The 72,089-nt window shown below is 34.9% G+C and overlaps 1 protein-coding gene across 1 annotated transcript; it reads right to left on the reverse strand.

The window, feature by feature from the left end:
• Positions 1-5,272: 5,272 nt before the first annotated feature.
• On the reverse strand, positions 5,273-41,309 carry LOC145297497 (ADP-ribosylation factor-like protein 2-binding protein). Its single transcript, XM_080143394.1, has 7 exons — positions 41,036-41,309; positions 31,542-31,597; positions 28,163-28,224; positions 19,603-19,709; positions 11,671-11,756; positions 5,999-6,095; positions 5,273-5,732 (listed from the first exon to the last, which is right to left on the reverse strand). Exons 2-7 carry the CDS (start codon positions 31,580-31,582, stop codon positions 5,634-5,636), a joined length of 492 nt encoding a protein of 163 aa, XP_079999520.1. The 5' UTR covers positions 31,583-31,597; positions 41,036-41,309; the 3' UTR covers positions 5,273-5,633.
• Positions 41,310-72,089: the final 30,780 nt, after the last annotated feature.

Genomic DNA, 72,089 nt, shown 5'->3' on the forward strand with positions numbered 1-72,089 from the left:
GATTCATACCATCCAAAAAATTCCAACAAAAACGTAACACCCAGCCATGGTTCTCCCCAGAATGTGTTGATGCCATCGCGCACAAAAATCACTTTTTCCATAACTACCAACGTAATAGATGCACTGAGACTAAAGCTACTTTCAGGACTGCCAGCAACCACTGTAAAAGAGTAATAAAAAACGCAAGAGAGCTATATGCCCAGTCTGTTAAATCCAAGGTAGCTGATCAGCGGCTTGGTTCCCACCAGTTCTGGCAAATAGCAAACGGGATCCTGAACAGAAGCGTGCGTTCTATCCCAACCATTATCAATGGACCTGAGGTCATCTTATCAGCATCAGACAAGGCCAGACTATTTGCCAAGAACTTTGCAGTTAATTCTACTTTATGCAACAAAGGCTATTAACTCCCCGTATTTCCCCCTATAACAGACAACACGCTATGCAACATACAAATATCTGTGCGTGAGGTCGCCAAGCTAATCAAGAACCTTGATTCCAGTAAAGCAACTGGCCCTGACGGCATTCCAGTTATAGTGCTGAAAAAGCTCCAACCGGAACTTGCCCCCATACTTACAAAACTGTTTAAGCGTTGCCTTAAGAAGTGCTTTCCAACAACCTGGAAAACCTCATCAGTATGCCCTGTATTTAAGAATTCAGGTGAAAAGCCATCTCCCTCTCAATACAGACCAATAAGTCTCCTGTGTATCATGAGTAAGTTGTTGGAATCCATATTAAATAAAGAAGTAGTCAACCATCTCAACAGAAACAACCTTCTTAGTGACATGCAATATGGTTTCCGCTCTGCAAGATCTACTGCAGATGTGCTAACGGTTATATCTCATAGGATTAGTGAATCTCTCGACAAAGGCTTCCTTTCCAGGGCAATTGCTCTTGACATATCGAAGGCCTTCAATAAGGTATGGCATAAGGACCTACTTCACAAGATTTCCAGCTACAGTATCACTGGAAATGTTTTCTCAATCATTAAATCATTTCTCTCGGATAGGTTCATAAGAGTAGCGGTTGATGGGCAGAAGCCCACAGTATTAATGCTGGAGTCCCCCAGGGGTCCATCCTGGGCTCAACTCTCTTCCTGATCTACATCAATGATCTCCCAAAACACATACTTAAATCATTCGTTGACATCTATGCTGATGACACGACCATCTATGGCAACACATCAAAGGCCATAAATGACAAAGTTCTCTCTAATTCTCTCTCCTCTAATCTTGAGCGCGTGGTACAGTGAGGGAAGAGGTGGCTGGTCACTTTTAATGCATCCAAAACCAAGCTTCTATCTTTACATCAATGCTCTGATCCCCATCTGGCATCAATTGAAATGGATGGCTCTCGTCTTGGGGAGGCTCCATGTTTTGACAAGCTTCTGGGTTTGACCTTTACTCCTGATCTGAAATGGAACATGTACATCAAATCTGTTGCCAGGGACGCTGGGAAAATGGTGGGATCCTTCTACCGCTCCAGAAGATATCTCACTACTGATGCTATTCTCTATCTGTATAAAAGCCAAGTACGTCCAAAGATGAAGTACTGCTGCCACATCTGGGCTGGAGCTTTTAAAAACAGCCTATCCTGCCTTGACAAAGTACAAAATAGACTTCGTGGCTTAGTGGGGGATGCCCTTTTCTCTACCCTGCAACCTCTCTCCCACAGAAGAGACGTTGCAAACCTGTCTTTGTTTTATCGTTATTTCCATGGCAAGTGCTCGTCCCAGCTCCAATCTCTCGTCCCCTCTCACCAATCTTTCACAAGAAACACCCGTCTGGCTGAAACTACTGTCAATAATTTTCCCCACTCTTTATCTGTGCCTATATCCAAACGTAGATTCCATGAGCAGAGCGCCTTTCTCAGAACTGCACGCCAGTGGAACTCTCTGCCGCTTGTCTGTTTCCCACCTGACTACAACTTGGACGTCTTCAAGTCCAACATAAACAAATTCCTGACAAACCGCCTCCTTAAGTAAGACACTCTATCAAAACCCCCAATACTAATGATTACTACAATACTATCTCATTGATTACTGTACACGCAATAACCCTTATCCCCGAGTGGCCTTCGGGCCTTGATAAGTGGTGACCCCAATGTAAAAAAAAAAAAAAAAAAAACTTGCTAAGTTGGTATTTTTCTTAATTGGTGTTGTGTATAATATATATATATAAACTAGCAGAGATTTTGTCCAGGGTAGGGGGTGGATGTCTGCTTTCCAGCCACTAACCCAAGGAACATTATTTTTTTTTTTTTTTTAAGGTGATACCTCCCTTATGTTAACTGATCCTTGAAAAATCTATATATAAGGAAGTGCATGTCCAAAGAAAGGAATGGGCTGAATCAAGAAGAAATATATGGTTGGGTAGAGGAATGAGATAGAAGTTTTAATTGTCGTAGGCAATGCTGGGTAGGAATTCAAAGCCAGGAAAATAGAATTTCAGTAAAATTCAATAAACTGGCTTTTGTAAGAAACTAAAATGCATTAAAAAATAAATAAAATTGCCTCAAACCAAAAACAAGATAGTACACTTTGATCCCAAAAAGCTGTCAATCATGAGAATTGTTTTCTGCTGTTTTATGAAGAAATTAAATGTTTACATGCATCTAAGAAAAATTTGGCATCCAAATCTTTATATTTTTTTTTCCTTCTTATCAAAGTGGCACAATAACTACGAAAGAATTGAGTTTGTACATTCTTTGTAGTAAGGTATATAAGCACCTGATAGAGTGACAATGTGGAACATATTTTCGGATGAAAACAGTTAAATTTAAATGGGGACCTATTAGGTTGGTGCAAAAAAAAAAATATCATTTTTATATATAGTTAAACGTCAAAACGATATTTTTGCACCAAGCTAATAATTGCCATGAGGAAGGCTAAGTTAGACACAAGGTCAGTTTCTGATAGAGATTGTATAAAAAGATACTTCACTTTGATTTCAGCTAAGAACAGAATCAATTTACTGAACAATATGCAGTTTATGTTTGCTAAAAAATAAAATGAAAATTTAGATTTCTTTTAAACAAATTTATCACCCTGTTCTAGAAAATAATTTTTGATTTTTAAAAAAATTTTTTTTTATTAAACTAGAATAATGAAGCTATATGCCCAAATTCCAGTATATATCTACTATATACATATATAAAAGTGAATGTGTGTGTGTGTGTACATTTTTCTACACAATAACTCTGTCAATTTTTAGTCTATAGACTTGAAATTTGGTATACAGGGTACTGAGATTTGGGAAAATCTTTCTAATCCATTTTCGGCCAGAAATTTGGCTGTTAAGGGGTCAAAGTTCAACAATTTGACCTTTGAGAACTCTATCAAACTCAATTTTGGATTTAAACACTTGAAATTTTAGATATAGGTTCCTTGGACATGGATCTAACTTAATAACTTGATTTGAACCCAAAACAATAAATGTTAAGAGGTCATAATAGGGGTCTTTTTTTTCTTTTTTTTTGCTCAACATACACCTCCAAACACCTGGGCAACACCGGGCTGAAATGCTAGTTTAATAATAAAATACTTTTACTGCCAATACATATTTAAAGCAAAATAAATTGTTTAGAATGAAAATAATTTCTTAAACTATTGATAACATTTAATAATTCATTAATTTTTTTTATCATGTCTGAATTCATGTTTTAAAACATGTCAATCATAAATCTGACATCATGCAAAAAGCTATAATTTATTTTGATGTAATGTTTTAACCATTTATAAGTCCGAATAGCTTAGTTGGCAGATCAAACTAATAATTTCAAGGTTTGATTTTCAGTCTTTGGCATTCTGATTTATTAAAAATTAATCATTTACCTTTAATACAATATTTTTCATTTCTAAAAATAAAAATATCCGATATTTTTCAAAATGAGATAAATTCCAAAATGTATGTTCCAGTAACGAAGAAAAAAGATCTGCTCAATTGTTAAAAAATGTAAATAATTGTATTTTGTATGACTTTATGTATTCGGTTTTAAGTGGAATCAGAAATTTAGGTCACTTGAAACGTTTCATTAAGATATTTAAAAGGGAGAATAAATTTGCTTTTTAAAATCCATCATGATATGCAAGTCATAAGAAACTAGCAGATATATTAAACGTAACATTAAATTCCTTTAAAAAAAAAATGAAGTAAAAACAAAATGGAAAGAAACTGAGACATATGCATGCAAATGTTTTTTTCTAAACAGTTCATTTCTTGTAAATAAAAAAAAAAAAAATACTCGAGCTGAGATCGAAACCAAAACCTAAATAACCAGTAGGCCGCTTGCCATGCTTTTTAAAAATGTTTTCAAACCTACTTATTCTTAACATAAGGAAGCTACTATTTAAACAATTCACGCATGCAGTTGTGAAACAGTTGGCAAACAGATAAAAATCCGATGACTCCCACATACCAATTTTTTTATTTTGACCTTCCTTAGCAGCCCTTTTTTCTGGATGAAAACTGATTAAAAATTTTTCCACGTGTCTGAATATCCTATATACCAAATTTCAAGTCTGTAGATCAAAAATTAGTTGAGAAGTGTCCTCACACATTCTCACAGTTATAGATAATCTAAAAGCTGGCATAAATAGGGAAATGTAAAATAAGCAACCAGTGTTGTCATAGTGATTAGTGAAAAATAGTTGTCATAGTGATTAGTGAAAAATAGTTGTCATAGTGATTAGTGAAAAATAGTTGTCATAGTGATTAGTGAAAAATAGTTCCGATTTAACAATATTCTGAGATGTGATACATGTTTTTTTTTGTTTTTTTTACTGAAGTGATTGGTGAGACAATGAGATGATCATTGTGAAAATTGGTAGGATTTGTATATTTAAGAGGGCAGCGGAATAAGAACTTGTTTGTATTAGACTTGAAAATGACCATGTTATAGTCAGCTGAGAAGCAGTATTGTGTTCCACAGACCGGCAGTTCTATAAAAAGAAACTTTGTTCATGGAATCATTTAGTTTTAGGGACAGATACAGAGTAACGGCAATTATTGACAGTGGTTGTAGCTAGACGTGTTTGATGAGAATGTTTTAGAGGAGGCGGACCAAAGATACAAGTTGAGTAGAGTATTTGTCATGAGAATAACAATAAAGACTCATGAAGAAAATAAAATCTGGCAGTTGTAGGACAAAAGCTATCAGTGGTAACCACCAAGAATCAGGTTGGCTTCTCTTTATATATTAGATTTAGAATAATTATTACAAAAGATTTCCAAACTATTTGGAAACCTGTTTTGATCAATGAAAAAAGAAAGAAAAAAAAAATTAAAATAACTTTATTTGTGAGGCACTTTGTTTTGGAGAAGAAAACTTTTTGTCATATCCACATTTGTTTTTAAACTGAAGATTAAACTTCAAAATTCGCAATACATTTTTGATTTTCTCTCTGAAAGCACAAAAAGAAACTATTTGAAATGAAAGTCTGTGAATCTTTGACTTGAAAATTTTTTTTCCTCTTCATAAAAGATAAAAAGAAAATATTTACACATTAAGATGCCAAATTCTGAACAATAGATCAGTTCTAATTTTATGACAAAGTTCTTTTTTTTTCTTTTTTATTAAAAACAATCCTGTTTCAGAATATGGAATAAACAATGTTCTCTTTCTGGTAGAACACTTTATCAGAACATACTTTTGTCTCCCTGGGCATTTTTATCTTGTGTCTCTAAGGAAGTGACTGTAAAACCACAACTTAAATCCACTGTCCGGCCCTCTTTGTCCTGAAATAGAAACAGAATAATCATCAAATAGTAAATAAAAAATAAATAGGTTAATATTTATTTAAAACAAATATAATTATTTATTTGAAATTTGACATAGATAAATTAAAATTTTACTTATGTTTATTGTTTAGTAAAAAGTATTAAATTAAAAAAAAATAGATTAGAATTTTTTCTTTTAATGTATTGTTAGAATAGGTTAACAAAAATAAAGTATAAAATTCTTTAAAGATTAAAAAAGAAGGGTCTGAAAATTTAAAACTTACAGCTTTGTAATCTAGGATCATCTCTTTAAATGTGAGAAAATCACTGAATGTGAGCAAAAGTTCAAATATTTCACCATCCAGCTCGTTTTTCCGGCTTCTGAAAGATTTAAAATAATTAGATTTGAAAAAACTAGAAACTATATCTCAGTCATATGCAAAAATAATTAGATTTGAAAAAAACTAGAAACTATATCTCAGTCATATGCAAAAGCCACATTCCAGCATTAAAAGAATCTTTGAAGAGTTGCAATACTGTGAAACAACTAAACTAATTGTATCTATTGTTATACAACGAGTGTCTCTGTCTTGACATGTACGTATAAAATCTTCGGCTCAATTTTTTCAATGCGTATGAATATATATTTGTTTCAATGAATTACGCATATTCCCCCCGAGACATTTCATTGTTGCATCACATCCCCTGTTTTTTAGATCGTGATAGATGATTCAGCATCCCTGATGAAACATCTTCCAACAGATATTATGCATTATAATATATATGTAATATTATATTATTTTTATTATTATTTTATATGAAAATAAGTGGAAGAACGTGAACAATTCTTTCATTGAGTAAACGAGAAATATTTATTTCTTGTAACTTTTTTTAATGTGAAACATTCTTAAAAGTAAAAGTATCATTCTTATGCCAAACTATATAAATACTACTAATACTAATAATTCGTTTAAGAATGTGATAAATTTCTTTAGTTAAAACATCTTTTGGAAGTTGTTTTGTCGGGATGCCAATTCATCTATCACCATCCAGAAAACCGGGAGTAATGCAACAATGAAATGAGTCTCAAAAGCCATTCTTTGTATTTTCCGAAAACCTAGTATTGTCCGGCTTCATTAACACTATACCCAAGACATGCTAACCTTCAAAGATTTAATAATGAGAAGCATTTGTATGTACTGACAACGTTCAAGGATAAAGGTTGGCTGACGGAGGAGCAGGGGATTAATAAATTAAAAGGTCGGCAAATGATTTAGAGCGTGAGAAAGGAAATGGACAATAGAATTAAAAAATAACAGAGAGGAAGATTGGTTTTGAAAATCAAGATGAGTTCCATGGAAGCGATGCTAATAAGACTGATTTAACAATGAAATACAACTTCTTTGTCTCTTTTCTCCCTGGAAAAAAAAACATTTGCTTAACACTAAAAAACCATTTTCCTTTTTTTATCATTCTAATTTACCTCAAATAAATCATATTGCAATTTTGGTTGTAAAGGGCTACTACCTGCGACACTATGTAGATAGTTGAGCAGCAAGATATCTGTTCACATTACATTTAAACTTATGCATGTTAGTACAGTCAGGAAAGTAAGAAACAGGGAATTCCAAAGTTTAGAAGTCTAAAAGGAGAAACTATTAAAGAAAAAGGTTTTCTGGCATCTAGAAACCTCAGCAGTGAAAGCATAGAATTTTGTCAGAGGTATATTCAAGAGGAATGCATGAAAACTGAATCTCCCCAAGAATTAACGATAAGTTTGTTTTTTTGTAAATTTTATTTTCTAGAAAATCATTTCATTTCTAAGCATCGCAAACGTCTTTGCAGTAAAATATTTATTTCTTCACATTTTACAACAATTTCTATCATTTGGTAGTTTTCCTTTGACAAAATCTGTTCTAAAGAAAAACCAGGCCTAAAAGAGCGTGTTATATTTCTTTCTGTTTTGTTTTTCTTCCATTTTCTTTTTGTCTAACTGCCTGCGGTTAAATCTCATCAACAGCAAAAATCTTTGCTTGCTTGAAAATAGAAAATTATTCTGACTCCAAGTCATTGCATATATGTTCTGCAACTTAAATATTTAAAGTTTATGCATCAAATTTTATTTTAATTCCTAATATCACGTTGAATCATACTTTAACATTTTATCTTATTCTTAAACTAATACATGAACAATATTTTAACTATGTATTAACTCCGCACTTAACCAGTTGCAAATCAAAATGCTTCCATCGAATGCGTTTTAACTTAGCCCCTCTTTTCCATTAACAATGAAATGGAAAGCATAGTAAAATCTTTTTCAATTATTTTGAGGAGTGTAACATTTCTGTAGATATATAACCTTTAACACCAACTCAATTAATCATAACTACTCATGTGAGGTCGCAGAAATACCTGGTTGAAGACCCAGGCGCGGAGCTAATCCTCTTGGTCCAGATGGACCTGCAGATCTCAAGTCATCCATCTAGGAGAAGGAAAACTCTGAAGCTAAACCCGTGCTACTGATCTCATACATCTTGGCCCTGGCTGACGATCTTCCTAGAGCTGGTGACTCAAATCAAACCTAAACTGCTTAAGGAGTAGATAGGCTCTGCCTATCACCCAGCTTTCATACTCCTTTGCGTTTTATCCAGGCGCAGAGGTGCGATCACAGGGACTCAACAGAAACACCCAATGCTTGACTTTGTTCCCTGACTAGGGTAATGAACGTATTTCTCCATTCCCATCCCCTAAAATTGGATATCTTGAAGATGCTTGAATGTCATATATGCCAATGCAATTGGATTGGGTTGATTTTTGTCTGACACGTTAAGGTACCAGTTTGACAGTTTGTTTGGCTGCTGTATTCCAACTGACAGTACAGGAGCCCTAACTCTTTGTCTTTGGTAGTACTTAGAGCAGCTGCTCCATCATCAGTTGTATAATATCGGAATGGTTGTAGTGCCATGTCACGCATGGAAAGAAACCCTGCACCCTTCTCTGGTGGGTTTTTTTGAGGCCACAATCCTGCAGATGAAGAGTTGGCTGATGGTCTACTTGTGTTACATGTTTGGTATTCTACACATCTCACTCTAAAACTGAAATTTTTAAATAAAATAAAATGACATTTCAATAAAATATGATCAAACCAGGCATTCGCCTCTTCCCTTGAGGCTTGCATTCATGAATATCCACGGGCTTAGAATTTAGATGATGTTGAAGCATTTCTTCTAGCAAACTCCTCGGATATACTGATGCTAAGTGAAACTAACTTACAGTCCTCTATCCACTAACCATTTTAACATGCCTGGTTATCTCCCACTTTGCTGTAAGGACTCTGACAGACATATGCACGGATTTGGAGTTTATACCCTCCCCTTGACTAGAGAACAAAAACTAGAATCAGACGACCAGATCTTCATGTGCTTCAGACTTAACATGCAACATAGCGTAAGCTACTTATATTTTCTCTACTGCTCTCTCTCAACCCATGACTGTACCCTAATCAACCAAGTTTCTGACAGAATATATACAGCACTCTCACTTAATACTAGTATGCATGTACAAGTGACTTTAATGTCCACCACAATAATTGGCATGGTTTATCTATTTACACGGACACAGCTAGTAGCATAACACATAGCTTCTCTATATCCCATTCTCTATCACAGACAGTTATGTTTCCGACCCGTCTCCCAGAAGCCATCAGGGATCCCATCAGAGATGCCCCATGGAAAAATCTTTTCTCTTCTTGCAGAACAGTGCATAAATGAGACCACTGAATGGTTCAAAATGGCAATTAAATCACATGTTCCTATCCAGAAGTTCAAAAGCAACCCCTACTCTCCCCAATGGTTTATTTCTACTTGTGTAGCTGCCATTGCTCAAAAGCATACCGCAGGTTTATCAGTACAAACAGACAAAAGTTTATAGAAGTTAGAAACCACCAGAAAACGCATTGAAGTGCAGAAATTAGGAGCTTGTGATTTCTGGAAAATCTACAACAGTGGAGTAAAACATTAACAATCAACAATTCTGCCAAAATTGAACAATCATGAGGTTGTTTTGCACGGCAACCAAGAAGGCTAACATGCTTGTCAGTCGGTTTGCCTCAAACTCTACATCGGACCCAGCAAACCACTCTCTCGGTGACTTTTCTTTGCGGACAGAAATCACACTAGATGATCTGAAAATCACCCCTTCTCAAGTGCATGATATCATAAAAAACTTAAGACACTACAAAAGCATGTGGAACTGATCTCATCGGGACTGTACTTTAAAAAAAAATGCTCTGCTGAGGTTGCTCCAGTTCTCTCCAAACTTCTTAACAAATGCTGGAAAACTGCTTCTGTGGTATCAGTTTACAAGAATTCTGGTGAAAGAACTGACCTATAAAATTATCACCGCATTAGCCTTCTTCCTCTTTTCGCCAAAATATTTAAGTCCATAATTAATCAAGTTCTAGTCCACCACCTTACAGTTGCTAAACTTCTGTCCGATTAACAATATGGAATTAGACAAGTCCGTTCTACTGCAGATATCCTAACTGTAATCTTTGAACATATATATACTATGCATTGGATACAGCAGAGGAAGGAAGGGCAGTTGCCCTGGATATATCTAAAGCTTTTGACAGGGTATGGCATGAGGGTCTTCTCAGGAAAATCAGATCATATGGTATTACTGGACAAACACTTAACATAATTAAATCCTTCTTAAATAAGAGAAGAATCCAGATTGTCCTCGATGGTCGTATGTCAAAACAATATGATATAAATGTGGATGTACTTCAGGGGTTGATCTTTGGAACTTTATTAGACTGGAGACATTTTTCAGCGGGAGAAACTGGTGATAGATGCATCAGCCCAGATGTGACAACAATACTCAATGTATGGGCGAATTGTAGCTCTGCGGAAATACAGGATACTTTCAGGTGTGAGTAATTTTCTAGCACAGTAGAACGCGCTCACCTTCTTTGCAGCAGCCTTGGCAATGTCTTTAATGTATTTTTTTTTAATTCATGTTGCCTGTGAATCTTAAACCAAGGAGTTTGAATGATAAGGTCTAAGATAGTGATGTTCATGTTATTTCTTTTATTGATCGAAAAGAATTTTGATTTCAGCTTCCCCAAAGTTTCAATGGAAGAGAAGTCAACCATGTCACAACTGCAATCCAATCTACTAGATGAGAATGGCAGCTAAAACTAATGATTAAATGAAACTGTGGCATGAAACAAGAACAGAACAAAAGAATCAACCAAGATATTCGTTTGGGAGAGAAAGAACAAAAACAGATCTTTTTATCGTCTTTATGTTACAAAGTGGAAAATGAGAATAGACATGATCCACCTGATATCCAGTTGTATAAGTTGCTAGCGGACAACTACCATACAATGCGACCTAATAGAGTGTGTAAATATCCATAAAAAGTTGAATATCAGATGTAGTAGCAAATCTTGGGAACATGTTTACCAGAAAGAACAGTTGAAAATAAGTCATACACCAACCACTATGACTAATTCCTACAGCTACATACCTAGAAAAAACAAGTTATTAAATCTCACATAGTGATTTGGGACAAAGAGAAAGAAGCAACCTTGGTAGAAGTTAATATCACCAATGATGCTGGATTAGACAGAACTAAGAGGGTAAGAAAAAAAAATACCAACGTCTTATGTACGGCATGAAAAGAAACTGCAATCTTAGAAAAATCTTTATTATTCCAGTAATTATAGGAGCAACCGGATTTATGAGAAAAAGTTTCAAGAACTACCCAGTGAACCAAGTGCAAGAGAGACACAAACAATTTCATTTAAAAGAATGATTAGAATGTTAAAAAGATCTCTCAGTTGGAATATACAAGATAGCAGGTGAATGTCTGGCATCCGGTAGGACACCCCATCCCCATCTAAAAAAAAGTCTACAAAATGTGTCGCATTACAAGGAAAGTTTATACTTACATCATTTGATTCATAAATTCAGATAAGGAAAACTGAGGTATCTTTTCTATGAGTCGATTATTTAGATATTTCTCGACAAGATTCACCTGGAATTAGAAAAGATTAACAGGAAAAATAGACTAAATAACAAAAATGGAACAACATTGCAGAGATAATCTGCTTTGATTTTGTTTGAAAACTAACGTATCTGTTCTTGTGTTACTAAAAGTGTCTTTACTTTTTAATTCTTCTTTTTTAAAAGTAAAAATAGTTTGTCATCTAATTTACATAGTTGCTTGTGGTGTACACAGACACAACACATATACAAATACTGTAAAAAAAAAAAAAAAAAAAAAAAAGCCATACTTTCTCTAAATGCTCATGGAGACATAAAAAAAATTATATAAGAGAAATAAGTTGAATCAACAGAATGAAAGAGAGGAGAAAAAGTACATAGATAAAAAGGAAGATGAGTGATTTGTTCAATCAATTATAGATTATGTCTAATTTGAACAATCAAAGAATAGTTTTCAAGCATAACTCAATCCCAGAACTAAAGTAGATTTTAGCATGCATTTTGGTTATTAAACTATATAGGATAAAAGCCATAAGGAAACAAAACAAACATTGATGAACTCACATTTATTATTATGATGATGATAATAATAATAATTTTTTTATTTATAGGAACATATTTTGGCTACATATGTGCATACATGTTTCAGCTACAACTTTTTTTCTTAAGTCTAGCTTTCTCAGGATGCCAACCAAAAAGATTCTGAAAGAATGAATTGAGTTTTTATCTGGTAACATTTGGATAAGGGAGAAAATAATATATAAAGGGGAAAAGAATATGAGAAGGATCTCAATTTATATATAAGTTACCCCCTCCCTTAGGTAGAGCACTTTTTTAAAATGATTTCACCCGCTGCTTAATTAGCATTAATGCAAAGGTCACCGTTTGTTTTTAAATAAACAAACAGGTCAAGCATTGTAAAAGTGGTGGGCAGGTGTCTATACAAATTGGCATTTGATGAGGTTTTTTACGAGCACTGATCCCATGGGCTGAAGGTTAGAACTGCCAACTATCAATTAGATGATTGTAAGTTAATCCCTGGCTAGGAATGGGTGCCAGGTCTAGCCACACTGATGAGCTGTGAAACAAGTGGATGACATTATGTATACACACACAAAAAAGGAAATTTAGTAAATAAAAGGTCAACGGCTAAATGATACAATAATTAAAAATGGATAAAGCCAGCAAGAAGGAATGAGGAAATTACGAAGTAGAAATAAAGAAATAAACAAGACCAAATCCGCCAACATACACACACACACATACACACACACACACACACACACATATGGCAATTTCAACGTTATTTTTTCTATACAAGTAGAAAACCTCATGCTAACACTCAGACACACACATATGCAAGCATAATTAAAGACAACATATCCACAAACACACTGGTATATTTGTCTCTGCATATACATATACATAAACATAATTTATTGCCTTTTTAAAGATGTTTGACACAATAAAATTCAATAGTTACTACAGTTTTATAGCCAGGCTGTCTGGAACATTTGTAGATACATCCGGTTCAATATACACAACCAAACATATACATACGGCATTGACACCGGTTCCCCCCGTCAGATCACCAAAGTTAAGCAACGATGAGCCTGGTCATTACTAGATGAGTGACTATTTGGGACTTCCAGGTGCTGTATGTGCTCTCCGCTTATCTCGGCATTGTTTCCAGTCACCCTGGAGTTCTTGCCACTGGACTCAAGCAGTGCCGATTCAGGAGATTGTGCAACTCTTGTCATATAATTACACATGCAGCTGCCCCTACAGGGGGTATCCTTTGTCTTTCAAGACTGAACAGAGGCATCGAACACACACACATATATATATGTATGTATGTATAAGAGGCTGACCAAACCAGTGTTGATCAGTCGTAAAATACACTTAAATATGATATGCAAATTTCATATTTATTATTCTTATAATGCCAATACTCCATTGATTATTATATTGTACCCAATATATAGTAGTGATTAAAAAAAAATGACTTGGGTGCTATCAGCTAAAATTGATAGTAAAACATGTAACTCTCCAACCTTATTCATTAACGTCTGACCCAAGTCCATACGTATATAAAAACATTAAAAAATAACATTGTTAAAGATATAAATGTATATTTGTGCATGCTAGAAATAATGTTTAATCGTCTTATACCTGCCAAGTTTCATTTTTTTTTTTTCAATTCTGACTCCTTAACAGCTATTTTTACTGGCTACAAATCAAATTGAATTTGTTCCACAGCTCCAAATCCCCTATATATCATGTTACAAGTCTGTTGACCAAAATTGACAAAGGAGTTTGGTATAGACCATTCCTCATAAACAGACAAGGTCACTTATATAACATGACTATACACATGCACAGTAATTAAAGGAGCAACTGGACTTATAAAAAAGAATTTCAAAAACTACCTGGCAAATATACCTAGTGAATCAAGTGAAAGACAGATACAAACAATTGCACTATCAGAGATAGTTAACATCTAAAAAATCTCTCAGTTGAAATGTATAAGATACTGGGTGAATGTCTGGCATCAGGTAGGATGCACCATCCTCAGCTAGAACAAAATAAGAAAATTGAAAACAAAGAGAGACCTCATTCTAAATATAATTTTTGTCAATTTTTTTTTTTATTTCTATAGATCTAGAGACACTTCTCAAATAATAACTGAAATTTCTTTTAATTCTAAATTTTTTTTAACGGATTTTCAACAAATAAATTCGCTTTCTACCAAAACTTTAAGCAAGCTAAAAACTTACTTCATTCTTTAAGAATCTTCTGAGAAAGCTAAACCTTGGAAAAAAGTTCTAACTGAAACTTGTATGAACATATGTAGCCCAAAAGTGTTTGTATAAATGAAAGTTCCTCCTTAACTACAACTCCACTTGTTATTAAGCAATATCTTATAAACATTAGTTACATAAAATGAACCCTTTATGACCGGGTTGAACTAATTCATTCAGATGTAAATAAATATAATCTATATATATAAAAGCGAAAATGTATGTATGTATGTACACTTTTCCTCGATGTCCACAAAAGGCTTCTTTCAGAGAAGCGCTCCCTCGCTTAACAACTTCTTAAAACTTTTTATATCATCTATAAATTGTAATATCTTACACTTAACCACGGAGCTCGCCTGTCTATTTAATTTTATTGACTTTCAAACGTTAATTATTCCACATTCCCCGCATCAGCACACGTTACATTCGGTTTTCGGTATAAACAAAAAGCGAAACTCGACTCTAATTACTGGCTGAAAGCCAGTGGTCTCTAGAGAGCTAAGTAACGTTTGTTCAATGTCGACTTCGTCATATCAGACGGTAGCTTTCATTTCGAGACGAGACGCTCCCCCTAATAAACAGAGAGCGGGTTTTTAAAAACAAACAAACTGATTTATTGACCTCATTAAAAACTGTCCCGCACAAAATGCTAACTGCTGAATACCTATCGCTGTCACGTCAATCAAAAACGCGCACCTGTTTTTTTTTTCACACTTTACTATTTTCCAACTGTGCGTCAAGGCTTCGTTTTTTTTTTCACACTTTACTATTTTCCAACTGCGCGTCAAGGCTTCGTTTTTTTTTTCACACTTTACTATTTTCCAACTGCGCGTCAAGGCTTCGGTTTTTTTTTCACGGGCACCTGTTTTTTCTCACATTTCGGGTTTTTTTCACACACACCTACAAACACCCGGGCAACGCCGGGTACCCCTCGCTAGTGTCATATAAAGTGGGAATTGGTTCAAACACGCCTTGTACATATTAGTTCAGTATCTCATTTTTTTTATTGAAATATACTTTTTTCTGTTTGAAGGCAATCATGGTATCATTCCTGTTTAAACAAACTAAAATTAACAATAAATATTTTTTTAATCATCTACATCATAATTCTGGTTATAAAGGGTTAATACCTATGAAGTTACAAACACACACACCACGAGAGCAAGAAGAGAGTAAAGAGTGCGAGAGAAAAGAACAAGAAGTAAAGAGAAGTAAAGAGAAAGATAAGAGAGAGAAAGAGAAAATAAAAAGCAAAGATTGCTTTTGTTATTATTATTATTTTTTTTTTACATAGGCATCACCACTTATCAAGGCACAGGGGCCACTCGAGGATAAGGGTTAAAGAGTGTACAGTAGTCAATTGGACAATATAGTAATTGTCAGTAATGTAAATTCAGTAAATTTGTTAACTTAAGGGGAATGGCTTATCAAGAACTTGTTTACATTGGACTTGAAGTCAACCATATTGTAGTCAGTTGGAAAGCAGGAAAACAGAAGACAGTTCCACAGGTATGCAGTTCTAAGAAAGAAGCTTTGTTCGTGGAATCTACGTTTAGGTTTAGGCACAGACAAAGAGTGGGGAGAATTATTGATAGTGTTTTCAGCTAGACGAGTGTTTCTTGTGAAAGTTTGGCCAGGGGGGGACCATTGATTGGAGCTCAGTCAAGCACTTGCCATGAAAATAATGATAAAGCAAAGACAAACTCGCTACGTCTCTTCTGTGAGAAAGAGGTTGCAGGGAAGAAAAAAAGGACATCTATGAGATATAATAACGTGGACAGAAAAGGGAAAGACTTCTGTTTACATGCAGAGGAATGGACATGTTTACACACGGGTTGTCTTAAAGAAATTACTTGAAAAAGAAAAAGAAAATAAGATGTAAACCTCTGTTTCTTATTAGGAAACCATTTGCAGTGTTGAATTAGATCGATATGAATTGCATTGATTATTATGAGTGAAACTTTACTTAAAATTAAATTTCTGTATAATTTTACTCACTTAAGTTTTCAACTTTGAAATTTTTTTATGAAATTTAACTTAAAATTTTATCTTTTGCTCACCAAACTGAAGAATAAACTTTCTTTTATAACACAGAATGATTTTTCAAAGTTAGCTGGGTAACATTGTGAATGACACAGATGTTAAAAAAAAAGAATTTTTACAGGGCAATATTTTATGTTACACCGGCAAGGGAGATAATAAAATCCCAACAAATCATTTCTTCTTAAAAAACAAAAAACAAAACAGACTTATTGACATGTGAAAATATACCTCAGTGACAGAGCATTCAACTACAGTTCGAATGATCCCCTGTTCAAGCCTGGGTGTACCATTTTATTTTAATTTTTTTCTTATTAATGAATTCAATTTATGATAAAAGAAAAGGTACTATTTAAAACCGCCGCAAATCATTTCTTCGTTTGCATATTTTAAAACTAAATATTAATCAGAAATGACTTTCCAGGGCATTCATCGTCAAGCCCAAATATCAGCTGACATGATATTGTAAACAAACACAGACGGAATTTGATGAATGACATTATCATTATTATTCTTAAATTTTTTTTGCAAATTAGTTCACTGGGCAAATTATTCCTTGTAATATATAATATTCAATAGAGGGTTGATTCTAGAATAGTACATAGGTAATCTGCATAAATTAAAATATCATGTTTAAGCGTATTGTATGATAGGGCAATGCTGGATGCCCAGCTAGTATATTATTAAAACAAAGATGGCAACCTAAAGTTAACACTCAATGTCAGTTCTTCTATATGCTTCATTTTCAACATTATATGGTTATGCTTCTTACTACGAAAATGTTTTTTCTGATGAGTATATGTAAGAAAAAAATTCAATGTTAACATAAATATATTGATTGTTCTAAGATAAATAAAACCTTGGAATAGTGAAATTGTTTTTCATTTCTATATGCTCTGTTGTATTTGACAAACATAGAGCTGCTAGGCTAAAAAAGGATTGGCATTCACAAGGAGAGAAATATAATTGCAAAAGTGTATTTTTCTCAAAGCATATATATATAACTGACCTTGTCTGTCTGAGGAACGGTCCCCATCAAACGCCTGTCAATTTTTGGTCTACAGACTTAAAATTTGACATACAGAGGATTTGAACCTGTGGAACAAATTCGATTTGGTTTTTAGCTAGTAAAAATAGCTGCTAAAGGGTCAAAATTAAAACTTGGCAGGTGTAAATTGACTTAAAGTGTTATTCTATGCATGCACAAATATACATTTATACCTTCACTTTCTTATTTTAAGTTTTATATGCATAAGGAGATAGTTCAAATGGTAATGAATAAGGTTGCAGAGGTAAATGTTTTGGTTTCAATTCTTGTTGATGGCACGCAAGTCATTTTTTTTTTTTTTTACTCTTGAAATCACTATTATATATTGGGTATGATATAATAAAGAACTGACTACGATAATAAATATGAAATTTGCATGAATTAAATATCATATTTAAGCGTATTTTATGATCGGGATGCTAGTAGTATATAGTCTTAGTATATATTCCATAAAGTTGTACTTCGAATTGTAACAATATTAAGCCCAATGAAAGTGAATTTCCAACTTCAGAGCATGTATACTATTATTATTATTTCTAAAAGGAAAATTCAGGTGTTTACATAAATAAGTAATAAAAATTTATGAGTGTGAATTAATTCTATCCTTTGGTTTTTAGAATGCTAACTAATGATATATATATATATATATATATATATATGTATATATATATATATATATATATATATATATATATATATATATATATATACATACATACATATCTATAATATAAAGCTGAACGTCTGTGTGTGTGTCTTGTCACGAATAGGCTCCTATATGGTTGACTATTATAGAAAACTGATCACATGTAATGATAGAAGATGTATCGAAACACAGGAATGGGTATGTCTGATCTGGCATAATGATGATTCATCAAAATTGTGGGGTCTGTGTACGCGGCTGGTCCACAAAGTATGGAAATAAAAAATTTAAAAATTAAAAAAAAAAAACGTTTACAAGTGTTTTTGATATAGATGTACATAATAATACTTTGATAAGTATGTTTTAACTTAAATAGGGATGGTATAATAAAATTGTGGGGTCTGCATTCGCGCTTGGCCTCCCTAGAATGGAAATAGGCACAAACTTTAATAAAGACTTTTCATATCTATCTGCGTAAGTATATTTTGATAATTATGTTTCAGTTTGAAGAAATAGGGTATAATAAAATTATGGGGTGTTCGTTTGTGCCTGATCTCCATAGAATGGAAATATGTCACAAAGTTTAACAAGTTTTTTTTAATATAGATCCACAGAATATTGTGATAAATGTTTCAGTGTGAACAGGTATGGTATAATAAATTATGGGGTTTATCTCTTTTATTTTTACTTTCATCATATTTTACTTTGGTTTTGATACCCCCAAATTCGAAGCTATCTCTTTACAACCCTTTCTTTTCATAACCTATCATATTTTCATAAATCAGTCCATTTTCTGTAGGCTGTTTTTGAACCCAGTCAACAATGGGTACTTTTGCTAATATATATATATATATATTAGTAATGGGATGATTCCAATATTTTTCTCGATTTCGATAAATTACTGATTTTATTCTAAATTCCCTGATTCCGATTCTTTTCAAATTTTTTAATGTAGACTTGGTTTTTGTGTGTGAGGAGGGTGCAGATTACCACAAAAACCAAGTAATATGTGCATATATTTTCATAAATGTAAAAATACACTTATGGGTTTTTCCTAGAGATCTTTTTCATTTTACTGCTAGTTTAAAATCAATATGTATCATTTCATCAGTAATACAAGCCTGGAAAATTAAATTTGAAACACAATAAAAACAATTAAAAGCATTGTTTTCGGCATCGGAAAATAGGCATAAATTTTTTCATTTCAATAGCAATTCCGATATCCTTAAAAATTCTGATTTTCCAATTCCTGATACCGATTAATCGTCCGAACACTAACATATATATATGTGTGCGTGTGCAAAAAAAAATATTGTCAAATTTGTTAATTTGTAAAGAAACTTACATATTCTGTATGTATATCTGTATAAATAAATCTATTCTCTTCTGAATCATCAAATTCATTGAAATATTTTTCAAGAAAATTATTTTGTAACGTCTGAAATTCATCATCTGCAACAAAAAAGAAAATAATTGTGCATCAATTATTATTTCCCAACATTTGTTGAATATTCATTTATTGATTTCTTTTTTTTATTATCCGATGATCATTTACTCAGAGATGCTGCAATCAGCTTTGTTTTAACAAATGCAAAAGGATTTTTTTATTAAAATATTTTTTGTCGGTTCAAAGTTACCGTGAATTGTTTATTAGAATTCAATATTCAAGAAAAAAAAATTTTTTTAAAACAATATGTACAAGAAAATAGGTATGAAACATACAAACAAATAGTAGGTATAAAACCAAACTAGAATAATTTGAGGACTCTTTAGTGTTCTAGATTTTTGGTAGGCTGTTTGGATGAATCGATTTTAGAGAAATATTTTCAGGTCATACTCAAATGTGAAAGAAATGTTGGATGATAAACACAAACAAATCAAATTCGAAAGCACAAATTCACAAAAAGAGATTTTATATCATATTTAAATGTGCAATTTTACATCTATATATATAAAAGCGAAAATGTATGTATGTATGTGTGTGTGTTCGCTTTTTCTGTATGTCAACAAAAGGCTTTTTTCAGAGAAGCGGTCGCTCGCTTCATAACTTTTAAAAACTTTTTATATCACATATAAATCGTAATATCTCACAGTTAACAACGAAGCTCGCCTGTCTATTTAATTTGCTCGATTTCGGGAAGATAAATATTCAACATTTGTCGCTCGCCGCATGTGGGTTAGTCTTTTTCCTATAACATCTTGGGGGGGAAAAAAAAAAGCGTTCAGCAGTAAATGAAGGTACTATCCCAAGTAATTAAATAAATTCAAACATGTTTCCGTTAGCATGTCACGGTAGGGCAATGATTAACGTCGCACGTGTTTTTTTTCACACTTTAATTTACAACTTTGCCTGAAGGGTTCGGGTTCGATCCTCATACTTACTTTTTTTTTTAACCCCCCCCTCGCTAGTAGATATATAAAGGAAGAACATTAGTTCATAGTTTGATAATTCATGTGGAGGAGAGTAATTAATATGCTGAGATAAATAATCAACATGGAATTTGTGGCAGCAGAATTCACTCTTTGGCATCCCAAATAAAAATGCTTAAAGTTGTTTCAGCGTAAGTTTCTGTGCATACATTTGTCTGAATGAATAAAAACTAATAAAAAAATTCTAAGTCAATCGAATGCATTTCTCTGAATTTATAAAAATTGCTATTTTGATCCGCTCTCAAATGCATAAAAAGCCAGATTTTATTCTTCAATAAACAGTTGAACCAGAATCCATGACAGAGCTAAGATTTACATCACCTCAGCCTGTCTTTTATCTCAACTCATGCAAACACACTCATAAGCATATGTACGCAGACATTAACAAACACACAGACACAAAACTTCTTAACTCTTTCACATTATCATATTCCCAATGAAAACCAATGTATAAATTTATTCATTTAAATATTTCGAACTCACAGAACTTTCCTTTTACTATGAAACAAATGAACATTGATTCTTATTAATGATGTTTAATGAAATATAATTTGTATAATTGAGTGAAAAAGTTTTGATTACGATTTTCAGACCTGTGAATAATTCATAGTCCTTCAATAATCAACTGAATCCTTTGATATCTCAGCTGAAAACCTCCTTTGTGTCACAAAAGTCTAAAAATATTAGCAAACATTCTATTGATATAAGCTTCCATTTATAACACATAGAAATTATCTCTTTGGTGAATTTATGCTTTTGAATTCATTATTTTGCTGGCGTTTATCATCTAATATTTATCTTGCTCTTTTACATTTAAATAGAAACCTAAAAACAATAATCATTAAAAATATTTCTCTGAAACTGACTCTTCTTCAAAATATCTTTGTTTAAGTTGGAACCTCTATAAGTTACTTTTGATTTGTAACAAGTTTCCAAGGATTATCAAAATGATTTGTATTTTGAAAAAATGTATTAATGACAAGAGTATACTAGCACACACACACACACACTATGTTATTAAATATTTGTAAACTCCAAAATGTTTTCATAAATATTTAGAAATTCCACTTATACTGCTGCTACTGACTTATATAAATAATACTAACAGTTTAAACGTCTGATGATGTCATAATGAATAATTGGTAGCTTTGTGATGTCATCCACTTTCAACTAAAACATATATATTTTCTTTTTACGGAGGCCACTCGAGGATAAGGTTTAATGAATGTAAGGTGATAGTATAGTAATCGTTAATGGTGTAAATTAGGTAGAATTTGATTATTTATGGGGAAGGCTCAACAGGAACTTGTTTACACTGAATGTGAAGGCTACCATGATTTATTCAACTGGGAAGCAGGCCAATAAAACAGTGTTCCAAAGACAGGCAGTTCTGGGAAATAAGCTTTATTCATGGATTCTGCGTTTAGATTTAAGCATATTTAGAAAATGGGAGAAATTATATATAGTGGTTGTAGCTAGTTGAGTATAGTGACTCATCAGTCCTTTCTCTTGCCTCTCTCTATTTCCTTCCCTCTCTCGTAATGATTTTTATTATTTGTCTCTTCCTACTCCTCATATCGTTTGCCCTTTGTTATTCACACTTTTGCAATGTCATCTAGTGTACATTCTGTGGACTAGACCTGATCGAAACGGTAACACATAGTTTGGTATCAACCCTGGACAAGCTATGGCAGCTTCCTTTCAAAGAAGAACGTTTACAGGAATATCATATTCACAAACAGTCCACAGTCGCATGTATATCCCGATCATGGCAAGATGATATACAATACCTAACATTATCAAGTGGTTACCCATCTGGTAATGGCCAGACTCCCCTTTGCTTAACTCCGGTGATCTAATGATTATGCCGTACTAGATTCCCATGGATCTAAATGGTTTGTCCCATAGACCCATGATCCCAAAGATTATGTGTCATTAAAAAAAAATGTCATAAAGGATTCTCCTCTCTCAGGTTTAATGGATGATGCCATTGTGATATAATCGATTGTGCAGTTATCACCATCTTTGTTTTAATGAATGGCATTATGAAACAATGACTGCATCCACCCTGCAGTCATTGTTTCATAATGCCATTCATTAAAAATTAAATTATTCCACTTTTGTTAAGAATGTGTAAGCTTTTACGCAACACTATAATATAAAATAAAATTTTACATTGCAGGGTTCTGATTTAAATTATGAAGTGTCTGTATGCGTCAACTCTACAGGACATAATCGTTCCACTGATGCGGGTCCAAAGTTACTATTACGATTCTGACATCGGTTACAGCATCAGTCGTGTGGTCTCGGAGCTCCAGCAGAAGAATTCTCCCTCCAAATGAAACCGAAACTCTCGTTTAAACAAATAACAATGTTTTATTTTTTTGGAAGTTATAAATCTTGTCCAATCAAATTAAAATGCAAGTCTTATAATTTAGAGCCAATCTCTCTCTAAAAAGCACACAGATTCAACCTATCTAGACTTCAGTAAACCAAACAAACCACCCAACGCTCAGAAGGCCCGCTCTAATTTCTGCCGAGCCCTCTCACAGATTAAAATATATGTACTTTTGCCTAAAAATCTTAAGTTCCATTCTTTTTCTTAGTCATCCTCATTCGGCCATTTAGATATCTAGTCAAAATAATGGCCAACAAGCAAACTCTCAAAATAGCCAATCACCTACCAAATCACTTAACATTATTTTTTCCAAATATCTTGCTCTCAGCATGAAACCCCATTTAAGAAAATGCTACTATTTAAAAAAAAAGAAAGAAAAAAAAAAGAAAAAAGCAATTTCTGAGTAACCAAACTCAAAACCAGAGAAATTTTTAATTTCTTCTGTGGCAACCTCTTCACCTGCAGTAAGTCTGTTATTCATATTTGTAAACATGCAACCTAATGCATGTTTACAAATAAACAAAAAAACACACACAGAGGAAGGGTTCTCCAGTTCAAGACACTGGTGAAAGTAAAGGAAAAGCAATAAACAAGTGTGAAATAACATAAGACTCCCCCCCCCCCCTAAAAAAACCCCAAAAACGCATGGGATGTCTATCCACAGTTTTGTAAAACGTTTCTTTGGTAATATTACAAAAGGATGCAGTTAAAAATTAAATCATAGGAAACTCTTAAAAAGTATCATAGTGACCCCTAAAATTTGACTTTTTTTTTTTAATTTATGGACACACCCGCAAACCCAAGGTCCGATTTCTTACAATACAGAGATAACCCCTTTTCCTTAGTTGAAAAAAACATGGAGTTTACACCTGATTTTCAACAACCAAAACGTTGTGCTAATAACACCCAGGATGAGAATGATTGTCTGAACAATCAGAACTGCAAGTTAGAAATTGAAATACAAATATTTATTTGCATAAATACAGAAAAGAAATATAAAAGACAAAAAAAAAAAGGGTGTTTGAAGAATATATATCTAACTGGCGAGCAAAGAATACATTTAAATATACAATATCAGCTTATGAGAGAAAGTGGACTTTCAACTTACAGTATACCAGTGGGCAATTCAGAAGGTAATACACATAAGAGTTAAATAGTTCAAAATGTAATATGGTTCTCTCCATATGAGAATGCTGGTAAAATAATTGAGAGTCAATAAGCAAAATAAATTAAAGTGTGACCAGTATAGGGTACAGAGAGGTTGAATTCTGAATAACAGGTTGGTAACTACAGATAGTAGGAAATGATTTGGAGTATGATGCATTTACTCCACTTTGTTGGAAGAAAATGTTTTTTTTCATCAAGGGACAAGTTGGTAGATTTTTAAATTATTGCGATAATTCAAATTCAAGTTATTTTTATACACAATGGAAAAAAAATCAAAATATTCAAATCATTCATTAACTGGAAAATCCGTTTTCTTTGAGGCACTTTTTGCCAATCTTTTTCGTAAGATGATTAAAGCCTTTTTCTGTAAAAACTGCTCATGTGATTTAGTGTATGAGTGGATTTGTATGGGTGTCTGGCCCGACAACATATTTAGGTGGAATGATTGGATGGAGCCAAGGTTGCTGTGTGCGTCACCCTTTACTTGGTAAGGTGAAAAAATGAGCAACTCATGGTAGGTGACAATATGAGACTAGTAGGGAGGGAGTTACAGAAAATAATATGTATCTTTGCTCGTCTTGAAATTGTCTACCAGTTCTCCACTCATAAACTGGAATAAGGAAAAAATTTTTTTAAACATATTCATGTGCACAGTAGTTTTTCTGATAAAATGTGCTTGTAAAATCTTAGGTTTGAATAGTGGTACGGCATGACAACAGGAATAAGCAAGATAACAAGCAAGCATGACTTACAAAGTTTTAGCAATGCACACACATAGGATTAAACAGCTGGTTAATTGGCAGAGAAACAAATAGCAATTCAAATGTGTATCGTTTATGTAAATTTTATTGTAATTCTTATTTGCCTTTTGTATGCCATGATTATGTGCTCTAGATTTCTTTCTCAAGCTGAGAAAGAGAGAGCAGCGGCATTGACCCATATCAGATTGAACCAGCTTCCTCCAAAGGAGGAAGTTTCTAGGGAAAATCAAATTCACAAGCAGTCCTCAGTCGCATGTAAAAAAAAAATTATATTTTAATGAAGAAGACGAACAATTTTTTTTTTTTTTTTTTTTTTTTTTTACAAAGGCATCACCACATTATCAAGGCCCAGAGGCCACTCAAGGATAAGGGTTAAAGAGTGTACAGTAGAAGTTGGTCAATATAGTAATCATTAGTAATGAAAATTTGGTAAATTTAATAACTTATATGGAACGGCTCATCAAGAACTTATTTACCTTAGACTTGAACACAACCATATTGTAGTCAGCCGGAAAGCAGGAAAACGGAAGACAATTCCACAGGCGTGCAGTTCTAAGAAAGAAGCTTTGTTCATGGAATCTATGTTTAGGTTTAGGCACAGATAAAGAGTGGGGGAAATTATTGATAGTGTTTACAGCTAGACGAGTGTTTCTTGTGAAAGTTTGGCGAGGGGGGACCATAGATTGAAGCTCAGTTGAACACTTTCCATGAAAATAACGATACATCAGAGACAAACTCGCAACATCTCTTCTGTGAGATAAAGGTTGTAAGGAGGAGAAAAGGACATCTCCTACGAGGCTACGAAGTCTATTTTGAACTCTATCAAGGCAGGACAAGTCCTTTCTAGCAGCTCCTGCCCAGATGTGGCAACAGTATTCCATCCTTGGACGTACCTGGCTCTTATATAGATAGAGAATAGCATCAGCAGTGAGATATCTACTGGATCGATAGAAAGATCCCACCATTTTTCCAGCGGCCTTGGCAACAGATTTGATATACGTGTTCCATTTAAGATCAGGAGTAATGGTCAAGCCCAGAAGCTTGTCAAAACTTGAGGCCTCCTGAAGACGAGAGCCATTCATTTCAATTGATGACAAATGTGGATTAAAATGTTGATGATGTAAAGAGAGAAGCTTGGTTTTAGATGCATTAAAAGTAACCAGCCACTCCTTTCCCCATTGTACTACATGCTCAAGATCAGAGGAGAGAGAATTGGAGAGTACTTGCTCGTTTACTGTCTTAGATGTGCTACCATAAATGGTAGTGTCGTCAGCATAAATGTCTACAAATGATGTAAGGATATGATTTGGAAGATCATTAATGTAGATCAGGAAAAGAGTTGGGCCCAGGATGGATCCCTGAGGGACACCGGCATTAATACTGTGAGCTTCTGATTTTTGCCCCTCAACTACTACTCTTATGAACCTATCAGAAAGAAATGATTTAATAATTGAGAAGACTTTTCCAGCTATACCATAGCTAGCGATCTTATGAAGTAAACCCTTATGCCATACCCTATCAAAGGCTTTAGATATGTCAAGAGCAATTGCCCTAGAAAGATTGCCACCGTCGAGAGATTTGCTAATCCTATGCGATATAACTGTAAGGACATCTGCTGTAGATCTAGCAGAACGGAAACCATATTGAGTGTCACTAAGAAGGTTATTTTTGTTGAGATGTTTGATTACTTCTGTATTTAACACAGATTCTAGCAACTTACTCATGACGCACAGGAGACTTATTGGCCTGTACTGAGAGGGGGATGAGCGATCACCTGAATTCTTAAATACAGGGCATACTGATGAGATTTTCCAGGGAGATGGGAAACTATTCTCCTTAAGACAACGTTTAAACAGTTTTGTAAGTATGGGCGCTAGTTCAGGTTGAAGTTTTTTGAGTACTATAATTGGAATACCATCAGGGCCAGTTGCTTTACTCGAATCAAGGTTTTTGATTAGCTTGGCAACATCACGTACAGATATACGTATATCACATAGCGTGTTTTCTGATACAGGAGGAAATATTGGGGGTTGGCGGTCTTGGTCGCAAAGGGTAGAATTAGCTGCAAAGTTCTTGACAAAGAGTTTGGCTTTGTCTGATGCTGACGAGATTACCTCAGGTCCATTGATAATAGTTGGGATAGAGCACACGCTTCTGTTCAGGATTCTGTTTGCTATTTGCCAATTCAACTTTAACAATATTTGCAATATTTCTTGGCCTTTTTACTAGGAACAAAGTGTAGTATCTGTTCTGATACTACACACTTCACCTATATAATCTAGCAGCCCGATCATAAAATACGCTTAAATGATATTTTAATTCATGCAAATTTCATGTTTATTATCGTAGTCAGTTCTTTATTATATCATACCCAATATATAATAGTGATTTCAAAAGTAAAAAAAAAAAAAATGACTTGCGTGCCATCAACAAGAATTGAAACCAAAACATTTACCTCTGCAACTTTATTCATTAATATTTGTACTATCTACTTATGCATATAAAACTTAAAGAAAGTAAAGGTATAAACGTATACTTGTGCATGCATAGAATAACACTTTGTCAATTTACACCAGCAAATTTTAATTTTGGCCCCTTAGCAGCTATTTTTACTGGCTAAAAACCAAATCGAACTCGTTCCACAGGTTCAAACTCTCTGTATGTCAAATTTAAAGTCTAATCAGTGCAGGAGAAATCCTTCTAGAATGAGGTTATTTTTATTTTTCCTACTCAGAGTGGCCCTTTTTGGGAAGCTGGATTTCCTCACATTAAAAACCGACTCCGTGTTTAACTTTGCCCTCGTGGGGAGGCAAGAAAATGGGCATATTTAATTTACTTACACTAATGAATTTCATTAAGTATGAGTTATGTCTGGTTGGTAAAAAAAAACAATTTCTTTTATCTACCTGGACTTTTTTCTCAACTAAAAGTTTCTAAACAATTGAAATGAAACTTTAAATCTTATCTCTGTCAGATGATCAAACTAACCAACCAATTATCTTCATCTGGAGTTACAGGTGTCCCCAATAACCATCACACTTAATAACCTGGTGCACCTGGCAAGTCATAGCTACATTTAACTATAAAAGTATGTTATTGGCGATATTTCACATTTAGTCTTTTTTTTTAAAGTAATTGTTTAAACTTACCCATTATAATATCTTCGATAGCACCAACCACCATATCAAATCTAGAATCAGCTGAATTTGACCTTGTAAAAGAAAGTGACAAAGAAATGACAAATTATCAAAGAAAAACATTAAAAGATGAAAATAGATCTATTTTATAAAAGATAACAATTTGTGATTTCAAGTCGATTTAGCTCTACTCAAAAGCTAAGATAGAAAAGAATAACCTAACGCAAATCTTTGTTTTATGATAGAGGTATTTCATTTACCTTTAAAAGACACCGTTGGCTCAAAACATTCAAGAGTTATCTCCCTTAAACAACATCCAAGTCATTTCCTATGAACTATGAACAAGCCAATAAGAAAATGCACTTTCTATTCCTGAAACCAACAATATATCTAAATTTGCCCATGTACAGGGTTTCAAAACTAGATTCAGTCTCTTTTCTGGCTGGTTTTTTACTCTCCATTTTTACATGGCTTTTACTACTCTGATATAGTCCATGTGAGATGTCCTTTATTCTGGTTGGAATTCAATGAGACTGATCAACTCATTTTTGCATGGCCTTAGCGAGTAGTAATCCTAACATGTAAGTTTCTAGAATATTGTAAATAAAGTCATATTTACTTGCATGTTAGTCATGTATTTTTCTCTATTTGTTTACCCTGACAATACATGTTCTTTCTTGATTGTATTAAGGACAATTAATGTAGTCTCTTCTTAGTCATGCATCTGTACCTTTCATCATGTTTTGATATTAATATATCTTTCTTACATTTATCTTTTTGAGAATAAATATATATATATATATATATATATATATATATATATATATATAAGTGAAATTGTGTGTGTGTGTGTGTGTGTGTGTGTATGTACATTTCCCTACCAAATTACTCTATCAATTTTCAGTCTACAGACTTGAGATTTGACATAAAGGGTATTGAAACTTGGGAAAATCTTTTTAATTGGTTTTCGGACAGAAATTTGGTTGTCAAGGGGTCAAAGTTCAACAATTTGACCTTTTAAAACTTAAAACTTTTAAGGGGTCAAAATTGTATTCAAAGTTAAAAAACCTCTCAGCCAAGTTTTGAAACATTTGAAATTTTACATAAAGTGTATTCAGACATGGGGCAAGCTTTTTAATTGGTTTTTGACCATAAATTTGTCCACCAAGGGGTCAAAGTTCAAAAGATTTTATCTTTACGGTCTCTAGCAAACTATTCAGCAAATTTTGGGTCTAAACATTTGAAATTTTACATAAAAGGTATTTAGACAAACAGCAAGCTTTTTAAACAGATTTTGGGAAAAAATTAGCTGCCAAGACGTCAAAGTTGAAAGAGTTGACCTGTATAAACTCTACCAAACTCCTCTGCCAATTTTGGGTCTAAATACTTGAAATTTTAGATGTAGGTTACCTGGACATGAGCCAAACTTTTTAATATATACATATGCGCATAAAGTTATGAACAGTACATAGGGCCTGAGCAAAACTGGGCTGAACTGCTAGTATATATATATATATATATATATATATATATAAAAAAATAAATTCAACTGTTTCTTCATTGCTCCTCCCCTATCTGTGTACTAAAGAAAAAACAACACATAGCATGATTATGTCTTTATGTCTTAGAAAGAACCAAAATACATAATTATTATAAAAACAAAAACTAGAATATCAAATATTCATTATTCGTATTATTTGGATTTGTCAGACTAATGTTTTCATTTTGAGTGTCATTTTCACAATGTTTCGGTCAATGTAACCTCCGACCTTCTTCAGGTGTATCTTGTCGAATTCGGGAATGTTTCTGTCGAACTCAGGAATTTGGATGGAATTTCAAATGAGTTTGACAGAAACATTCCCGAGTTTGACAAGATATACCAGAAGAAGGTTACGTTGATCAAAACGTGAAAATGACAGATGAGAACAGTAGTCCGATGAATCCAAGTAATATGACAAACTAATCCTCATCTCAAAAATTCAGATATCAAATATTCATATTTTTCAATGCAATATAAGTTGATATTTATCTGCCTCCCATGCTGGGAAAATGTGACCCAAGGTTGAAGGGTGGAATTTCAAAATCCAATATCATAGAGGAACAGCACTGGCATCTATAAAAAAATGACTGAGTAGCCCCATCGGCATTCCCTAGTAAGAGGGAGAGCTCAAATGATTAGCAATAAACCTCTTTTCAGAGAGTGAGAAGATAAAGCCTGGGAGGGTGAACTTTCGAGAGCTGCACAGGATCACACATCAATCAACAGAGGACGTGCCACCTCAAGAGTAACCTCGACTGATGATTGTTGGGGTCGAAAGAAAAAGTCCCTTGACCTTTGCACAAAGCAATATAAACAAATAGAAAAGTGGATTTACTAAATGTTCATTTTAATTTATTTATTCGATATTAAGTAACAAATCTTTGCAGCAAGTAAGGCACTTTTTCTAATAAATTATTTTGAAAATAAAAATAGAATCCTAAACCAAAATAAAAGCATTCAGAGCATCATTTTAAAAATAAAACTACAGATACTTGTGCATTCCATTTTAAAATAAATTGATATAATAATCATAAAACACATTCTTCAGATGTCTCAAGAAAGATCTTCAGTGACGCACAGCCCTCATTACTGATTTCAGGTTTTGCATCATATCGGCTCAGACAGCAACCACAACCTGACTCTGGACTAGCCAAATTATCTCCATGAAGAAGAAATGTTGCAAGTCTCTCTCTTCTCTATTATTATTTTCACGGTAGATGCTCAGCTGAGCTTCAATTTATGCCCCCCCCCACCCCTAAAACACTCACAGCAAACACTCACCCTGCTACAACCACTGTCAACAATTTCCCTGCTGTATCTAAAACTAAATAAAAATTTCATAAGCAAAGCTTCTTTCCTAAAACTGCCCATCTGTAGGACACAATACCATGGAGTTGCTCCCCAGCTGACTATAACATAATCATTTTCATACATGTTTGTCTGTTGCTTGATTTCGTCAATGAAATACTGATATTTGCATCTTTTATTCCCTAAACAATATGTTACAACAGAAGAGATACAATTTTACATAAAAATGTCAACTTCTATCAAACTTGTTCAAAAACTAGAAAAACAGTGAAGAAATTTGAATGCGTTTCTGGTCATGAATTAGTCTGTGATTTCAAGTAATTTTTCTATGTAAAAATGTCAATTTTGAACTACAAATTTTCATAGTTTGAATTCTTATAACTTTTGAAATAATGAGGATATTTGCATAATTCAAACAGTATTGAACTTCATTTACCAATCTTTTTATAACTACTAAATAACAATAATCTAAAATAAAAAAAAATTAATTGGGAATGCTAGGTATAGATAATAAATATAAAATGCGAATGAAAAATGAAATACCTTGAAACAGCAAAATTTTCTTCTCTGTCGTCAACGTCCATGATTTATTTATTAGGCTGAAATAATAAAGCTAAATAGTTTAAGAAATTTGCTCATAAAGGTTTGCAAAACTTAATTTTGGCTTAGTTTAATATCTCTTTCTCTTCATTTTTCCCTTCGTCCAGGAGTCAAATGTTTTTTTGAATGTTGCAAGCTCATTTTCCAATCTTCACGGTTCAGTAAATCAACCATCTCCAAACTCCACTTGCTTCCAAGTCTTCCTTAGATGATCCAGATCCCAGCAATAATTCATCTGAGAGGTCATGACTATACCAGTGTAATCGATTCATTCTTAAGATAAAATCTATACTTGGTAAATATAGTGCTTTCAACAAATCCTCCAACCTAAAGTGTTGGGTGTGGTCAGATTTCACATTAGAGAACCGTATAATTCTGTTACTACACTGCAATCAAGCACTAGAGAAGATTGAGTGAGTGCAAACAATTATTAAATGAGATTAAGTATATGTAAAAAAATTGGAAAATTAAATTAAAAAATGATGAGCCTACAGGTAACCAACATGTAAATTACAAAAATCTTTTCTAATTTCAACATGAATTGAAATAAATATATTGAGGACATTGCCGAGGCTGCTGCAAAAAAGACGGACTTCCTCTACTGTGTTAGAAAATTACTCACACCTGAGAGTATCCTATATCTCTATCTCATCACTGCAATCTTGCATTCCTGTGTTTTACAAATACTTTAATGGAATGTGCTCTCCCACCATTTCACTGTCGACATCCCTAAATGTTGAAACGCCTTCTACTCTAAATTAGAGAAGAAGGCATCCCAGCATCTAGTTTCTTCCCTTGGACTATTAGATTTTGAAATTCCCTCCTCCTTTCCCGCTTCCCTGACTATTAACCTGCAGATGTTTAAATCTAATAGGAACAAACGTCTTGTACTCAACACCTCACATAGTCCCCTGTTAGACATGATCGCAAATAGTAGCCGCTTATATTCCAAGTGGCAATTTGCATTATTTGGCATAAAAAAATAATTTCAAAAATATTAAAGCTAATTGATAGTAATCAAAAGATTTTTATAAATAAAATAATACTTAAGGGCGGCGGTGCATATATGTCAGGGTGTGAAAAGAAATTGTAGCGTGTCAACTCGGAAAGTAAAACACTTATTTGTTATGTGATGTGGTGCATTGGTTATAAGTACAAACTTTTAGATCGAAGTGCCAGGTTTTGAGCTCTGTCAACATCCTTGGGAAAGGTATGAGTCCATATATCCATTTCACAAGCTATGGATTAAATAATAAAAATGTCTATATTTCTCAACGGGAAATGAGAAATGGAGTATCCTACAAAAAGACAGTAAAGTTTAATAAAAATAAAAAAAATCAAATACGTTAAAATACACTTTCCCTAGCCAATATAATATTTTAATTTATGAGAATTAAAAAAAAAAATCTATAATTACTAAAATTGGTGTTATTGAAACCCTTTACGTATGATAGTTCACCAAAAAAATGAAAAATGACCTTTTATCTTTTTTTTTTTTAGACGATTACAAGTGAACAGCCTGAAAAACTTGACAGAAAAATAATTAAAAAAGAAAAAAAATTATTTTAGACTTTAGAGTAGACGATCAGTTTTGCATAGAAATAATTTTTTTTTTTACCAGGCTCGAAGGTCACTCGAGGATAAGGGTTAAATTAGCGTATGGTGGTCACCAGGACAACAGTGGTAGAAATTGGCTATAATTTGATTATTTAAGGAGACAGCTCAGGTACCAGTCTTCAAGAATTCTGGTGAAAGAACTGATCCACTAAATTATCGCCTCATTAGCCTCCTCCCACTTTTCGCCAAAATATTTGAGTCCTTAGTTAATCAAGCCCTAGTCCAACACCTAACAGCTGCTAAACTCCTGACTGACAAACAATATGGATTCAGGCAAGCCTGTCCCAACAGCAGATATCTTAACTGTAGTCTCTGAACGTATATACCGTTCACTGGACAAAACAGAGGAGGGTAGAGCGGTAGCCCTTGATATACCTAAGGCTTTTGACAGGGTATGTCACGATGGTCTTCTAAGGAAAATTAGATCATATGGTACCACTGGAAGAATACATAATGTAATTAAATCCTTCTTAAGTAAGAGAAAAATCCAAGTTGTCCTTGACGGTTGTACATCTAAACAATGTGATAGAAATGCGGGAGTACCCCAGGGGTCTATCCTTGGACCTCTATTATTCCTGATATTCATAAATGACCTCCCTGATAAAATTGTTTCAGAGATGGGTATATTTGCTGATGACACCACCCTCTATAACAGGCATGAAGGGAAAACAAATGAACACATATCTAAGGAAATGGCAGAATCACTAGAGGATGACCTCCAATCTGTAGTGGAATGGGGACAAAAAATGGATGGTTACATTCAATGCTGCCAAGACTAAGCTTGTTTCCTTCAATAACTACAAGAAACCTTTTCTACCACCAATGGCAATGGCCAAAAACACACTGCCTGAAAGTACTTCTTTTAAACTCCTAACGTTTACAGGGAACATGAACTGGAATATATACATTGAGAGCATTGCCAAGGCTGCTGCAAAGAAGGTGGGCTCTGTCTACCATACCAGAAAATTACTTACGCCTGAAAGTATCCTGTACCTCTACAAAGCCACCATTCGCCCATGTATGGAGTACTGCTGTCACATTTGGGCTGGTGCATCTGCTGCTTGCCTCTCACTCCTGGACAGGGTTCAAAAGAGAGTTGCCAACCTGAACTGTCATCTAGGCTTCAGCCTCTGTCCCATCGATGAAATGTTGCATCCCTCTGCCTGTTCTACAAATACTTTAATGGTGAATGCTCTGACGAACTGCAAACACTTGTACCTACTGGACGTGACTACCCCCGACTAACCCGACAAGCAACTAAGTCCCACCCCTTTACAGTAGAGATGCCTAGGTGTAAGAAAGCCTTTTACTCCAATATTTTCTTCCCCAGAACTGCAAGTCTTTGGAACTCCCTTCCGGGATACTGCTTTCCCAACTGTACTGATACGCAGAAGTTCAAGTGTAATGTGAACAAACATCTTTCTACCCATCTCCCTTCATAATGCCCCTGCAAATTATGTTCCCGATAATAGCCCCCTGCTTCAAAGTGGCACTTTCCTTGTTTGGGGTGAAAATTGAATAAAAAAAATTTTTTTTTAAAAACTTGTTGCAGTCGGCTGGAAAGCAGGCTAGTAGAATAGAGTTCTACAAGCGGGCAGTTCTAGAAATAAAGCTCTGTTCATGGAATTTGTGTTTAGATTCATGCATAGATAAGGAATGAGGGGAAAATGTTGATAGTGGTTGTAGCTAGACAAATGTTTTTTGTGACGGTTTAGCAGTGAGGGATCATAGATTGAAGCTCATATGAGCACTTACCATGAAAATAATGATAGAGTAGAGACATGCTTGCAACATATCTTCTGTGGAAAAAGCGGTTGCAGGGTAGAGAAAAGGACATCACTTATTAGATTTCGAAGCTGGTTTTGAACTTTGTGAATTATTGTAAAATAGTAGATGTGTATTGAGGGGAGTTTTTTTAAAATACGCATTAAAACATGTTATCCTTCATTCATTCGTCGACATCTATGCAGACGATCTATAGTAACACTTTAAAGGCTAACAAAGATCAGGATCTCTCTGATTCTATCTCCTCTGACCTGAAGTGTGTGATTCAATTGTGCAAAAAATGCTAGTTACCTTTAATATACAGCACAATCACGTTAACACACAGGAAATAACAAGAAATGTCCTCTCAATCATCAGCTCCGATAGGTTTATTAAAGTAGTCGTTGATGGGCAGAAATCCAAAGCTCACAGTATTAACACAGGGGTGCCTCAATGATCCATCATTGGCCCAACTCTCTTCCTGATCTTCATCAATGATCTACCAAATCATGTCCTATGATCATTCATCAACATCTATGAAGACGATACCATCTATGGCAACACTTCAAAGACTGGCAATGACTAAGATCTTTTCAAGTCTTTCTTCTTTATCATGGAGTGTGTGATTCAATGGTGTAAAAAATGGCTAGTTACCTTTAATATACCCAAAACCAGACTTCTATTTTTTCACCACCAATGTTCATATCCTCACTTTGCCCCAATTGAAATGAATAACTCTTGCTTAGAAGAAACACCCTGCTTCAACAAACTTTGGCCACTGACTTTTACCCCTGACCTGAAAGGGAATTTCTACATCAGAACAAAAATCACTGAAAAAATGATAGAATCGTTTTACCATACGAGAAAGGCTCTCACTCCCAATGCAATCCTCTAACTGTACAAGAGTCAATATGTCCTAAGATGGAGTACTATTGCCACATCTTGAGTTGAGCTCCTAAGAGAACTCTATCTTACCTTGACAAGGTTCAAAACCATCTGCAAAATTTAGTGGGCAATCAGCTTTTCGCCTTCCTATTTCCTGCTCTCTCTTGTGAGTCTGTCTCTTCTCTATTATTACATTTATGGTAGGTGCTTGACCAAGCTCCAATCTATGGCCCCTCCCCGTAAAACATTTGCAACAAATACACACCTAGCTGCAGCAACCACCAACAACTTCCTGCAATCTCTGTGCCTAAAACTAAAAAATACCATGACCAGAGTTTCTTTCCTAGAACTATGCATCTATGGAATGCAATATCATGGGTTTGCTTCCTGGCGAACTATAACATGGTTGTCTTCAAATGTAATGTGAATAAATTCCTATTGAGCCATCCTCTTAAATACTCTAACTGTACTTAAGTTCTGTCATGACTGATCTTGTTGCCTCACCATCAAACTAACACTTAACCTTTATCCTAGAGTTGTTTCTAGGCCTTCATAAGTGGTGACCTTCCAAGAAGAAAATCACTTGCTTTTGGCAAGAAAAACTGAGCTTTTAACAGTTTTGTTATACTCACATTGCAAATCTTTTCTATATTTTTATTTATTTTTTTGCTTTGCCAGCCTGACTTAAGTTAGTGGTAGGGTTAATATTCAGTAGAATTTAAAATTTTTGTCAAAGTGGGATCAACGTATCGGAAAATAGTCAAGTTTCAACACATGCAAATGAATTGATGGATGTTTATTGATCAGACATAAGCAAAATATTGCTTTTTCCTCCTTTTATTTTATTATTTTTCTTATCAGTTTATTCAAACTGGGGATGGAGCATCCTACCAAGTGCCAAACATTCATCCACTAACTCAGATATTCCAACCGTGAGGTCTTTTTAATATTCTGACCGTCCCTTCACGTGCAATTGTTTAGATCTCTCTTGCACTTGGTTCACCAAGTATATTTGTCAGGTAGTTTTTTATATTCTTTTTCATGAGTCCAGTTGCTCCTATAATAATTGGGATGATAGAAATCTTCCTAAGATTCCAGTTTCTTTTTGTGTTAAACATAAGAACTTTGTATTTTGTTATCTTTTCCCTTTCAGATCTGTTTAACTGAACGCCGTTAGGGACACTCACTTCAACTCAAGTTTGGTTCCTTTTATGTTAATCTTATCACTTCATGAGATCACATGGACTTATCACATTCTTCTCCATATATCAAGTCACACCTTTAGCATCTCCTGGTTTCCACACACCAGTAGCAGAGAGAGCAGACTTTCTGTTTCTTTGAGGTAAGATTGTGGCATTACTACCACAGTTAAAGAAAGACATGTTTTTTTTAGAAACATTAAGTTAAAATTAAATTTTATTCATTTAAAAATCAGATTTTAATGAAGCTTTGGTTTAATTTTTACTTACTAAACATGCTTCCAAGTTTCTTTTGGCAATAATACCTACTTTTTTAATGAAAAATTATTCATTTTATGTTACAATCTTTTTTGCATAAAAAATGCCCAAGATTTGTTATCCCCCCCTCCCAAACTAACACCCAAAATTTATTTCCCTTTAAAAATGTATATTTTAGGTTTAAAAAACTTGTATATGTTCTGAAAGTGGGTCATGATTTTATGTAAACTTTATTCCCATTCTATATAATTGTTTACTTTTTAATTTTACCAAGTTTTTCAGTCGGTTTACATGTAATCACTTACAAAAATGGTCATTTTATTATTTGGGTGAATTAGCCTAGAATATATTTGGGAAAAAGAAATTTAAAAAAGGTAGACATACAAAAAAATGGTTACCCATTTTGTCCTACTATGAAGGTTGGGGGGGGCAGTTTGCCTAATCCTTGATTAACAATTAAGTTGCAATCTTGAAAAAAAGTGAAAAAAAAAAAATTATTTCAGCTTTTTATATATTTTTTAAATGTTACATCATTAGCAAAGAAGCTCCCACAGTGGGGAGACTACAATACTGCCTTATCATAGTATTCCTATCATACGACAATACTATAAGGCGGCTTATAGACTTCTCTTGGAAGAGGAAAAGATGAGGAGGCAGAGCTGCAATAATCAGTGGCCTTCAACCGACTATTTTCACAACAACATAAATCACATTTGTCGCATCCCTTGAAATCCATTTTTCGTTTTCTAACACTGGAGGATGATACAGGTATTTCTGGTAAAACAAAAAAATGAGTGTATATATATATATATATATATATATATATATATATATATATATATATAAATAATACAGACACTAGTGTTTCATCCTTTCGGGAATCATAAGCGCAGGGTGACACAGTTACTGCCGGAGACTTGAACCCGGCAATGAAATCATCTCTGATTCCATTAGCAAGGAACAAATCGTCTCAGCCAACCTTAACTGTGAAAAATATTGTTGAAATTTAAACATTTATTTTTCAATGTTTTATTTCTGTCAGAGTGATCTAATGACTATGACATCATGATCTGCGCATGTAAGCTAAAGTGACCGACTTTATTTCAACTGTAAAGTGCTTAATGATAAGAACCCATGTTCTTAAAGGGACTGATATAATTATTTACTATAATTATTAAATACCTACAGACACTAGTGTTTCATCCTTTCAAGAATCATCAGTACAGTATATATATACACACACACAAATGGCAAAGATAAGTTACTCTTCTTTTTTTACTCACATTCCCCCCAAACAAGGCATATTGCCATTTGGATGCAAGGGGCTACTATTTGGGACTATGCTTAGGGAAGATTAACAAGGTGTTGGTTTACACTGGGTAAGTCTTGTGTTTTAACTTATTTTAAAGCGTTTTTTGTTAAATGCACAGCGGAGAAAAACAATGGTTGACATTAGACGATTACATGGAGTTTTGATAATTGTTAAAAAAATTTTTTTAAATTAATCAGCTAATAACCGTCATTATGCGAAAATGTAATATTCAAATAAGCCAGTATATTTGCGTAATTTTTGTTTTTTGAGCGATTATCAAGACTCCAAGTGCTCGTCTAATGTTGAACATTGAAAACATGTTTAAAAATTTTTATTAAGAATTATTTTGTTATTTTGATTACAATAATTTTATTTTTATAATTACATAAACATATAAATCACTTATGCAAATTGCATAAAAAGTCTTGTTAAGAATATTTCCAACAGTTATAAGTGGTGGCCATTGTTGTACGTGCATATTTTTGCGATATTTGTTTTCAGGACACCTGAAAACCTATAGAAAACAAGTTTTTTAAGGCAGGTTTTGTGTAGGTCTACTCAGCCCACAATAAACACCACCCTTAAAAAAAATAAAAATAAAAAAGTGATCACCCACTTTTTTGAAACTATAATTCTTTCATATCTTGGAAACCACTCGTTTCCTGGAATTTTAAACGTTACTTTTGTTTTCAGCAACCCGGAAAAAAAAAATAGTGGTAATTTTAAAGGATTGTTTGAGGGTGGAAAGGCTGCACCATAGCAGTTGTTGAGATATATTACTATTTTCTGAACTGTCATCTAGGCTTCAGCCTCTGTCCCATCGACGAGATGTTGCATCCCTCTGCCTGTTCTACAAATACTTTAATGGTGAATGCTCTGACGAACTGCAAACACTTGTACCTCCCCGACGTAACTACCCCCGACAAACCCGACAAGCTACTAAGTCCCACCCCTTTACAGTAGAGATCCCTAGGTGCAAGAAAGCCTTTTACTCCAATAGTTTCTTCCCCAGCTGCGGGTCTTTGGAACTCCCTTCCGGGATTCTGCTTTCCCAACTGCACTGATATGCAGAAGTTCAAGTGTAATGTTAACAAACATCTTTCTACTCATCTCCCTTCATAATGGCCCCGCTAATTAAGTCCCTAATAGTAGCCTCCTGCTTCAAAGTGGCACTGTGCCTTGTTTGGGGTGAAAATTGAATAAAAAAAATAAATAAAAATTTTTTCGACATGACGATACGTAATATTGTTTTTGCCTAAAACGATATATTTAAAAAATCGATTTGTCGACTATATCTTAACAAGCACCCATTTTTTTAAAACTAAATTTATTTTTCAAAAAGATTTTTTTTTTTTCAAATAGGCGTGCATGTTCGGAATAAAAACGAAAATCGAATTTCCATAGAAAATAAAACAATATTAATTATTCATTTGTTATGTCGCAATTAGTAACACATTTACTACATACTTTCACGATTTCACGATCTATTGACCCGCCATTATTATTTTTTAAAATCTAACTTAAACACGGGAAATAACTCATAATTTGAAATCTAGGCTCTTCTCTCCGTTATTGTAGCGAAATTAAAAAAATTGAAACATTGAATTTCAAATGGAACCAATGGTATCTACTGAATTGTCATGTCTCAATAATGAAAATATCCAAAAATTACGAAAAACGATAAGGTAGAAAATTAATTATTTAATCAAAAGTTTCCGGAAACAATTAATTAGCGAAAATTAAGTTTTACTAAATTGGCCGAAGATTTTCAATTTTTATTACAAATAGAACTTGTTTCTTCTTTTTCTTTTTAGCAAAACTAAATTGTCGTTTTGTAAGTATTTTGTACTTTCACCTAACAATTTAAAAAAAAAAAAACTAAAGATATCGTTAAACTTGAATTTAACTTGAATGTAATACTATTTAAAAAAAAAAAAAAAATAGCGAGATAGTGCATAAGCATCTAATATTTTTTTTATCAGTCTTTCTTTTAACATTAATATTTTATTTTCTGAAAGCGAAATAAAGTTTTGAAGTTTTATTTACTTTGAGGATTCGACAAAAAATTTGTTAAAATAAAAGTTTTAAGTTCATTTTGTTTTAAAAAAAAAAAAAACTTTACACAATTAAAGAAAATAGTTAAAAACACTGAAATAATCAAAATAAAAATGTGATCTATTTTCTTTAATATCATAGACCAAATCTATTATTATATTTGGTAAATTTTGTAAATGTATTTTTTTTTTCTATTAATTGTAAATATTTTGAAACAAATCCCAACCGACTTTTTTTCAATGTAACTAACAAGAACAACAGCGTCGAAAAGATGATGCGAGCATATTTTTGTTATGAATATATTTTGTAGGTTTTGTTCTTAAACAAAGAACATTCTTATTACTTACTTGCTAAAATATGAGTCGTGGTTAATAACTTGGGAAATTAATGATCTCCAAAATGTCAAACTATCGGAAATAAAAACGAATCGACGGCGTCTTTAGTTACTGGCGGCCATTTTGCGATGACGTCACAGTTCGGACGTAATTTTTTTTTTTTTTTTTTTTTTGCGAACTTAGATTTTTAAGACCTTGTAAAAGATATTTAAAATAAGCAAAGCGAAAGACATTTGACTTTAACTTCATACCCTTACTCTACGTATATTACTTTTATTGAGTTATCCCCAAGTTCCGCGTGTTTTTTGACTTCCGGTTTCTGCTGACCATTCTGCTACACAATGAATGTCCTGGAAAAATCAGCAGCAGAGCAGCCAACAAACGGAAACAAAAAAGGGTAAAAAAAAAATTCAAATATGTAACAAGTAAATGTTACCAAAGGCAAGATAAGTTATTCTTCTTTTTTTGTTGTTTACAAAGGAATCACCACTTATCAAGGCCGGGAGGCCACTTGAGGATATGTGTGTACGATAATCGATGGGACAATATTGCAGTGCAGTAATCGTTAGTAGGGGAAATTTAATAAATTTGATTATTTAAGGAAACCGCTCATCAAGAACTTGCTTACATTGGACTTGAAGACGACCATATTGTAGTTAGTTGGAAAGCAGGGAAACGGAAGAGAGTTCCACAGGCGTGCAGTTCTAAGAAAGAATCTTTGTTCATGGAATCTAGATTTAGGTTTAGGCACAGATAAAGAGTGGAGGAAATTATTGATAGTCATTTCAGTTAGACAAGTGTTTTTCATGAAAGCTTAACAAGGAAGGAACATAGATTGGCACTCAGACGAGAATTTGCCATACGAATAATGATAGAGCAGAGACAGGCTCGTGTAGAGGACTAGGACGTATAAATCCTAATCCCGTTACAAAAGAAAATAATGGAATGAAGGAAACAATTGCGGGATGAAATAAACATGTCGTTTATTTTCTGTTGAAAATAAAATGGTTTAGGTGTAACACGTGTTCATTCAGGCGTTGACGACTACATGCGTGGAAAAGAAGAAATTAAGTCGAGGGTGAGAAATGGCCGTCCCGCACGTAGAAAGGAAAATAGAAAGGGAGTGTGTACAAGCCTTTTTCAAGTCTCACACAAACACACATTCACATTTCAAGCTATGTCGTATACATACGCGCACACAAACATACGCGCCCACGTCACACACGTACACATATTCATGTTCGCGTACATACACTCACATTCATGTGTATAGACACACACGCTAACGCACACATATGTACTCACACACGCACGAACGCACACATGGACGACGTCACTTCCGCTTTCTAAGGAATTATACACATACGCAAATGACCACCGGAAACGAGTATAAAACAAAGAGACAAGCTGTTTCTAACCCTTTTAGGACCAACTCTCGACCAGAGAGGTTGGACTAACCAGCCGCCTCCCAAAAGGGAGGCGCACGCTCGCGCGCGTCACGCCCACTTACTACTATGTATGGGGCACGAGCTAACAGACTGTATGTACACATTCCCACTCTTTCTCTCTCTATCTACTATTGGTCCCTGAGAACACCTTCGCATAGCTGACTACTAACTGATGTCAACTCTCATATCCTCTTCTTCGTCTACACGCTGGACTATCATTCTCATTTCCACTACAACACTCATTTCTCTTCTCACACGCGAACAAACGATAGTGAGATGAACACACATTTCTTATTCTTGCTACAACACCAACCCTGCAATGAACATTGGTTACACACGCGCGGACATGAACACATGTTATAACTAAAACGCTCATTATTTCAACAGCAAATAAACAACGTTTATCTCATCCATCAATTGAGTCTTTGTTTCCTCCAATTCCATTCGTTTCATTATTTTCTTGTGGCGAGCTAGGGTATTATACCCTGGTCCGCTACAAGTGTTTGTTCATGATAGCAGTCGTCCACGTGGAAAAGTCTTCAAACCAAGAGCTATGGACGCCGAATTCTGTCAGGACAGTATAAGGCTACTTTTTTACCTACCTGGATAAGTTTTTCTATGTGTTTTAACGTATTTGAAAAGTTTTATTTGGTTCAAAAAACAAGAAGGTCCAAGTTGGTAAGCTAAACTGACAAGAACATAGTTGTCAAGAACATGCCGCCTTCGGAGTGTCAGTAATGGCTCAAAGCCCTCAAAATAAACAAAATACGGATAGAAATCCACCCAATAAATGTCACCATGACATTTATGAGATGAATTTCTATCAGTATTTTGTTTGATTTTCATGATTTAAGCAATTATTGAGACTTCCCAGTTCAATGTCAGATGTCGGCCATCTTGTCATTCTAACTTACCAACTCAGCACTACTTGTGTTTCAAATTAAATGGATGCTTGAAATTATGTTAACCTATACATCCAGGTAGGTGTAATGCTATCATTTGATGATAGTGTAGTGAACTACTACTATGATGCTGCTATGGTATGCTTCCCTTATTTCTCTCTTTCTCCCTACTCTTCTACTTTTCCCTTCCTTTCGTCTCTCAACGTCACCAGAGGTTTCAGCCAATTGGAATAGAGGACTGTCTTGGAGGGAGATACAAAGAAGAAATCTGTCTCAAACATGCGGAAACGATAGAAGCATCAACACGCGACGGATCAGTTTCCCTGGGGTAAAGACTTTTATTGAATAAAATGTACCATCCTCTTTGTACCTCTAAATCTTGGAAACTTTTATAAAACATCATCAATCCTAAAGTCTCATCGCACTTAATTATAACCCAATGTTTTCTTTTTCACAACCGTTCTTTTTCAGCACTCTTGTTCTCTCTCTAATTTCGGAGGTGCCCCAAAAAGGAGACCGACTGAAATGGTGACCCTTTTTCAAACATCATTAAAAGCTATGGTAACCGCCATAATAGTTAATAGATCATTAATAAGAATGACACAAGTCAGGATACGATGTGAACGCAACCATGTTGACCATATCTTTTTTATTCTTATTCTTTCTAGAAGTTGAGGAAGCAGAAGTACCTATATTTATCTTTATTTCATTATGGTGCCTCTAGGAGGAATAACTCATATTATGACATCCCTCTTTTCACAAAACAACAAAAACAATTAAAACACAAAAGAATTATGACACATGTAAAGACAAAGCCTGGTGATTCAACCAGGGACTGTCCTCATCATAATTGAACTTTTTCCATTCATCCATAGCCCTTGAGCCCCTGGAAGAGCATAGACCATCTACAACTTTTTGTAGATGTTTTTGTAGCGAGGAGTTCTTTTTACAGGGTGAGGTGCTGACCCCACGCTCAACCTTCCCAGAAGGTACATACAGCACCTAGCCTTCCCAAATGGTCACCCATCTGGTAATGGCTAGGCTCAACATTGCTTAACTTCGGTGATCTGGAAAGAACTGGTGTGTCAACGTGATTGTGCTATACAATCAAACTTTTTAGGTGGTTTTATTACACAATCAGATGTGGATGTTTTTTGAGCTCCATGATAAATGTGGAGTGTCTTGTGGGATGCATATGAAATAGATCTGCCATTGTTAGTTTGTTTCATGGGTGTGTGATTCGTTGTTACCCCAACTTCCGATTCTCCATGGGATTCTGGGGATATCACAAGTGTGGATGCAGATGATTCTGTGTTCATCGTTGCTGTAGACCTACTTTCCTTTAGATGCTTGTGGTTTCTGCAAAGCAACTTTCCAGATGAAGTCTGCACTAGTTATGACCTGGGCTCAACACATCTCCCTAACCCTAACCTTAACTCTATGTGATATTTGCTAGTAAGCATTTACTGGAATACAGATCATATACTTGAACATGTTGTCCTTTTGGTATATTTGGTAGGTCTTGAGTGTGCTGGCCATGTTGATATTTTGGTTATGACTGTCTTTGATACAGGAGAGTTGCTGCCTTTTCTTTTTGGGTCGAATTGTTGAGGCATTTTACTGGTAAGTTTCCCACAAGCTTTCAATTGAATAGTACTTCACTAGGTGATGGAATTACATGGTCGATATCAGTGAACCATAGATATTGAAGTTATATAGGAGATGATATGTAATGTTCAAATCCCCACGCCTTTGCAAACTGCTTGAACAAGGTAGAGCTATAGTGAGGCCCATTGTCACTGATCAATCTCTTCAGATTCTCTGCTCTCTTAAAGATCTCCTGAGTGAGGTTGAGTTAATCTTGGCTGCTGAAGTCCTTTAATTTTCTCACTAGGAGATATTTTGAATATATTGTGATCTGTCAATCCGAAACAAATGCATGGCTATTATTTGTGATGGTCTTACTAAAATTTCAAGGATTCTGCACATTGTATTTTCTGTTGTTCTTGTCAAATAGCACATTTCTGTATAGTTTTGCTCACATCATAATAGATGTTGCTAAAAAAAAACCCCCAAAAATAGCTTTTGACTTGCCATTTACATTTTTCCATTCCCTGGTGATCATAATGGATTTTTTATAATATTTCCGACTGCATCACTTGAGGTATAACTATCTGGCCACTCTTCATTAGAATACCATTTTCGATGCTGAGATCATGCCGATATGACCAGTGTAGCTGCAAGATTTGCTGATTTCCTTGAATGTCTCAAACCAGCCTTGCCAGATGGTTTGCTTAAGTTAACAGAGTATGGTGTCAACTTTTGTTGCTTGCTGCATTTATGTCAACTTTTCTGTGGAAAATTGAACAAAATCCACTTTTATATTTAGGTTACTCTCCTCTTTGGTTTTCTTGTTTGGTAACTAGGAGAATCCATCTGCTAAGGTCATCTCCGTTTGGGTGATAGATGATGCACACGTCATATTCTTGTAGGTGTAGCAGCATACATTGTAAATGGGGTGGAGCTGCAGTTAAATTCTTTAAGCTGATCATTTCTAATGGCTTATGATCACCTTCTACTTGGAATTTACATCCACATAAGCATGCCCTAAATCGCTTGCAGCCAAAAATAACAGCTAAAAGCTCTCACTCAATGTTTGCATATTGTTGTTCTGTTTGTGTTAGTGCCTTAAAGACAAATGCAATTGGTTTTCCTTCTTGCAGGAGTACTGTGCCTAAAACTTTGTTGGATGCATCTACTTGCAAACTTGTTTTTTTTTTTCAATGGGTAAAAATAGGTGAGGAACATTTCCTGGCAAATAACGTCTTTGATTTTCTGCAGCACTTTCTGATGACTGGTAGCCCATTGGTATTTGGATTCTTTCTTTAATAGGTATCTCATGGGTGCAATCAAATCAGATAAATGCTGAATGAAGAGCGCTAAGTAAGTGATAATTCCTAACATCATTTTCAAATCTGTGATGTTGGTAGGGCTGGGTGGTTGCTTTTTTGGTTTTATCTTCCTCGGATCTGGTCTTATACAGTCCTTGTTATAGATAGCACAAAAAAAATATATTTATTCTTATTTATTGCACATTTTTCATTGTTAAAGAATAATACTTCGGTTTGTGATATTTTCATTAACTTATGCAGGTTGCAATCATGTTTCTCCTTCGTCTTCCCATAGACAATGACATCATCAATCAGTCTAATTGTACCAGGAGATTTTTCCATTATCATGTGCATTCTCTGCCTGAAGACATCCCTGGACATCAGCCGTGTTAAGTGTTGAGGCATTATGTTGAATAACTTTGTGTAGTTTTCATATCCTTAAGTGCTCCAGAAATTTCACTTGCCACAATTCAAATTTAGATTCCGATCCATCAAAGAAAAGATAATGGCTGGGTGCATAACCGGTTACGTGTTGAGACATTATGTTGAACAAAGATGGCGGCATTAAATCAAATCGGCAAAGAATCAATGCAGTCACGATTTTGAGTGTTGAGTAATTCCTAGTAACAAAGATGGCAGCGAAGAATAAATGCAGTCCCGATCTCGAGTTGTTTCAAGACAGAGGCCGACAGCGAACTGATTGAATCCAAAATTCGACATTTTTTATAATAACTTTTGAAGCTTCTGATTGGTTGATTATTATAACTGTGGTTATAAAAACGATCGTCAAAATCATTGGAGTCATACTCTCATTAGTAGTCAAAAACATTTTAACAAGCTGACTAAATGGCATTCTTTGAAAACAGAATCTTCCAAATAGTGAGTGAAAAGTCATCAATAGCTGTGAATCTGCATCAAGCGGTATAGACCAATATCCATTTTTGGCATCTAATTCTTCATCCTGCCAATATCATGTGTAAAACAGATTGGGCTCGTGAGATGGTGGCGAGACCTATGACCTTTTAGACCAATGTCATTTTCTCTGATGAGTCATGATTTGCATTATTTCCCAGCGGTGGAAAGGTATGAATATGGAAGCTCCCTCAGCAAGAGTTTGACTTTAAAAGATGGCAGCCAACGCTGAAACATGGAGGTTTCTCAGTTATGGTATGGGGTGAAATTTGGATTGATAGTCACTCAGACCTGATGGAGTGAGAAGGAAACATCGATTCTGCTAAATATGTTTCAATCTATCTATACTCCTATAATTTTTTTTCTGTATTGATATTCATATTAAAAACTCTTTTTTTAAATTTATTTAATAAGAAAATACAACTTTGTTTTATATGGGTTGTGGAATTGCATTCATCTGCAAAAGATCTAGCTAATTTGCATATTCTTTTAAACATTCATCTTATTAATTCCCTATTAGTTTGTTTGGGTTTATTATGGGGTAATTATCTTTAGTTAACTATTATGTGTAATTATATTCATGCAGATATTCTATATGATTTATACTTGCATAATATTTGCGTATAAAGGTTATAGTAAACACAAAGCTCTTTCTATAGATATTTTTATGTGCGTATATATTTTTGTTTAAAAAATTTAGCCTACTAAACTCTTCTGTCAGTTTTGGGTCTGCAGACATGAAACTTCATATATAGGGTATTCGAACTCAACTATCGGGGCAAAAGTTCAAACCCATGCAAAACTTTAAATTGGTGAAAATTAAAAAAATGGAATTTACCAGGTGAAGGTCGAATGATGCCATTACGAATATGCATGCATAACGTCATAGCTATTGATTCATGTTTTAATTTTTAGCTTTACAGCAAACACATCTTCATAGCTCAGGCATTAACGTCAAAGGAAAAAAGAAATTGCTAAATGTTTTGATTCTCAGTGGTGGCGCACAAGTCACTTTCTTTTTTTAAACTTTTTAAATCATTGCTATATATTGGGTCTAATATAATCTATAATATAAATCTCACCTGTCTGTTTAAATATATGTATGTATGTATGTATGTATGTATGTATGTATGTATGTATGTAGGTCTTGCAAAACCTTTCCACAGAGGCGACAGATTTTCACAAAATTGGTATCGTTTTGAAGCTTGACCCTTCAGACGACAAATATCGAATAATTGGCCAAAAGCATTAATTCCTTCACCCTCAACTGACCACTTTTCTACAGGAAGGGGTCGCTTTTTTCGCTGATATTTTCGAAAGTCATCCCCTATTTTCGAGTGTCTGTGACGTGACCATCCTAAGGAACGGTAGGGCTCCCCATTGGGGGAGGCTAAGGCTCCCGAAACACTGGAGAATGGCAGGCAGATATGCTTGTTTTAATTGTTAAGTATTATTGTATGACCAGGCAACAGCAGTCAACCCTGCTGAAAGGAAGAGTCAAGTTATAAATTTTATTATTTTTATGAAACCGACATATAAATTTTATTGTTTGGTGGAAAACTGGCAAAATATGACATCTTGAGAATAGGTAACGGAAATTGAGGTGATGAGCTTGACCTTTGGGGCCTGAGAAATCGGCAGATTCACAGGTTCCCCTGAGATAATGTACTTACTGGCGATTGGTCTAGGGAGCAACTAAACCTACCCCGACACCATACATAAGCGAGTCCCCGCGCCAAAATTGGCAGTTGGAACTGAGTTTTGAGCAAATTTAATACCAATTGAAGAGTCGTTGCCACCTCTCTCTTCTCATCCATCACCACCGTAAAACTGAGAGTAATTAAATCTAATTGGGATTCAAGAGTGTTTTGTCAAAAATCAACAACTGAACAATTTTAAATAAGTTTATATCATATTTTATATATCTAACTTAAATTAACCAAGTAGAATAGATATATCTGAGTCTGTCTTTCTTTTGCATGCATAAAAATCTATTCACTTCCAGCGTGACAGCGGCATATCAACCCGAAAGTGAAACCGACTCCGACCAAATCGATCAACGGGTCCTACTGTGCCAAGAGATTTTGCGAAGAATTCCCTGCGAAGAACGAGCACAGTTGTGTTGGGGTCCGTGACCGAGGATTGGCTAGTATGTGACAAGGAGATCCTTATTTAGGGATCGCTGAGGAGTTCCTTATGGAGTTCCTTGTCACTCTAGCCTTAATTTAAACCTACATCACTTCCAGTTTGACAATGGACACAACAGCAAACACGTCACTTTTTTTTTTTTACATTCTTTTCCTCCTTTGTGGTACGGGTTTGAGCCTGGCTACTACCACTTTATTTTTTTTTTTTGCTCAACACACACCTCCAAACACTCAGGCAACACCAGGCACCCAGGCTAGTATAATAATGAATACAAAATCCGCATTAATCAAAATATCATATTTAAGCATATTTTATGACTGGGCAATGCCAGGCGGCCTGCTAGTATCACATAAAGGACTCCTACTAATATTCTCAAGTACCGTAAACTGGGGTGACACTGGCCACCCTGGATGACTTTGATCCTTTAAAATAAATATAAATTAAAATAATAATGAGTAAGTAATAGATGATCTCTGAATTTTAAATATAATTTCCAGGTCCTATATGATTTAATAATTTTACAGACGCGTAGTGGCGCAGCAACAAATATTTGCTGCAGAGTTATTTACATATTTACTTTTTTATTTTAATGGCTCAAAGTCACCCTGGGTGGTCAGAGTCAACTCCCTATTTATGGAGTTCCTTGTCACTCTGCTAGAGCAACACAACATTCTCCGGATATGGACCCAATTGAAAACCTTTGGGGCATATTAGACTAGAACATTTGCAAAAAGAAAAGGAAGCCATCTTCTAAGTCTGAACTTTTTTTTTTTAACATCATTGCGTCAGGCATGGCAAGAAATTCAAGTTGATATTCGTCAACTGATCAATGCCATGCCTAGAAGGATCCTATCATTAAAAACAGCAAAGGGAATGTCAACCAAGTATTAGTTATTAAATTTGTAACCATTTATTTTTATTATTTTTGATTTTGTTTTATAAATTATATGTTTATAGAAATAAACTTGCTATGGGTGTCTATTCTTTTCTGGTATATATATATATATATATATATATATATATATATATATATATATATATATATATATATATATATATATATATATCCATGCATTGCCCAATCACACAATGCACTTTTTTTTTTTTTTTTTTTTTTTTACATAGGCATCACCACATTATCAAGGCCCAGAGGCCACTCAAGGATAAGGGTTAAAGAGTGTACAGTAGAAATTGGTCAATATAGTAATAATTAGTAATGAAAATTTGGTAAATTTGATAACTTATATGGAACGGCTCATCAAGAACTTATTAACTTTAGACTTGAACACAACCATATTGTAGTCAGCAGGAAAATGGAAGACAATTCCACAGGCGTGCAGTTCTAAGAAAGAAGCTTTGTTCATGGAATCTACGTTTAGGTTTAGGTACAGATAAAGAGTGGGGGAAATTATTGATAGTGTTTACAGCTAGACGAGTGTTTCTTGTGAAAGTTTGGCGAGGGGGGACCATAGATTGAAGCTCAGTTGAACACTTTCCATGAAAATAACGATACATCAGAGACAAACTCGCAACATCTCTTCTGTGAGATAGAGGTTGCAGGGAGGAGAAAAGGACATCTCCTACGAGGCTACGAAGTCTATTTTGAACTCTATCAAGGCAGGACAAGTCCTTTCTAGCAGCTCCTGCCCAGATGTGGCAACAGTATTCCATCCTTGGACGTACCTGGCTCTTATATAGATAGAGAATAGCATCAGCAGTGAGATATCTACCAGATCGATAGAAAGATCCCACCATTTTTCCAGCGGCCTTGGCAACAGATTTGATATACATGTTCCATTTAAGATCAGGAGTAATGGTCAAGCCCAGAAGCTTGTCAAAACTTGAGGCCTCCTGAAGACGAGAGCCATTCATTTCAATTGATGACAAATGTGGATTAGAATGTTGATGATGTAAAGAGAGAAGCTTGGTTTTAGATGCATTAAAAGTAACCAGCCACTCCTTTCCCCATTGTACTACGTGCTCAAGATCAGAGGAGAGAGAATTGGAGAGAACTTGGTCGTTTACTGTCTTAGATGTGGTACCATAAATGGTAGTGTCGTCAGCATAAATGTCTACAAATGATGTAAGGATATGATTTGGAAGATCATTAATGTAGATCAGGAAAAGAGTTGGGCCCAGGATGGATCCCTGAGGGATACCGGCATTAATACTGTGAGCTTCTGATTTTTGCCCCTCAACTACTACTCTTATGAACCTATCAGAAAGAAATGATTTAATAATTGAGAAGACTTTTCCAGCTATACCATAGCTAGCGATCTTATGAAGTAAACCTTTATGCCATACCCTATCAAAGGCTTTAGATATGTCAAGAGCAATTGCCCTAGAAAGATTGCCACCGTCGAGAGATTTGCTAATCCTATGCGATATAACTGTAAGGACATCTGCTGTAGATCTAGCAGAACGGAAACCATATTGAGTGTCACTAAGAAGGTTATTTTTGTTGAGATGGTTGATTACTTCTGTATTTAACACAGATTCTAGCAACTTACTCATGACGCACAGGAGACTTATTGGCCTGTACTGAGAGGGGGATGAGCGATCACCTGAATTCTTAAATACAGGGCATACTGATGAGATTTTCCAGGGAGATGGGAAACTATTCTCCTTAAGACAACGTTTAAACAGTTTTGTAAGTATGGGCGCTAGTTCAGGTTGAAGTTTTTTGAGTACTATAATTGGAATACCGTCAGGGCCAGTTGCTTTACTGGAATCAAGGTTTTTGATTAGCTTCGCAACATCACGTACAGATATACGAATATCACGTACAGATATACGAATATCACATAGCGTGTTTTCTGATACAGGAGGAAATATTGGGGGTTGGCGGTCTTGGTCACAAAGGGTAGAATTAGCTGCAAAGTTCTTGACAAAGAGTTTGGCTTTGTCTGATGCTGACGAGATTACCTCAGGTCCATTGATAATAGTTGGGATGGAGCACACGCTTCTGTTCAGGATTCTGTTTGCTATTTGCCAAAACTGGTGGGAACCAAGCCGCTGCTCAGCTACTTTGGACTTAACAGATTGAGCATACAACTCTCTTGCGTTCCTTATTACTTTCTTACAATGGTTGCTGGCAGTCCTGAAAACGGCTTTAGTTTCCATACATCTATTACGTTTGAAGCAGTGGAAAAAGTGATTTCTGTGCGCAATGGCAGCAGCACATTCTGGAGAGAACCATGGCTGGCTGTTAGGTTTTTGCTGAAACTTTTTAGAGGGTATGAAATGGTCAATACCTACAATTAATCATTCAGTCAGGTCTAATACTATAGAGGACACATCCTTTTTAAACATGGAATGCAGAGGTAGATCAGATATAAATGTACGGAAGCTATCCCAGTCAGCCTTAGTGTATCGATATACTGTACGATGAAGAGGTACGTTTGGGGACTTATTACATTTCATTTTTATCTTAATTGATACAACAGAGTGATCGGAAGATCCAAGAGGCGACAGAACAGAAACTGAACATAGTTCAGGGCAAGTTGTGAGAAAAAGGTCTAGTAGGCTCGCATACTGGCCGTCATTATCGGGCACACGGGTAGGTTCCTGAACAATCTGAGTGAGGTCATAGGCAATGGAGAAATCATGACAGAACCTCCCCTCATCATCGGTCTTGTTTGAGTGTGTCAACCATTCGACGTTGTGAACATTGAAGTCTCCACATACGTGAATGTTAGCTGAAGGATAAGTAGAAAGGACTTGGTCAATTTTCTCAGATATGCTTTGAAAGATAGTAACTCCGCTGTTGTGGGGGCGATAGAGAGTAAATATAAATGCAGTAGTGTGAGCTAAAGCAACCCGGAAGCACATATAGGGTAAGTTAGGATCTTCCCTGGAGATGTCCCTCCCACATGGAAAGCTATCTTTAATATAGGCACATATTCCATGCCCATGGCGATCTTGGGGGTCTGATTTAGAAGTTAAGTTAGAGTATCCTGTAATTGCAAACTCATCTAGGGAAATAGCCTGTCCAATGCCAGTTTCACTTAAAAATAAAAGGTCTGGTTTAGTCTCCTGTAATTGGGTTTCAACCTCTGGAAGGTTAGAACGAAGACCCCTGATGTTGGAGAAGGAGACATGGTAGTAGGGGTCTACGTTGGAAGTTGGAGAACCGGGTTTAATCGTGTACTTTTTCTTGAAACTTGTCGTGATGAAATTTTGGAATTTGTGGACTAGGTCGTCAGATTTACTTAGAGCAGGACAGAGAGGGGAAACTAAGAGAGAAAAAGAAACGAAGAATTTTTTTTTTTTTTTTTTTGTAGCACGATAAGGTAAAGCCGTAACAATTACCCACTAGTATGGCATCGAGAGGCCCCACCAGAAGCTACTGCATGGTCCAGATTCCATTCACCAAATGGCAATACAGCAGCCCCAGTACTTTGCACCTGCTGATAGGACAGCCTCCTTATGATCTTTTAATTTATGCAGATTGTATATGTATTATTATAGAATCAATCCTCTATTAATTATTATATATTACGAGGAATAATTTGCCTGGTGGACTTATTCACAAAAAAATAATAAGATAAAAAAATAATAATGATAATTTAATTTATCAAATTCCATTTAAGTTTTGAATGCCCTGGAAAAGTCAATTCTGATTAATGTTTAATTTTATAATAAGGAAACAAAGAAATAATTTGCAGCGATTTTAAATGGTAACTCTTCTTTTATCGTAAATGAAACTCATTAATAAGAAAAAATTAAAATAAAATGGTGACATACACCCTGGCTTCAATCTGTAGTCGAATGGTCTACCACTAAGCTATATATCCACATTATAATAAATCTGTTTTTAGAAGAAATGATTTACTGAAATTTTATTGTCTCCCTTACCGGTGTAACCTAAAATATTCCCCTGTAAAAATTCTTCTTTTTATCTATAAGAGAGAAAAGCTACTTTTAAGAACGGATTTTTTCAATTTTCGATAGTTATTGGATGGATTTCTATACAAAACATATCTAAGAACACTGCCAGACATATAAATTAGCTTTGTTTGAAAATTGCAAAAGATAGGCTCAGCCGTTTCGGAACCTATGAGGAAGGAACTTTTGCACACACACACACACACACACACACACACACACACACATACAAAGTGTCTTATTGTGTCTGATAATTCTAAATTTGAAAAAGACATCCAAAATAGAATTAATAAAGCTAGTGAGACATTCGGTAGATTGCGACACAGACTCCAGAACAGCCAGGATGTGTCTCTAAAAATGAAGGTGATAGTCTACAAATCTGTTGTTTTGTCTACCCTTCTGTATGGTGCCGAAACGTGAACCTTGTACCGCAAGCATATAAATCAGCTTGATTCCTTGCATATGAGATGTCTGCGTTCTGTTTGCAATATTGGATGGCAGGATCATATTCCAAATGGTGAATTACTGGAGAGATGTGGAATCACTGGTATTGAATCATTTTTGATCAGGATACAAATGCGGTGGTCGGGTCATCTTGTGAGAATGGATAACTCAAGAGTTTCTAAGCAACTTTTTTATGGGCAACTGACAAATTCTTGCCGCCTGCTTCGTTACAAAGATAAACTAAAAGACAACCTGAAGCATTGTGTAATGTCTCTGAGTTCCTGGGAGGGTGCAGCAGGGGATCGCAGAGAATGGAGGAAGATGTGTTTCCTAGGGACCAAAGAATTTGAACATAACCGCCTTTGTCATAGCATAGGGACACCCTTCGTGCAAATATGAAAGCAAAACACAAGAAAAATCCACCTAAAAATGAATATGTGTGCCATTGTGGTTTCAAAGCATGCAGCAAAGCAGGGTTATCTCTTCACTCGGGAAGGCATCTTTGACTGACGAGCATATGCAAGTTCACCATCTGCAGAGGAGTGTGCCAGATGTCTACAGGATTGCAATTATGCATGTGGTGTCACAGAGCTTAGGAGCTGCTGAAGATTGCATACTGAACCCTCATTCATCGTCTTCGATGAGAGAATCCACCATATATATATTATTCATCATTACTTATCAGTATATTGTGTCAAATTCTATACTAGATCTGCTTAATAGGTGATCTTCCGAATAATCCAAATATTAAAATACACTAATTATGAAACCTTTTCTTAAAGGATTCTAAAAAAAATAAAATAAAATAATATATAATACAATTCGGTATGGACCTCACAATGGAAGACCAGATAAGAACACAAAATTGGATTTATAAGGCTATAGAATCCTTTGGGGTGATCATAGCTGGATTTTATGGTCTTATGATTCTCTACAATTCCAGGTGAGCATTGTCTGAACATAGTGGTTTTAATCCTACCCAAAGAGGATTGGGTATCCAAAAACGTGGAAAGCAGTAATTGCTGGGGATACAGTTACAAGACTCAGTATTTCTATCCCGTCGCAGTTAACCACCTGAAGAAGGCCAGAGGATGAGTTGGCCGAAACGTGGTGAAACAACAACAACTATGAAGATGAAGATAACAGTCTGCAAAGAAATAAATACACGAATTATAAAACCTCATTTCGAAGGATTCCAAAAAAGATAAGACCATAAGATTCAACCTTTATTGCCTTTTGGGGCCCATGGTACAGTGGATAGTGACATTGAGTTTCTATGGTTCCAGGTGAGCATTGTCTGAAGATAGCAGTTTCAATGACAACAATTATGAAGATAAGGATAACAGTCTGCAAAAAAATTTAATACACAAATTATGAAGCCTCATTTCAAAGGATTAAAAAAAATAAAAATAAAATAATATATAAAAAGAATATCTCTTGGGTGGTCAGACTCTGGTTAGAGATATTTCCAATTCTCTGTAAACTCCTCTTCCCTTGGCCAACAACCTATCACTGCCATTCATGTGCACTTTGCAGTACATGTTTACACAATGATGCAAATTTCAATCCTCGGGGTTTATCGGAGATAAATAATTCAATGTTTAAAGATGGACATATCTACAGAATTATTAGTTATTTTACTGTCGTCAACATGTTGCTTTGTTAGTTGCTGTAAAAATTGTTGCTTCAAAGCAGTTAAAATTTTGTTGTTCTTTTTTAAAATTTTCAAATAAGTTCTGAGAAATTGGCATCTTTTCTTACAATAAATTTGTTGTTTATTTTTTTCAATACTCATCGCCAATGTTACTATGCAATTTATTTTATTTGTTATCTCATCCTCATCGCTAGCGCAATAAAACGGAGTTTATCTGATGAAACTGAATTTAAAGAATGCAGAATTAAATTCTAGGCAAACGTGTCTATAAAAGATGCACATTTTTCAATGGAATTATTATAAAAAGAGGATTACTTCCCCTGTTTTCTTTTAAAATAATTATCTCCCTTTACTTATTTTTGTGATTAATTATCTCCCTTGTATTCCAACATAGACTCATCTAATTGAATAATGCTATTCTCTTTGCAGACATCTAGTTTTGTAAGTTCAAGGAAAACGTCTTCATTCTTTCTCTTTCTTTTTGCAATGTAACCACTAGGGCTATGACAACAGCATATTCTTTTCATTGTCTTGACTCTCGAGTGTGTATCCGTTGATATCTTATATGCTTTTATATAGAGTGATGTGATTCTCGGTTGATTAACTATGTCTAACCGTGACTATCGTCATAGATGGCCTGTCAGCTGAAAAATGGCGTCATCGCCATAGGGCCTAGCAAGCAAGATAAGTGGAACACAGACTGTCGATAATGAGCAGACATTTTTTACAGAAAGCGTTAGAAAACTTCAAAATTGGATCAAAAAAAGATAAACATGGTACTTTGTACTGAAACTCATCCAATATTAATAATAAAAATATTAATAATAAAAAACGAATTGAAAGGGAGAAAAGTTGTTAAAAAGTTTAAAAAGAAAAGGAATATGATTTGATATTTATGAAACTGAAGTTTATTCAGTAGAAATAAATAAAAATGTACAATAAATATTTTTTAAATAAAAAAAAACATTTTAAAAATCAAAACTGAAAAACAAACGATAAATTAGTTTAACTGAAAAAGGAACAATAAATTAGTTTAACTGAATAACGAACAATTAGTTTAACTGAATAACAATTAGTTTAACTGAATAACAAACAATAAGTTAAAAATTAAATTCAAACAAATGTTAGTATAAACAAAGTTACTAAGGCAGAAATATTTCCAACATTGAATATTAAAAGTTTGAATTTTTCTTTTTCTGATATTTTTTTTTACTAATATTGTCATTCTCTTTGCGGGAAAAATTGTTTATAAGGGAATTCGATGAACTCCATGTCAGCATTTTTTCAATTTGCTGAATGGTGTGACCCTCATCACAAGAGTCAACATGAAATAATCGATTTTTTTTTTTTTTACACGGTGGTCACAACTTATCAAGGCCCGGAAGCCACTCAGGGATAAGAGTTATTGCAAGTACAGTATGTTAGTGTGGAGATTTAATGACGTGTTTACTTAAGAGGGCGGTTCATTAGGAATTTGTTAACGTTGGACTTGAAGACATCCAAGTTGTAGTCAGGTGGGAAGCAGGCAGATGGAACAGAGTTCCACAGGCGTGCAGTTCTAAGAAAGAAGCTTTGTTCATGGAATCCACGTTTTGATCAGCCAAAATATTTAAAGTTATGTACATGGCTAATTTTCTCTGATGAATCGAATGTAAAAAAGAACCGCCTTTTGTAAGTTTGTTTATAACTATATAATTATATAAGACAAAATTATTAGTTATATCATTTGGGTATAGCAGAGAACCTCTGTTAATACCCTGAAAGTAGCTGTTTAATTCAACTATTTCTTCAACAGCCTCTCTCCCGGATATTAAATTTTTGCAGCTATTGCATTTCAGTTTTTTGAAAACTGCATGACAGCAATAACCTGCTAAGTATAATATAACAGTAGGTACTTCCTTGCATTGATTAACATCATCTTCTGTTACATCTATGTTAAATTTATAAACGTGTAACTCTTGCTCCCTTGTCATTTCATCCCAGCTAGTTTCTTTTAAATTTTTCAATTCAATAGTTCGATTATTAATTGATAAGCTCAATTTTAAAACTGACAGCATTCTGAGTTTCTTTTTCACATTCATACGCCTGACGTATCGATATATTATACTGATCTCCACTAAGTTGTCGATACTGGCCAAACCTTGCCTCAAGGTTATCCGTCTGAAACTTTCCTGGTAATATATACACCATGTTCGGTACATTTATACAATATTTAGTCAATTCTAAAATTGCGTAAGTAGTATGGTGCAAAGCAGTATATGTTTCCTTTGTTAACTTACCAGTTCTTCCAGGAATGCTATTCCAAGTTTCTAACCAGTCACAGAACACATTTAGGAAATTATAATTATCACTATTTAATGTAAGTGGATTAGCATATTTATTACGAAGTCGGCAACCTTTATATGGTGTTTTCACATTCAGTATTGTCCACCAAATATAAAATATTTGAATGCATTCTGCGATTTCTGCATAATTTGGCAAGCATTCCTGTTTTCCTAAGGTTAGCAAACCTTGAATAGTATATTCGTTGAAAATTTGCAAAACCAAATTAACATTTTGCCTTTCAAAAGTAGTCAGAGAAAGAGCTTTTGAAGTCAACTTATAGCAATATTTCACAAGTGATTGAGATTCTAGGGCATAAAGTTTATGTAAACTAGAAAATAGAACATTTTGGATGTTATCTAATTCATGATTTCCATTATAACAAAACTTTGGGAACATCATGCATTTACGTTCATCTTTTTGGCCAAGCCAATTGTTTCTAATGCATTTTAATATATGCACTGAGTTGAATAAGAAGAAAAGAGGGCTAGGCGTTCTAACTGGATGGGGATATACAATTGAAAGCTTTGATGGGCTACAAAAGAAAGACACAGCTTTTTTATTTATTGCATTATTATCTGTTATAACAGATAATACCTTAAACCCTATATCTTCTAAGCCAATTATTACACGTTTAATTATGTCAAATAAGTTCTCAGCTAGAAGACATTTAGTTGGCATAACATGCACAACATCCTTATATTGTGAGAATACACTGCTAAGCATAAAAGCAAATGCACTTGTGGCAGGTTCATTGCTGTTGTTAGCTAAGCCAACAATATTACCACCTTTATAATCAAGATAAGGTTTGAGATGTATTTCATCAACAAGTAAAGATACTGTGAAGTCATTCTGCATTAGTAACTTGAACTTACTTTTAATATACATGAGAAAATTGTTATCATGTTGTTCAATGACAGGATTCATAGAAGTTGATAAGGTTAATCTTCGAATGGTTGAATAGCATGGTAAAATGACATTTTTAGTGTCTCTTAACAGTCTGTACCCTCCAGAGGAGCAGTTATATAATAAGGAAGAAAATACCATCATTTCACTCGAATAATTAACCTTATTCATTGTCATTATGTTAATTTGTTCATATATTAACTTAATGGCATTAAAATATTTAAATGATTCATCTTGCACTAATAGCAAAAATGATAAGATTAATTTTAATAAAGAACTTATATTAGAAATTTTCATTTCTTGTTCTTCGATGTCCATTTTTTTCATGTTTTCCATCAAAATCTGCAGAGTATTTTCCTCTGTTACATGTTTAGGAATTCTATACTCCCCTATAGCACTCATTTCCACATCACTACAGAATACTCTAACAGCCAAGTCCGGTTCAATCACCATAGACATTTTTATTTTGGGGCATGGGCATCTCTTTATATGGCATATAATGATGGTATTGTCTTGCCTAATAGAAGTCCAATAATTTTTATCTATAAACGTTAATTTTTTTTATAAATCACCAATATTATGGAAAGTTTTATGTTTCCGTAACTCTAACTTGTCAGCAACACTTTCACATAATGCACGCTTAAGAGCAGAATTTTCTGAACTCATTTTCTTTGTGTTAGGAGACTTTCTAAAAGTGGTTGATGATGATAAATGGGAGGGACAGTTTGGTAATATTCGAGGAATTGCACCATCCTTAAGATAGGGATTTTTTAATTTAACACTAATTGTCTTTTCAGTCCTTTCATCAAATGCTGATGCCTTTCGCTGTATGTCTTCAGGTCGAAAATGAAGTTCACATACCTAAAGAAATAATTTAAAAGAAAGTCGTACCATGTTTGACTTAATACAAAAAAAAAAGAAAAGAAAATTACATGACAAAAAACGATAAAATAAAAAAATAAGGTAAATGTGCAGAATTAGTCCACCCTCGAAAAATCCTTTTAAATCACCACTTTTATAGGTTTTCGGGGGTGCTGAAAACGAGAATAATGTTTAAAATTACGGCAAGCTAGTAGTTTCCAAGATATAATAGGATGTTAGTTAAAAACAAAGGGGGGGGGATAATTTAACCTAAAATGACCACCCGCTTTATGGCCAATTTTTTTTTTTTTACATGGGCAACGAGCAATTTTTTTTTAAATTACATTTTCGCCTCAAACAAGATGAAGTGCCTCTTTGATGTAGGAATGAACACAACTAAACGTAAAATGAGCACCTACAGTTGACCCCCTCTCCCCGACAAAAATTCTGTTTACACTTTTTGAAAGGGGGTGCTCATTTTATGTTAAACTGTGTTCATTGTACGTTGACTTCCAACCCCCAACATAAAGGTGGCTATACTCATTTTTCTTCGCTTTTATTTGTTAAAAAGAAAGCGCCCTAAAAAAAAAAAAACAATGGCCATAAAGTGGGTGCTCATTTTACGTTAAATTTTTATAGAAAAGTGATCCCCCGTTTGTAAAACTAACATTTCTTCATATCTTGGAAACTACTCGTTTGCCATAATTTTAAACGTTATTTTCGTTTACAGCACCACTAGCAGTATCAGAATTTTGGGGGAATTTTTGACAACCTTAACACAAAACTGCGAATAACATATACAAAACTCATAATTTCTCCGCTTAAAGTGGGTTGTTTATTTTCTTTATGGAATATACTTCCAAAATAAACTATTAAAATTGTTTAAAAAATAATAGAAATATTATTTTTTTATTGCCGGCATTTTGTACGACTTTTTTTTTAAATAAAAAATAATATTTCTATCATTTTTTTAAACAATTTTAATAGTTTATTTTGGAAGCATATTCTCCAAAATTCTGACACCTACAGGGCCACGACATTTACCACAAATAATTATTAATAAGCTTTTGGGATAACGAAAACGGTCATAAACTTAAAAAAAAGTTTAATCTATTTCATGCTGATATAAATATTGCATAGTAAAATAGTTGAGCTAAAAAGATAAATGATTTTTCTTATTTAGAATTATTTAAACAAGGAATTCCGTTTTACGATATCGCTTTTATTAAATTGTTAGGTGAAAGTACATAATATTTTCACCATACTCCCCATTTTAAATAAGTTTCTAAATAATAATTTATTATTTCAGCACATACCTTAAATTACATGTAAAATTCATTTTTTATATACATACTTCCATTTTTATTTGAAAATACGTTCTAAAAAAAAAATAAATAAAAATAAAAAAGGCGCATTTTTTTTTTTTTTAAATATCTCAAACATTTTAACAGCTATATTTAGATGGTGTAAAATCCTTTCTTTTTATTGCATTAATCCACTGGTAAATCATTTCTTTTTTTGGGGAAATGAAAACACGATAACTTTTGGTCCATTTTTGTAGTTACCTCAGCATTTTGGAACTATACATCTTGACGGCATGTTTAAATTTATTTAACCCTCCAAAACTTTAAACCAACTTCCGGTTTAGTCATGAGACATGTGACCAAATTTCAACAGACCGATGTTCATGACGTCACCAGACTAAATTATAGTCGTCGCTAGGCCATCATCTTATGGTAGTCACGGTCTAACTGTGTCGGATTGCGATATTTATTATATTATATGCCAATCATTTTTTCCCAATTTAATTGTTTATTTTTCTAGTCATAATAATTGATCCAGCGACCCTACCGTCACTCAAATCAATTAATAATAATAATAATAATAATAATAATAATAATAATAATGTTTTAACCCTTGGCTCTGCTTGCCATAGTTAACACAGATACTACGCTATGATCACAGCCCAAAGGGTCACAACACTACATTTTGATAATGGCTTGTGTGACTACTCCTAGTGAGTAAATAATAATGAGCCTAGGAAAACAAAACCTGAATGAGAAGTGAGGCTGGAAACTTTTTTTTATTAAATACGTCTGGTATTATCCTAAACTAGCCTTTAAATAAGATGCCCCAATCTAAAAACATAAGCTGACCTCACAAGTTGCATTATTGAAACGTAATTATAAGTTTAATCTCGAAAGTTCTCTCGCAAGGAACCAAAAGCAAAAAAATAAAAATAAATAAATAAATAATATAATGAAAAAAAAAAAAGTTAAAAGCATTTAACCCCCACACTCATCACATCTCTTAAGTACCAGAACACCCCAAGCGTGCTAGCTACTAGTCAGTTTTCGAGATGACCTCTGAAGAAAGAGTCGGTGCCTTCAGAGCTAAGTTAAAAACTTTATCCATAACTGTTGAAATGTATCCTGTCTTAATTTTGCCAATTTTTGTGTATTATATATAATTTATTTATTTATCTTTGTTCTCTTATTGCAGTCTTACTAAAACTTGAAACTCCTTAACATTACCTACCATGTCTTATTACTCGTGTTTTAAACTTTTTTTTGTTAAATACGTCTGGTATTATCCTAAACTATTAATTAAAAAAAAAAAAAGAAAAAACTTCCACGGATTAATATGGGGGGGGGGGGAGACTATCGTCAAATTCTATTCTAAACTGGGAATGGGCAAAGGACTTATAAGTAGATATAAATAAGTCCCTCTTACTGTTTTTTTGTTTTTTTTTTAATGGAGAGTAGATAATACAGTGGATGTGTTATCGGCAGCTCCAGTAACTCTCGCTTCTCCTTTTTTGTCCCTCAGTCCTCATTTCTAATGAGTGATGTTTCTGACAAAGGGTGAAGAAAAAGCTGCTTCCCAGGTTGGTAGTACTTCGCGGTGACTTCAATGTCCATAATGTGGAATGGCTGACCCACTCAAATAAGAGTGATGAGGAGGGGAGTTTCTGTCATGATTTTGCCATTGCCTATGACCTCACTCAGATTGTCCGCGAGCCCACCCGTGTGCCCGATAGTACCGGTCAGTTCGCAAGCCTCCTAGACCTTTTTCTATCCACTTCCTCTATGCTCATGTTCCATTCTATTTCCTCTGGGATCCTCCGACCACTGCGTCATATCAGTTAAGATAAAAATGAAATATAATAAATCTACAGACGTACCTCTCCACCGTACTGTATACCGATACTCTATGCCGGACTGGGATAGCTTCCGTACATTCATATCTGATCTCCGTCTCTCCATTCCATGTTTAAAAAGGATGTGTCCTCTATAGTATCAGATCTGACCGAATGGTTACTTGTAGGCATAGACCAATTCATACCATCCAAAAAATTCCAACAAAAACCTAACAGCCAGCCATAGTTCTCCCCCGAATGTGCTGCTGCTATCACACACAGAAATCACTTTTTCCATAACTACCAACGTAATAGATGCACTGAAACTAAAGCTGCTTTCAGAACCGCCAGCAACCACTGTAAAAGAGTAATAAAAAATGCAAGAGAACTATATGCGCAATCTGTTAAGTCCAAAGTAGCTGAGCAGCGGCTTGGTTCCCACCAGTTCTGGCAAATAGCAAATAGGATCTTGAACAGAAGCGTGCGCTCTATCCCAACCATTATCAATGGACCAGAGGTCATCTCGACAGCATCCGACAAGGCCAAACTATTTGCCAAAATCTTGGCGGCAAATTCTACCCTGTGTGATGAAGGCCATCAACTCTCCATATTCCCTCCTATAACAGACAACATGCTATGCAACATACAAATATCTGTGCGTGAGGTCGCCAAGCTAATCAAGAACCTTGACTCTAGTAAAGCAACTGGTCTCAACGGTATTCCAATTATAGTGTTAAAAAAGCTTCAACCAGAACTTGCCCCCATACTTTCCAAACTGTTTAAGCATTGCCTTAAGGAGAAGTGCTTTCCAACACCCTGGAAAACCTCATCAGTATGCCCTGTATTTAAGAATTCAGGTGATAAGTCATCCCCCTCTCAGTACAGACCAATAAGTCTCCTGTGTGTCATGAGTAAGTTGCTGGAATCCACAATAAATATAGACGTAGTCAACCACCTCAGCAGAAATAACCTTCTTAGCGACACGCAATATGGTTTCTGCTCTGCTAGATCTATAGCAGATGTGCTAACGGTTATATCTCATAGGATTATCGAATCTCTCGAAAAAGGCTTCATTTCTAGGACAATTGCTCTCGACATATCAAAGGCCTTTGATAAGGTTTGGCATAAAGGCCTACTTCACAAGATTTCCAGCTTCGGTATAACTGGAAATGTTTTCTCTATCATTAAGTCATTTCGCTCAGATAGGCTCATAAGAGTAGTTGTTGATGGGTAGAAATCAGAGGCCCACAGTATTAATGCTGGAGTCCCTCAGGGGTCCATACTGGGCCCAACTCTCTTCCTGATCTACATCAATGATCTCCCAAAACACATACTAAAATCTTTCGTTGACATCTATGCTGATGACACGACCATCTATGGCAACACATAAAAGGCCCTAAATGACAATGTTCTCTCTGATTCTCTCTCCTCTGATCTTGAGCGCATGGTATAGTGGGGAAAGAGGTGGCTGGTTACCTTTAATGCATCTAAGACCAAGCTCCTATCTCTACATCATCAACGCTCTGATCCCCAACTGGCATCAATTGAAATGGATGGCTCTCATCTAAGGGAGGCCCCAGGATTTGATAAGCTCCTGGGTTTGACCTTTACACCTGATCTTAAATGGAACACATACATCAAGTCTGTGGCCAAGGTTGCTGGGAAAATGGTGGGATCCTTCTACCGCTCCAGAAGATATCTCACTAATGATGCAATTCTCTATCTCTATAAGAGCCAAGTACGTCCAAAGATGGAGTACTGCTGCCATATCTGGGCGGCGGCTGCAAAAAACAGCCTATCCTACCTTGAGGGAGTACAAAATAGACTCCGTGGCTTGGTGGGGGATGCCCTTTTCTCTACCCTGCAACCTCTTTCCCACAGGAGAGACGTAGCGAGCCTGTCATTGTTCTATCGTTATTTCCATGGCAGGTGCTCGTCTGAGCTCCATTCTCTGGTCCCCCCTCGCCAATCTTTCTCAAAAAACACCCGACTAGCTGAAACCACCGTCAATAATTTTCCCCACTCCCTATCTGTGCCTAAATCAAAACGTAGACACCATGAACAAAGCTTCTTTCTTAGAACTGCACGCCTGTTGAACTCTGTTCCGCTTGCCTGTTTCCCTCCCGACTTCAACCTGGATGTCTTCAAGTCCAACACAAACAAATTCCTGATGAACCGCCCCCCCTCTAAGTAATGACACCTTACCAATTCTCCAATACTATTGCTACACTATCCCTTTGATTACTGTACACACAATAACCCTTATCCCTGAGTGGCCATTGGGCCTTGATAAGTGGTGAACTCCATGTAAAAAAAAAAAAAAAAATCAACAAACTTGCAAAAGAAATCAAAGCGATAAGCAAGATGAAAGCGACTAGAAGAGGATTAAAAATTAGAAAGGTGACTAGCAGAGAGAGACTTAACAAGAAACAGGTAGAACTGAAGCAAAAAAAAAAAAAAATAGGAGCAAAAGAAGGGAGATTTAAACGATATAGATATAAGTCTGAAAACATGAATGGATTGTTCATTTGCCCAACATTGTAGATCTAAAAAGGTCAGTATAACCATAAATAACAACAACAACAACAACAACAACAACAATAATAATAATAATAATAATAATAATAATAATAATAATAATAAATAATTGCAACATTTTATATATTGCACAAATTCCTGTTGTGACGGTGTAGAAAGCTCTGAGAAACCATACCTCAGGATGTCTGAAGTCAACCTCAACACAATGGCTCCATTGCACCATCCTACATAAGAAGGGAAGAGACAACTCAAAAATGGATTCAAACGTTGAGGAGGACATCATGGATTTACCAATCCAACAAATTTTTAAAAATGTCCCAGATACCTCCAGACTCAAGTCCTGAAATCCCTTCTACAACTGAAAAATAAAAAATTTCGACCAAGTTGAGATATGGAAGGAAGAATGGAGAAACAATACTCCCAAAGGAGGGGACATCATTGAAGACCCAACTTTGTGCCTCCCAGGTTTTGCTGACTGAAAGGAGGCTATGCAACAGCCCATCTATCTAAAGACACTTTCTCAGACTGATTAAAAAATAGTGGTGTAGTTATCTAATCCTTATGATACTATTATTATTACACAAAACAGTTCATACATGGGTGTTTTCACTAGTGAGCAATCTAGGAAAAAATCAGCAAAACAAAGTCTTTTTACATACATGCACAGTTGCTGATCTCCCACCCTTTTTAACGTTGCTTTTCCATGCGTGGGTCATAATCCACTTGTGATCTGAAGATGGATTTTCTTATGCAGTAAAACACAATGGAGACTTTCTGAGGTTTTCCAGGATTTATTCAGAGATTTTACTCCTTGAGAGAGGACCATGTACATTATTTCTTAATTTTCTTAACTTGTTTTTCTAACTTCGTCTTAATGATGGTGATGTACGGACAGAGTTTCGAGGCAACATTCACTTAGATTTGTACATTGTTGACTGCATCCTATCCGTCTCGCTTCTCGACTCAGACTGACTTTTAAACATCCCTTTGTTTCTATTCCTCAAAGGCGTGACGTCATCACCTCCTATACTTCAACATCTGCATTTTTTTTATCTATGGAATTAAACTTTCGTTTTTTTACATTGTTCAGGCATGAGTGACCTATTCACATACTGCCTTTGAATGCATCCATGAGTAATGTATATATCTATAAAAGTGAGAATGAGTGTGTGTGTGAGGACACTTCTCAACCTATATACTCAACTAATTTTTGATCTACAGACTTGAAATTTGGTATATATGATATTCAGACATGTGGAAACATTTTTAATCGGTTTTCTTCCGGAAAAAAGGCTGCTAAGGAGTCAAAATAGAAAAATTTGTACGTGGAGGTCATCGGACATTTGTCTGTTTGTCACAAGCTTTGAAAACACCTTTTAACGATCGTGGCAAGCTGGTCTAATGGTTATCGTACTTGACGCACTACCTTTAAGTTTTGGTTTCGATCTCAGCTCGAGTATTTTTTACTTACAAGAAGTGAAAGTGTTTAGAAAAAACATAATACCGGCATGCACATGTCTCAGTTTCTTTATGTTTTTTTTTTTACTTTATTTTTTAAAGGAAGTTAACGTTACGTTTAATACCAGGCAATTAATTTGAGTGCAGCATCTGTGCAGACACAACACTTCAGTACCGGGTGCCGACGTTACAGCTTAGTCTTCTAGAATTTATTGAGATTGGAATGGTTAATTAGGAGGTAACATAGGTTAGTTCAACAATAACAATAATGTATTAGTCATGTTCAAAAATAAGATTGGGATGGCCAATTTTTTGTCTAAAATCACCAATATTTTACGCATTAGCAAGGTCATAAGTTTGTGTCTATCTAAAATTGTGTCTACTTTATACGGATGCTGCTAGTTGCTTTAATTGAATAAGCAAAGTTAGCGTTTTTTTTGTTATCATGTGTAAGAATAAGATTGGTTAATGTATTAATCATCTGTCAAATGCAGAACTTCGTTCATCAACCTCTGGAATGTCTGGGCCGCATTACGCAGTCCGAATGACATTTTAAAAAATTCGAACAGTCCAAAAGGGGTTGTGACTGCTGTCTTTGGAATGTCCTCTGGAGCGACTGGGACTTGGCAGTATGCCTTTGTCAAGGCAGAATCGTGAATATGTGGGAGAGGATACTGGTCAGGAACAGTGGATGCACAGACTTTCCGGTACTCTGAATTCCCCGTTGCATTTTGGTACCAAGTGGAGTGGTGAGGCATATGGACTGTCTGCCGGCCGGATTATGTTGTCCGCCAACATCTCCTCAAATGCCTTCTTAGCATATGCCAACTTGTGTGGAGAGAGTCGTCACGGCTGTGAGTATGCAGGTTGTCCAATGGTCTTGATGTGGTATTGTGTCTGATGTTCGCCAGCATTGGTAAGCTTAATAGGCTGGGTAATGTCCTTGTACCGATCCAGAATTCCTGCGTAGTGTGGGTTCAGACATGATGGAGTCCCTGTAATCTTGAGAGATGTTGTGTTGTCAGACAGGGTCCTCATCTTCATGTGAACAGCCATACAATATGCCAAGAAATCGGCGCCAAGCAAGGGTGTTCTGACATTTGCTATGGTGAACGACCACTTGAGGTCACCCTTGAGGTCGATATTGAGCGTCAATTCCTTGTTCCCGTAGGTTTCTATGATAGAGCTATTTGCTGCCCGAAGTTGAAATGGGTGGGTTTCAAGGTGGATTTGTTGGTGGGCGGTATTAGGCTGATGACTGCACCGGTGTCGACTAGGAATTTTAAGCAATTGTTTCGGTCCCACACATAAAAAAGACAACTATGTGATTGTATACCAACAGGGGTCGTCACCACTGCCTGCTGGTTTATTCGTTTCCCTGGGTCTTCTGGTGTCTGCAAGAAAAATGACAGATACAGGTTGTTTGGTTAGAGACAAGGGTTCGTCTTTTATTTGTAAAGGAAGTGTGAAATAGGGTTTGAGATCATACGATCTGCATGCTGGTTGTCTGAAAGGTCGCACGTCTCAGGAGGCTAAGGACTGGAGGTTTGGAACAGGTACTTTAGACGTAGAGTGGTTTAAGGTTGATCGTTGAGTCTGGAATGATCGGCTGGACGTCAGGGCGATTTGGAATGGTCGGTGGGCACTGAAAACGTGGGGTCAGTGTTTAGGAATGAACGAAAGATCAATACTGAGAATGTAGGACTAGTGTTTAAGAATGGACGAAAGATCGACACTGAGAACGTAGGGTCAGTGTTAAGGAATGGACGGTCAGTAGGGAGCCAGGTACAGGTGAGGTTGCAGGCCGGAGGAGCAAGGTGCAGGCGAGGCTGCCGGAAAGCTGCAGGAGGCATTGGAAGCCGCTGGAGACTGGAGGTCGCAGGAGTGAGCAGGAGTCGCTGGAGTGGAGTGAAGTGATGCTGATGGGTCTCGGGAGGCAAGCAGTAGTGAATCGCATTAGTGGTAGAAAAACTTATTAGCCCTGATAAGGGCTGTTTGAACTGCTGCTAAGACGGCTGCTTTTGCTGGGAATCCCTTGGCTGGTGGATTCAGTTGATGCACTTCATGAGCCTAGTCAGAGTGATTCCAGAACGAAATTTTTGCAATCCAAAATAGCTTAGGAGTTTGTTGATTCTATTTGAATTAATTTTGTCTAAAAGTAAAAAGTCAATTGTTTGAATTATTAACGATAAGCGTAATACGTTTGAATTTCCACATGTGTAAAGGAGTCAAGGACGGAAAGAAAGGGAAAGCGAACGTGTTCACTGAAACCGGATATTGTTCATACGTTTAGGGTGCGTTAGCTTTTGCGTCCTTTGTTTAAGGAAAGGAAGACCGAGAGAAAAAAGCGGGGGGGGGGGGGGAGAAAGAAAAACAACAAAAAAATGGAGACAGTGATTTTGAAACCGTGACAATGTATTAATCAAGTGAAAAAAAAAAAACTGGATAATGTATCACTTATGTGTAAAAATTATGTAAAAAGTAGATTCATGTGAAAAAAGTAAAAAAATATACAAAAATGTTAGTAATATTCTCCCAACACTCTGGTAGATGGTAGAGCACCCACTATAAGTTATTTGAGTTTTTTTCCCCTCTGAAATTTTACAAGAAACAATAGAAAAACAAAAAAAAAAAAAATTAGGCACAAGGCCAATCAAAAATTGGGGTGGGGGAATCTTTGGTCGTCCTCGTCACTGTACTTTTTGGTTGGACTATGCTAGTCCTAGCTAGGGTTATCATTCACCACAATACCATAACACACTGACTATGGCCCTACTTAAGAATCCATGAATTAAGTTGTTTTTTTTAAATATATATATATATATATATATATATATATATATATATATATATATATATTATTTGGAGTGGTAGTAGGAAGGCAGGGTCGAACCCGTACAGCGAAGGAGGAAAAGAACGGGGGAAAAACATGATGTCTTTGCTGTTACGACCACCGCCAAACTGGAAGTGATGTAGGTTTAAATTAAGGCTAGTCAATGGAAAAGAGAGGATGCTTTCCTTTCGAAAACATCGGCGAAAAAGTGCTCAGTTGAGGATGAAGTGATTAATGTTTTTAGTCAATTTTTCCGTATTTGTTATCCAAAGGGTCGCATTCACAACGATATAGATCTCATGAAAATCCGTCACCTGTTGAAAGTTTTAGGCAGAGAAACATACACACATATATACATACATTTAAACAAACAGGTGAGATTTATATTATAGATTATATTGGATGCAAAAAAATAAAGACTCATGCACCACCACCGAGAATCGAAACCAAAACCTTCAGCTTATGACTTATTTTTATCTCTGCCGCCAATAACTGGGTCATAAAGACATATTTGCTGCAAGGCTAAAAATTTAAACATGAACCAATAGCTACTACGTTATGCATTTGTAATGGCAGCGTTCGACCTTCACCTGGCAAATTTAATTTTTTTTTAATTTTCACACTTTTGCATCAATGTTTCCAGGCTAAAACCCAAATATAAAGCTTCGCATTGATTTAAATACCTTATATATGAAGTTTCATGTCTGTAAACCAAAAACTCTGGGAGGAGTTTGGTAGGCAGAATTTTTTAAACAAAAATATATACGTATACATAAATATATATGGAAACAATTTTGTGTTTACTATAAACATTTTACACAAATATTACACAAGTATAAATCATGTAGAATATCTGCATGAATATAATTACACGTAATAGTTAACAAAAGATGATCATCCCATAATAAAACCGAAAAAAATAATAGGGAATTAATTAAAATGAATGTTTAAAAGAATATGCAAATTAGCTAGATCTTCTACTAGCGAATGCAATTCCACACCTCATACATAAAATTGTATTTTCTTTTTAGATAAATAGAGAAAGAGATTTTTATATGAATATCAATACACACGCTTGAAAAACGAATTTATAGGAGTATATATAATATATATATATATATATATATATATATATATATAATTCTCATTATCTTGAGTTGAGCATATTGAAAAGTGATACACGAATTACCATTAGCATATAAAGCGATGCTCTTTGTGTAAACAAATCGAGCTTAGGTATTTCGGGTGATGTCAAAACATCGTTAATTCATGACTCACACAGCAGCCACTGATTAGCGTAATGGTTAGGAGCCTTGACTGTCATACAGGTTTCAATCCTGGCTTAAGGTAGTTGCCTGTCTAGCCGCACTGATGAGCTGTGAAACAGCGAAACAGTACTGCATGTGGATGACTATATATATATATATATATATATATATATATAATACTAGCGGCTTTGCGGGCTTAAAATACGCTTAAATATGATATTTTAATTTGTCTAGATTTCATATATCTATCTATCTTAAATCTATCTATCTATCTATCTATCTATATATATATATATATATATATATATATATATATATATAATTGAACGTGTGTGTCTGTGTGTGTGTCTGTGTACATTTCCCTACGCAATAACTCTGTCAATTTTAAGTCTACAGACTCGAAATTTGATATAAAGGGTACTCTTTTCCTCCTTCTTTTTGTTTTGTTCAACACA

The sequence above is a fragment of the Euprymna scolopes genome, chromosome 18 (assembly GCF_053919585.1).
Source record: "Euprymna scolopes isolate OS-2025 chromosome 18, ASM5391958v1, whole genome shotgun sequence".
Classification (NCBI taxonomy): Eukaryota; Metazoa; Mollusca; class Cephalopoda; order Sepiida; family Sepiolidae; genus Euprymna; species Euprymna scolopes.

Excerpts from the sequence above, each read along its gene's own strand:
- LOC145297497 (XM_080143394.1), bottom strand. The coding sequence starts at position 31,582 with ATGGACGTTGACGACAGAGAAGAAAATTTTGCTGTTTCAAG. Across the intron at positions 19,710-28,162 it reads TATCGAAGATATTATAATGG|ATGATGAATTTCAGACGTTA; the intron begins GTAAGTTTAAAC and ends TTTTTGTTGCAG. Across the intron at positions 6,096-11,670 it reads GAATTTATGAATCAAATGAT|AAGCCGGAAAAACGAGCTGG; the intron begins GTAAGTATAAAC and ends TAAATCTTTCAG.